The 72,089-nt window shown below is 43.9% G+C and overlaps 1 long non-coding RNA gene across 1 annotated transcript; it reads left to right on the plus strand.

Annotated features, from left to right (window-relative positions):
• The first annotated feature begins 16,000 nt into the window (after window positions 1–16,000).
• Gm42196 lies at window positions 16,001–50,866 on the plus strand. Its single transcript, XR_880709.1, has 3 exons — window positions 16,001–16,143; window positions 17,247–17,365; window positions 50,730–50,866. It is a non-coding gene; the product is annotated as a predicted gene, 42196 (long non-coding RNA).
• Window positions 50,867–72,089: the final 21,223 nt, after the last annotated feature.

The raw sequence follows: 72,089 nt of genomic DNA on the forward strand, positions 1-72,089 counted from the left end.
TCTTTCAATTAATTTTTGTACCAATTTCATATTGAAATAACATATTATATTGGTGAATGTAAAAGAAATTAAAAATGACTTCCACCTATTCTTTTAATTTTTAATATGTTTGTAGTGGTAGTTTATTAATCTGCTCTACTCCCTGGCAGAGGCAGCTTGTGCTCCTTGATACCCACCCTAATGCTCTGGATTCTTGGATGAAACACACACACACACACACACACACACAAACACACGGCCTTCTATTTTAATATGCCATAAACAGCACAATGGTTGGGCCACTCCTGAACTTCCATATTGCTAACACGCCTCCCCTCTGATGCTCCTGAATTATTAATTACGAAAATCTATCTTCCATCCTTGCTACCATGAACCTCTTGGGCTCCAAACCCTGACTCTTACATGTTGGCAGACTCTCTGACTCTCTGTCTCTCTGTCCTACACTTCTCAGGCCTGGACCTCCTTCTTCTCCCAGCAATGGTGATTCCCCTTCTCCCCCCAGTCCCTTGCCCCTGAATCCTAAAGTCCTGCATCTGTCTCCCTGCCCAGTCATTGGCTGTCAGCAACTTTATTTACCAATCAAAGCCAACTGTGGGCACGGCTCTTCAGCATCTTCTACACAGACATTCAGGTTCTCATGTAATTTTTGGAGCTGAAATAACACAAGTAGCATTAGAACCAATCCACAACATGTGTTTACTGGAAAATATAAAATTATACTTAGTTTACATTTTATTTCTATCATATGGCATTGTTTAAAAACAACCGTTAATTAGGTTGATTGATACCAGAAGCAAGCCTGTTTACAGGGAATTTCTCAATATAAAGTAGATTAGAATCTTGGCAGCCTTTATCAATCATAATTCTATGTTTTTATGAATTTTATAAATATAGATTGCATTTGAAAAACGGAAAATGTATGAGGTAGGTGATTCATTTTACACAGAACTCAGTAATTTTAGTTTCAAATGGCAAAATATTAGTTTCATAATAACCAAGTTATATTTACCAAATTAACATGAACACCATTCTTTTCTCAAAGGCAGACCTAATTTTATAGTTGTTGATATATAAAATTTTACAGATAGGTAACCTGTAGTCTATTTGAGGATACCACTTTTGAGAGGTGGATCCAAGATGATTCTCTGTAGCTTACAAGAATTTTTAAGTTTATTACAGCCCACATAATAGAGAAAGCAATAGATGCCAACCCTTATGAAACAAATCTTTATGAAACAGTTTTGGGTTAAAAGCATGAACATTCTTTAGTTTGACTGCAAACCCTGAAAGAGGGGTTTCTTCCGTCTACCCAGAAGACTGGATGTATAGAAATTTAGTATAGTGAGAAGCATTTTGAGTCTATAGTTAAAAGACAAGCATAGACATCTACCATAACTTCATGGTAGGTAGTTTCTTCCCCAGGAAGTTTGTAGCACCCATGTGACTTCTGCTTTCGCCATTTAGTGATTTATACAAGATGAGCAGTTCCTGGGAGACTCACCTGCCTTGCCCTCCCCCAAAAGTAAGAGCCTGTAACTTTTCTAGGGAAAGGGAAAAAAGAAACTTGCTATCTGTCATTGTAGAGATCATGGTTCAGGGGCTGGGGAGATGGTGGCTCAGTAGGAAGACTACCTGCTGTGCAAGCATGGGAACCTGAGTCACCAGGGGGCACCCATGCATGAAAGCCTGAGTCACCAGGGGGCACCCATGCATGGGAACCTGAGTCACTAGGAGGCACCCATGCATGGGAACCTGAGTCACCAGGGGGCACCCATGCATGGGAACCTGAGTCACCAGGGTGCACCCATGCATGGGAACCTGAGTCACTGGGGAGCACCCATGCATGAGAACCTGAGTCACCAGGGGGCACCCATGCATGGGAACCTGAGTCACTGGGGAGCACCCATGCATGAGAACCTGAGTCACCAGGGGGCACCCATGCATGGGAACCTGAGTCACTATGGGGCACCCATGTAAAAGTAATGGTGGTGTGTGTATGTGATCTCAGCCTTGGTTGGGAGTGGGATGGAGGCAGGCTGATCCGGAAGCTTGCCTGTTAGTCTAGCTGAATCAGTGAACCCCAGACTCCGGTGTCAACCTCTGGCTTCCATATCCACCTGTACTTGTAAGTACACAATGCTCCACTACCACCCGCCCATGACTGTCACCACTAACTACCACCACCCACCAATCACCACTCACGGCCAGCTCATACCACCACACATCTACCCACTACCACCATGCACATACACACATGCGCCACACACACAAGATCAGGTTGATCAAGTCTCGGGTGGATTTCTCGCAATCAAATCTGTATCTCATCTCTTTGCCAGAGCAAGGCTCTTGCCTTGCTACAGGCTTGCTCTGCAGACAAAGACAAGGGGAAGGGCAGCAGCAAGGACTATTTAAAACTGCAAATCGCTGCATTTGATGCTTTACCAGGAATTTTTATTTTTCATCTTTATCCTCACACGATACTAAGTTTTGATTAAACCCAAGGACCCCTAACTGTCTTCCATAAACAGCAGGCACTGTAGAGTCCTAAGCATCATCTCTAGATACAGTTGAGCTACTGACTTCTCAGGCCAATCATTTTTATTCTCATCCTCTAAGACCTAACGGTTCCTTTCAGATTAACAATTTCTACCAGTTTATGACGGTTTGGGTAAAAAAGCAATATTTTGTCTTATAAGGTTCACCTTCCACAAGTATTCTATTACTTCAAAAGGGGGTAGATTCTGTTTGCCAGGATCCAAGTTCAGAAACATCTAATGGGGAAAATATAAAATCTGGGCAGGTGAGATGGCTCAGCAGATACTTGAAAAGGCACTTGCTGCCAAGTTTGCTGACCTGAGCTCTGTCTTTGGAAAGAGAGAGCTGACTCTATAAAGTTGTCCTCCAATCTTTGACCATGTGGTCCTAACACATAAAATAAATAAAAATGGAAAATCTTCCCAGGGTAAGCAGAGGTCACCACTACTACTTCTGCGTGTCGTGGACCCAACTCATTCTTACAGAGAAAATGTGGCACCATGATGAACTGCATTAGTGTTTGCGCTGAGTGTTCTTACACATCCTCCCAGAAGAGCCCTGAGAAGTAGCTTCATTGCCTCCAGGGATATTGGTGAGAAATCCGACCTGCCAAGATCTTGAAGGTACCCACAGAGAATGGACTTGGGATGCCTCTGATGCCAGTCTTCCCTCTGGAGATGTCCTCATGAGCCCTGCCTTCTTGTGAGGGTAGCAATGAGACATAAATTCCCAACCTCAGTAGTGCTCCCAAGGAGGTGCTCCTTAGTCACCTCTCAGTGCTGCTGTCCCATCAGCATGCATCCTGAATGACTCCACGGCACTGCTGTGCTTCTACAAGGACCTGCTTCTCAGTGCCTCCCATGCTGAACTCTGGAGAAAACACTTCCTCAAACAGCTGGTCTTAACTTTCTTCCTGACCCACGTCATTTATGCACGTTCTCCTTTGCACAGTTGATGTACTATTTTGTTTAGCAATAAAAGTTACTTTTCCTTAGAAAGACAATTACTGTACAAGTATTTATAGTAATAAGGCATTAGAAGCAATCCAATGTTCATCTACGTAAGTAGACAAATACAGTGGAATACCTACCCAACAACTAAAAAGAATGAAGTACTGATGAATTGTACAACATGGATAAACTTCAGAAACATAATGCCAGATTCAAAGGCACACATGTTACATAACTCCATTTACATGAAATACCCAAACAAGAAAGGGGTTCGGAAAGGCTTTCTGGAGACAGAACACACAGCTAAGAATGGGAAGTGGGACTAACTATTAATATACAGGACAGGAGAGATTTTGTTCATGTTATAAAAATGTTTTAACACTGGTCAATGGTGTCCAACTCAGTAACTAATAAAAAATACCAAATTACATTTCTTAAATTATTGAATTTTATGGTATATAGATGCTACCCGAATAAAGTCTTTTAAAATATTTTATATGTGTGTGAACTTGTCTATGTGAGTATTCCCACATATGTGAAGGTACCCTGCCTTAGTTAGGGTTTTACTGCTGTGAGTAGACACCATGACCAAGGCAATTCTTATAAAGACAACATTTAATTGGGGATGGCTTACAGGTCAGAGTTTCAGTCCATTATCATCAAGGTGAGGAGCATGGCAGCATCCAAGCAGGCATGGTGCAGGAGGAGCTGAGAGTTCTACAACTTCATCTGGAGGCTGCTAGTAGAGGACTGGCTTCCAGGCAGCTAGGATGAGGGTTTTAAAGCCTAAGCCCACAGTGACACATCTACTTCAATAAGGCCACACCTCCAAATCGTGCCACTCCTTGGGCTAGGCATACTCAAACCACCACCTACCCATAAAGGCCAGAAGAGGGCATCAGGTCTCCAGAGGTGTCTATGAGCCTCCAGACATGAGTGCTGGCAACTCTTAACCACTATGCTAACATCCTAGCCCCCTAAAATTATATTGGAACAACATTACTGTGGTGGCACACAACTGTAACCCCAGCACTTGGAAGGTAGAATCAGAATTGTTAGGAGTTCAAAGCTATCCTCACTACATTGCAAGTTCTAGGCCAGTCTGACCAAAACAAACAAACAGCAATAGCAACAAAACCATCAATCATAACATCAGATAGATGCACAGAAAAGGATTAAATTTGTTACACAGTAATCTGTTGGGAGATTAATTTCTTCATTACCTAGAACTTCTTACATTTTTCAGACATGATGTAGCACATCCTTAGTCCTAGCACACAGGTGCAGGTAGATTTTTGTTCCAGAGCAGCCAGAACTACACAGGGAGACCCTGTTTTAAAAATAAATTACAAAGAAGAAGAGGAGGGGGGGAGGGAGGGAGGGAAGGAGAAGGAAGAAAGAAGGAAAGAGGAAAAGGACTAAAGGCAAGTGAAGAAATTCTGACTTCAGCGAAAACTACTTAAAATTAAATGAAATATTAGAACCAAGGTGCTGTGGAGCTATAGAGATAGCTCAGTGGTTGAGAACACTCTTCCAGTGTTCCCAGGTTCATTTCTCAGCATCTATGTCAACAGCTCACATGCACACATGTGACACACACACAGAGACACACAGACACACACACACACACACACACACACACACACACACACACACACACACACCACAGAATCTTTAAGAAAATTAAGGCCCTCTGAAAACTAACTGCTGACAAAATTACTTACACACAGCAGAAAATGGGAATCATCACATTCTGCCCTCTAGGTGGCACTAGAACCCAAACTTGAGTACCACCGTGGCTTTCCAGCATCATCTTTGAATGAGACCACAGTTCTCTCAATCAGGTCTTTACAGGGACACTTGAGCTGCAGTGTCTTAACTCCAGAGCTCCCCCTGAGTAAACCTCATGATGTCCATCAGCTCCTGTTGTCATCTTCTAGGTATGCCCAGTTTCTTTCTTCAAAATTTCTGAATTGTATTGACTAGACCTTTAATTAAAGAGGTTCAGTTAACTGCAGTCAGAATAAATATAGTAAAACCAATAAAAATTACTATACTGTTCAGAAATGGATAAACATAAGATAGAAATAATACGGAGCAAAGGCAAGCCATGTGCAAGTGCAGGAGAGTAGTTTTAGCTATTTCAATTGTGCAAACTCTTTTTCTTAGGTGAGCTACAAGGCAGAGAGGCGCTTAATCATTCTATAAATTTCAAACATTAGAAAGTTGTATATATAATAGATATCATGATAAACATATTTATTTTATGATTTGGTTTCTGTCACTTACAACATAGATCATACTACTTACATATCTAAGAATATCTCTCCTTCAAGAGATTGTGGTCTCTACTAGGTCCAGGCTGTCCCAGCCACCACTGCCCAATGCAGATTCCCCCCTTGACCAATCCTTGGCAAACAATGGACCAATTAGGTCAGTAATTTTACATCCCACCAAGCAGTAGTTTAGCCACATGGGACAAGAAATGAAGACAAGCCCTCACCCGTTTATCCCAAGATGGCTTGGTCCATGGAACAGACTTTCAGCTACCCAAACCTCAGATCTCAATCGCTAGAGCTGATGATGAAGACATGAAAGTCTGTTTTCTACCTAGGCCACACCCTGCTTTTGTTTCTTTAGGTAATGTACTGGGCTAGGGAGAGAGTTCAGTTGATAATGTCCTTGCCAGGTCTTGAGTGCCATCCCCAGCACCTACAGAAAAAGCCAGGCATGGCAGCATATGCTTGTATTCCCCGTGCTGGGAGGACGGAGGCAGGAAGGTCCCCAGGGCTTGCTGGTCAGTTCTCCTATATACTATGTGACAGGGACCAGACCAATGAGAGTTCCTGCCTCAAAGACACAAGGTGGACAGCTCCTGAGAAACTTCAGCTTAGGATGACCTCAGACACACAACCTAACTGCACATGTATGCAAGTACACAATCATCCCCCAGTATTGTCCACTCAAAGTTGTGTAGAGCGCATCTAACTCTTCACTTGGATATACTGGAGCCACTAGTGATGCAGTAATGCAAGCTGGCGACAGTGTGCTCAAGGCCGGAGGCCCGGTGTACGTCTGACCTTGGGGAGGTCTCCTGGGAACATTTGGGATTTCTTTTTAGATATTTATTTTTGATTATTTTTAAGTGTGTGCATGTGTGTGTCACACACACAAGTGCTGTCCATCACTGAGCCATGTTTCTATTCTTCAAGCCCACTTTTTAACAACAAGATCTCATGTATCAGAGAATCGCAGGCCGGCCCAAACCTGCTTATATTGCTGGAGATGTCCTTGAACTTCTCATCCTCCTGCCTCCACCTCCTAAGAACTAGGATTATAAATATGTGCTACCACACCCCATTTATGGAGTGTTAGGGGTGAAACCCAATGATTCGTGCAAACTCGGCAGATATTCTACCAACTGAATCACCCAACCAGCTCCAAATGTCTCTACAAATAGTTTCAATAACCCCAGTCCCTGAGTGCGTATGGGAAGGGCTGAGATAGTCATCTCGAGCTCCATGTGAAATGTCTCACCAATAGATCCGAGTAAGAAAACAGTGGGCACATTGGGAAAGAAATGAAGTTGCAGTGTCCTGGCTCATGAACTCAGCTTTTGTACTGGCCACTAAAGCCAGGGCTGTGTGCAGGCGAACCCCCAGCTCAACTGCTGCTGAGCTGGAGCCTCAACACAGCCAGTGAGCTTTACTTATGAGAGAGTGCCCACCTCCAGGGTGGTAAAATTATGCTCAGGATTTCAATGTGACCGCAGTTCTATCCCTCTAGGAAGAAGTGAGGAGGGAGCACAGGGCCTGCCTTTTTGTTCTTTACTCAATGAGTTCTCAAAAAATTGTATCAAGAAAGAGAGCCAAGAGTCCGTAGCACAAGGCACGTGGGCCTGGCTGAGCAGCTAGGACACGAATTGCTACTATCTGCCACCTGACCTCCTGCACAGTCACTCCCTGTCTTTGCAGGTGGCGGAGCTGTTTTTCCCAGGACATATGGAAGCTGAGCTTGGATCCTAAGTTTTGTCTTAAAAGGAAGAGTGAAGCTGTGTGAGAGCATGGGCTGGGGAACCATGAAATCCCACTGTGGGTTCTAGAGAACTGCTCACTGGTCAATGTTCTTCCCTGCAAGGGGAAGAGCTTGAAAGACTGCTCTGGCCTCCTGGAGCCCTCTCTGCAGTGGAAACAAATCGCCTCTGAAAATACAATGCCATGTTGCTTTTAAAAAGTGGTATTTAAGCAGCATGGAAGTAGCCTAGGAGAAATTCATGCAAAATCCATTCAGGCCTATAATTTACATCTGCTGCCTGAGTTGGAACACCTCCCTTCCATAACTGGAAATCTATGGGCCTAATTCTGGGATGACTGGAAGGAGGTTTATGTCTCAGCGTGTAGCTGAGCAATCTGTCACTGGGAGGGTAAAGCTGTAACCCCCAGTATAAGAAGCTGGGCCCTAGTGTTAAAATAGAAAGATAGAAAGATGGAAACACAGAAAGAAGGGAGAGGGTGGGGCGGGGTTGGGAGTACACACTTAAAAATCCACACTCAAGGACTTATGTTTGCTTGCAGGTCCAGAGGCTTGAGCCTGCCCTCTGCCCAAATCTGCAGTCTTTCCCACTCACCATGGTCTGCGATTAATTTAGTGCCCAAGAACCTCGAGTTGCTCCTGTGTTGAAGGTGAGCACCCTGATGTAAAGTTTGATATGTCACCAAGTCACTAGATCCACACTGACCTGCAGTGGGCTTTGCTGTTTCCCATGAGTGTTCTGGGCTCAATGTAGATTTTGTTTTGTTTGAAGATTTTCGTTTCTATGTGTTTTTGTTTCTATGTGTGTGGGTTCCATGTGCGTGCATGCATATGGGAGCTAGAGTTACAGGTGGTTGTGAGCCATTCAACATGGGTGCTTAGAACCAAACTTAGGCCCATGGCAAGGAGGAAGGAAGGGACTCTGATGTCCACTTGGTCTGGCCTTTAGTGCTGAAGAGCAAGAAGAACAAGAACAAGAAGAGATACCGAAATGTCTGTATTATATTGAAAAGGAGAGGGTGGGGCAGGGTTGGGAGCACACACTTAAAATCCATACTCAAGGACTTATGTTTGCTCCTGGGGGAGGGAGGGTAAGCCAGCTCCTCAGCTGGAAAGTTCAGGGCAGAGAGCAGAGTATGTATGCCCTGTAACAGGTAGGGCCTGAGGGATGCCCAGAGAACCTGGCGGCCAAGTTCACTTTGGTATGTAAACTATGCACCTCAGTTATTTGTCCCAGGTCTGAATCTCACCACAGGCTATTCCAACATTAGCTCTCCCCAAGCTGCCTATAGGTACCAGGATTTTATGTAAAGCATAAATCGTTCTCCTCAGACTGAAATACTCCTACTCCGTTATGGCTTAATGCTTTGCCTTTTTAGTTCTGTGACCTTGAGTAGCCCACTTCATTTTTCTGGGCTACAGTTTTCCCTGTATAAAAAGGTATGGCTTCTGTTCTAGAGTATAGGGCTCAGAATAAACAGATTGTCATTTGTTGTTGTTTTGGGTCATTCTAGGGACACATGTGTCACAAGACATTAGTCCTATATACTCAAAGAACGCACAAAATATTTCAGCACAGAGAAATGAGAAAAACAGCTATTTCCGCAAATCTTTCCTTTGTTAAAAAATTTTAAAATGTATTACATAAGTTTTCTTTCAACATAACAAATATATCGAAACTAATTTTTTTCTTTTAAAGGTGGCCATGTGGTCCATGCCTATAATCCTAGCCTTCTGAAGGAGGATCAGAGTTCAAGGTCATTTTGGCTACACAGTGAGTCTGAGGCTAATCTGGGCTACATAAGGCCCTGTCTTAAAGAACAAAAGGCCCAAAAGTGATTTAGGGCTTGTGAGAAAGAAATCAGGAGTCTGGAAAAATGGCTCCCTCTGACACATCACACATACTGTGAACACAGAAATGGGATGAAGGAAGGATGAAGGAAGGAAGAAGGGAAAGAAGGGAGAGAAGGGAGGAAGGAAGGGAAGAAAGAAAGAAATGAAGGAGGAAGATAGGGAGGGAGGAAGAGAGGAATGAGAGAGGGAGGAAGGAAGAGGAGAGGGAAGGAGGGAAGAGGGAGGGAGGAATGAAGGAGGGAGGGAGGAAAGGAGAGAGGGAGAGAGGGAGGGAGAAAAGTGTCCTATCAAGGAGGTTTGGGGAAGCCATTCTTCCAGAAGATCAGAATGGAGAGCCCCACCTGCACCCCAGCCCACCTGCTGGGATAGGCCCAGAGGGAGGTGCTGAGGCCTGAGACAGCCAATGAGAGATACTTATTGTCAAGCAACAATCTCCTGTTAGTTTTTTCTGCACCATCAGAATGCAGGGGACCAGGGAAACCCCCGAGAGGGATACCTCTGGGTGCCGCTGTTACAGACAAGGACTTTTAACTATCCTTGAGGTAAACAAAAGGGATCCCTTAGAGAACAGAACACCCTGAGGACCTGGGATGCAGTTCCATTGGTAGGGTGCCTGCCTAGTGTACAAAGCCCCTAGTGGATGAGTCCTAGCACTCCATAGCCTGGACTTGATGCCAAAGGCCTGGAATCCCAGCAGGAGGCAGGAGGATCGGAAGTCCATCTTCATCTATTTAGCAAGTTCCAGGTCAGCCTAATTCCTGGAGATCCTGTTTCAAAAACGGGAGAAGAGAGGGGGATGATATGACCGAGTCTGGCTTTGTGGATGGTCCAGAGGCAGGGCAAGGCCAGAGGAGGAGCTGCTCCTGGGGACAATCCCTAGGCCTGACCCCAGCCTCACTGCTAGCCTTCTGACTGAAGCTCCAGCTCCTCGTCTGTCCAATAGGAGAAGCCATGCAGCCAGCCAGCCAGGCAAGCGGGAGGGTCTGAGGCAGTGGCAGCAGTGGACCAGGTAAACTACATTTCTTAAGTCAGCAATTCTAGCTTTTCTCCGCTCCCCCTGACCCCGCCTTTTGCCCTTCATTTAAAGGAAACATTTCTGAACGTTCCACCAGCTTCTAAAACAACCGACATTTGTTCCCACGTAGATCCCAACTGAAGGAGGGGAGGGAAGGGGGAAGGATGGAGCTGTTTTTCTTTGACTGAAGGTCAGACCCTATACTCCTCTTACCCTCCCTGATTTCCCTCTGACTCATCTTTGGGCCTGAGGCATATCACAAGCTTCCTGTCTCCTTTTCCTTACCTGGAAAAAAAAAGGTTTTATTTCATCGGCTTCCACCTGCCTTTCTGTGCCTACTGTTTTGAGACTGTGTTCTACTTCCTCTAAATTACCTTTTCACGGGGAGTTTTAGTGTTTTCTAGAAGCAGGGAACGGACCAAGTGTTCTTTGAGTGATTCCAGCAGAGAACCGCACCAGAGAGCAGCAGGTCTCAGGCCACGTGATTATCGCCCCCTGGGGGCTGTTGGCAACGTCTAGACATTTTTGGATTATGCAATCACCGGAAGAGGAAGTGTAATAAGCAGAAAAGAGAGCTATTGCCAAATACCTACCATGCATAGGACAGTGCCTGCCACAAGAAACAATATCTGGTTTACACAGCCACTTCCCTTGTCTTCGGATGAATGGAACGCTGCTCTTTCTGCTAACCCGTGACAACGTCTGACTTGGGGAGCCCACAGCAGGAAAACCTCATCCCATTCTCTTCAAGGCTCCCTCCACCATCCCCCCTGCAGCAAACTGAGGGGAAGGGGTATCTGATTTCCAAGCTCGTTTTGCAGGGTGGGGAATTCAAGTTCCCAAGACACAGGCTCAACCTGAGATGGTCCTCCCTATAGGAGTACCTGCCTTCCGCGTCCCTCGTGGATGGTGCGACACCAGACTTATCTGGTTAAAGAGAAATGCTTCCTTGCTGCCTTCTTTGCTGGGGACAAGCCCCAGACAGTTGCACTGGTAAAAACCTCAGGACCAGACCCAAAGCCTCAAGGTCCACAGACAACGATGCTAATAGGTTGGAAATAGGCACAAAAGTCCAAACAGGAAGCTTTCTATCCTCCCCCTGACTCCTCCTCCCTCTGGGTTCAGGTATCTGTTCCTTTCCCTCTTCCGGACACTGTCCCAGCTAGCAGGAAGTTGCCAGGAAAGCGAATCTTACTATGTTCTTTGAGACTGAACGTGCTGATGTTTGTAACGAGCTATGGAGAGAAAATGATTAATCCAAAGTCATGACCACCCCTGGGGGTCTTCGTTGTCCCCAAGGGGCTGACAAACCAGATGGTGACTGAGGTGACCACTTCACTCTCACGGAAGGGTTAGTGTAGGGAAGGAGCCAAACTCACCATGTATGGCTACACAGTGCTCCATGGGGCTCAGTAGACCCTGGTATGCTTTTTTGTCTTTTCTTTCTTTCTTTCTTTCTTTCTTTCTTTCTTTCTTTCTTTCTTTCTTTCTTTCTTTCTTTTGGACAGATGATTATGTTTGTCACTGAGAGTGACCTTGAACTGGTTCTCATACTGCTAGTCTCACAGGGACGTGCCACCTCTCTGCAGAGCTGCTGGTGAAAGCCAGCGCTAGCCCGACACTCCACTGCTCAGCCCGCATCGTCAACCCTGTACAGTACACTGTCACAGCAACCTAAACAGGGTAAGATGGCAAGAAGAAAAAAATGTCACAAAAGCTAAACAAAACCAAACAGAAAATAGGAAGAGTGACATCTCCGTGAGTTTTATTTGTTTGTTTAGTCTAAGTCTCACATGGTCCAGGCTGTCTTGAATTCACTCGGAGAACTGATGGTTGACTTTGAACTTTGGTCCTCTTACCTTCAGCTCAGCAGATGTTGGCATTATCAATCCTTCCTTACCTTCTATCAATTAAAAAGTTCTTATAAATATCATATACATTTCCATATTTCATTTTATGTGCATCTTGGCATACAACCAAGTACTTTCTATGGGTTTCCACGACTGTTCCTCACAACCCTATGCAGTGGTAATTATTATCCAGATATTAATATAAAATAATATGTGAGGAATAATAAATATAACCTGCAATGATTGGAGACTTCGAGGAATTAGTCAGTAGTACAACAGGCAGAGATAGGATTTGATCCTGACGATAGCTGTGATTACAAAGTTACACCATAATGTTTTGTGTTCAGGAAATAAATCTCTGAGCCTCTTTGCTCCAGGCATCTCAAATAATGCCGGTTCAAAGAACAAGAAGAGTGTTCTTGGACTCAGTGGCTTCCTCTGCTGCTTCTGTTCGGCCCCGTAGTTACAAAGGTGGCCACAGGAGACCTGCAGAAGCGGGACTTCACGTTCAGTCCACAGAACAGCCACGTCGTCATTGCTGAGACCAGCGGTTCTCAACCTGTGGGCCTCAGCCCCTTTAGGGGCAAATGACCCTTTCACAGGGGTTGCCTAAGATAATCAGAAAACATAGATACTTACATTTCAATTTATAATAGAAGCAAAACTATAGCAGTGAAGTAGTAATAAAACATTTATAGAGGCAGGCAGATGTCTGAGTTCGAGGCCAGCCTGGTCTACAAAGTGAGTTCCAGGACAGCCAGGGCTATACAAAGAAACCCTGTCTCGAAAAAAAAAATTATGATTGGGGGTCTCCATAACATGAGGAACTATATTAAGTTGTCTCAGCATTAGGAAGGTAGAGAACTGTCATAGACACCCAATAGAGTCTAGTCTTTTCTTTTCCCTCCTCCTTCCCTACCTCTTTGAGACAAAGCTGCCTGCAGCCCAGAATGGCCTGAGAATCACATATAGCCAGGGTAAACTTTAAACCTTTCTTGCCCGTTCCTCTCAAGTCCTGGGATTACAGACATGTGCCACCATACTCAATCTATTCAGTGCTGGGTTACAAATCTTGTCTCCTAGAATCCTAGGGAGGAACTAGGAGCTACTAAGTGAGCTGCCTCTCCAGTCCAGAAATCCAATTTCTTAAAATATCACAGCCTGTGTTATGACAAAGCCTCCAGGTGGTTTTAATGCACTAAAGCTTAAGAATCAGTGACCTGGGAATGTCATTGCCGCGTGGCCATAAGTGTGAAGCAGGGACTGAAAGGGTAGAGGAAGCAATAATTACAACCATTGCAATTGAATCGGAGGCTACTTTTCTTGTTTTTTAACTGCCACTATCTGAGACACCTGGGGCAAAACGGCTCAGTTATTTACTGTACACAGAACGGTGTGAAGGACCTAGGAGAGTCTACATCTAATTAGCTGTGAAACTGCATATTTTGTCTTTGATTTTCAATGGACCCATCTCTGTCGTGTCTGCCCTGTGCCAGGACCCTCCCTGTCTCTCTTCCAGCTCCCATCATCCTCCATACCACATTAACTCTTTGCTTTGATGGTTTCTATTGTGTAGCTTCTGGAACAGACCTCAACTCCTTAAGTTGACATTTAAGAACCCTGAAAATATTGTGCCCTGACTATTTTCTTTCTTTTCCTTTCTTTCTTTCCTTTTCTTTGCTTCCTCTCTTTCTTTCCCTTTCTTTCTTTCTTTCTTTCTTTCTTTCTTTCTTTCTTTCTTTCTTTCTTTCTTTCTTTTCTTCCTTCCTTCCTTCCTTCCTTCCTTCCCTCCCTCCCTCCCTCCCTCCCTCCCTCCCTTCTTTCTTTCTTTCTTTCTTTCTTTCTTTCTTTCTTTTCTTCCTTCCTTCCTTCCTTCCTTCTTTCCTCCTCCTTCCTTCCTTCCTTCCTTCCTTCCTTCTTTTCTCCTCCTTCCTTTCTTTCTTTCTTTCTTTCTTTCTTTCTTTCTTTCTTTCTTTCTTTCTTTCTTTCTTTCTTTCCTCCCTCCTTCCTTCCTTCCTTCCTTCCTTCCTTCCTTCCTTCCCTTCTTTCCATCCTTCCTTCCTTCCTTCCTTCCTTCCTTCTTTCCTCCCCCTTCCTTCCTTTCTTTTTTGATAAGGTGCTTTGGAATTACTTATGTAGCTGAGGGTGACCTTGAACTTCTGAAGCCTCTACTTTCTGGGTGCTGAGATTCCAGGTCTTAACTCCATGTCCAATTGGTGCTTGGGGACTGAAGCCACGACTCTGTGCATGCTGGGTAGGCACTCTCCCACCTGACCGCTAACCCAGCCTTGAGCCTTTCTTATTCTTACCTTTGAGCACCTGAAACCAGATCATTGAGTTTGCCACAGACTCAGTGTTCTCACTCCACCAGTTGTTTATACAGTTTTCTCTAGCGAGGATTACTTCATGCTAGTCCTTCCACATTTACAAAGTCTGCCTCCCATATCATCTGCTTCACAGTCTCTCTTGATCCTTCTAACTACAGATTTGTACAGGATTCGTCTTTAATTATATGCTTGTGAACACGCTTTCTATGTTTCCCTACTAGATTTGGGGAAGACAGATATTTGTCCATTTTTATTGTTGCATTTTTCTATAGAGCTCCACATTGTGATGAAGCTTGATAAATGGTGTGTGTGTGTGTGTGTGTGTGTGTGTGTGTGTGTGTATGTGTGTGTGGTGTTTGCCTGTACATGTTTGTGAGTGCATATATATATATATGCATGTGCACCTGTAAAGGTCAGAGGTTGATTTGGGGTGTCCTTCTCAGTTACTGTCTACCTTGTTTTTTGAGACAGGGTCTTTCACTTATTAGGGCAGACTGACTGGCCTACAAGCCCTAAAAAACCCTCTTGCCTCCTCCTCCTCCTCTCCACTGCCGGGAGAGCAAGCATGTGTTTGCACATGGGAGCTGGAGGTCTGAACTCAGATTCTCATGCATGCAGACAGACATTATACTGAGCCTTCTCACTACCCCTAACATATAGTTGTTGAATTAATGAATACACAAATGCTGTGTGTGCACGCCCACGCACGTGAATGCATGTACACACACAGAGACACACAGACACACATACACACATACACGCAGACGAAAGACTTTCCTTCTCTTGTTTTCCTAAATGTTCCCATCAAAATCAAGGATATTGTTTTTCTCTAACAAATTTCTGTCTATTTAATTCTTCTCAAAACAAGGCCATTGCTATAGTACAAAGTTATCAGCAGCAAGGGCATCAGCCGAACCAGATTAAGTGTTCCCACAGTATCTGCTCCTTCATAGCAATGTAGAAGGAACTTAAACATTGTTGCTAACCTCGGTGAAGAGCAGAACAGAAAGGCGAGGCCGAGGCCAAGCAACTTAAAACAGAACCAACTCTCCAGGGCATGCTCATCCGAGCCCTAATGGTCTCTAGTTAAAATTGCTGGTCTGGCTTACATCCAAAGATGAGGGAGAGAGGGAAAGAGAGAGAGAGGGAGAGAGGGAGAGAGGGGGTGAGGGAGAGAGGGAGAGACAAGGAGGGACGGGGTTTGAGATTCTTCCCAGACAGCGTTAAAGCAGGATTTAGGGAAACACTCTCTGCTTCATCTCAAAACTGTCATTCGTCCGATTTTCCTCACAGGCTAAAAAGAGAAAAGAGGAGCAAGGGACATTGTCAGCCCTCAGCCATCCAGCGCTGAGCAGAAAGCAAAGTAGAGGCCTGAGTTTCCCTTTCAGCAGGGAGCCAGTTGCCATGGTGAGGCAGAAGCCTTCTCCAGACTCCAAGAGCAGAGTGGTTCTGATTGGTTCCAATAGGCCTGGCACTCCAGGATTAGAGCTGCAGTCTATCCAGTCACAGGCTCCAGGCATCCAGCTCCAAGGGCGGTCGGGCGGGGCCGTGCCTCCTCCGCCTCAACAGTTGTCTCCCAGGTAGAGATTCCAGTCTCCGCAGCACTTCAGTTTTCTGAGGGTAGTGGCCTTTTCTGTGGACCTCCAGGGGGCGGGAGGAAGAATGGAGAAATGGCCTAGCGCACCAGGCAAGACGCTGGCCCCCTTCTGCCTCTTTCCCTGTCAGTGTGTAGGGTCCTCAGATCTGGATTTGGCTTTTATGTTCGCTGGCTTTGAGGAATGCCTCTCACAGCGACCTTCTTCCATTCTAGGCGTATTTTCTGCCACATAAAGGTTCTCATAGGAAGCACATGGGTTTCCTACATCCATAGTCTATCCATGGACATAATGAAAGCTTTTATTTTTAAGGATTTGTTGTCTTGTTGTTTCAGTAGCAGTGATGTCTAGGGCCTTAGACATGCTATGCAACACTCTAACATTGGGTAACCCTCAGTCTGTACAGGAATTTTCCTTGAGGGATATGTGTGTGTGTGTGTGTGTGTGTGTGTGTGTGTGTGTGTGTGTGTATGTATATATATCATATATTATAGTATACATTATAATATGTACACACATACATATATAAAATATTTCCATATAATATATGTATATGTATAAAATACAAAATATACGATTATTTTATGTATTATATGTGTATATAATAATATGTATATGTTATATACATAACATAAAATACATATATATTGTATACTATATACACATACAAATGTATATATTTAGAAGTGTTTGGTTGTTTTGCTTGCATTAATGACTATGTACCATGTATGTGCCTGGTAAACTCAAAGGTCATAAGAGGGTCCCTAGAACTGAAGTCGCAGAAGGCTGCTAGTCACCATGCAGATGCCTGGAATCAAACCCAGATCCTTAGGAAGAGGAGCAAGTGCTCTTTTAACTGCTGAGGCATCTCTCCAGGCCCTACCTTGGACATTTTGGAAAGGTGTTAGGAAACATTGCTTGGCAAAAAGTGCAATTGTTTCTCATAAAATGATCAAGCCAGTCACAATCCAGCAAATACAGGGGAGGTAGGTCCTGCTAGCTGATTAACCATTGACAGTTAGTGGCTTTTAGCAGAGGGAGGACAAATTTGTTTTTCTCTGTTTGATTGTTTGTTTGTTTGTTTTTAGAGATGGGGTCCCTGATAGATTGCCCATGCTCCTGCAGACAGCCTCATACCCGTGCACATACTGGCATCACTAATTACTCCGTGGGTTAAAAGAAACTCGGGCTTGATGCTTGGAACATGGTGAGAGCATATGGGGGGAACTGAAGAGGTGCAGCGGGAGGTGGATACGATCAAAACATATTTATACATGTATAAAATACATGTCTCAAATAGTAAATAAAAGATATAGTTCTTAAAGTAGTGTGTGTTGGAGTTAGTGTCACTGTGAAGCAGTCATCTTGCTGTGTCAAGATGTCTTCTTTTAGTAGGCCAGATATCTAATAATGCAGAAAGATGATCAATATAGATTAAGTATAAAACACTGATTACAAAATAATTAACATTGTAATATAAATACTTATCCCCAGTGATAAGTGAAAAAAGAATGGAGAGAATAAATGTTAATAGAAATAATGGTTACTCTGGAAAGTACATAGTGTTTGCTTGCTTGCTTGCTTTTTTTTTATCCCTTCAAACTCATCCCTGTAAGTACTATGCTTTCTATGTTATTTGTCTTGGCAATAAGAAAAGACAACCAAAGCATACTTTCAAATTTCTAGATAAGTCAAGTTCAGGGGTAGGTCCTGGGGACAGGAAGTTTGACTTTCATTCATCAGGAATATAGATCGGTGCATCTAGGGCTCCTGGTATAAAGCATGATGTAATACAAGGAGAGTGGGCCGAGGCTGCTGGGACTTGACCTGAGTCTGAGTCATATGTGATAGCTGAGATCATAAATTACGAGCATCAGTGGCCCTTGCTCCGAGGATTAGGAGAAGCATCAGAGGAGTTCACAGGCAGTCCTGGGCTTTCTCTGTGTTCTCCTTCCCTGGAGGAGTGAGCAATGTGCCTCTGGCAGAGAACCAGTCTAAAATGCCGCAGCTCTATCTCTGCAGGGACGACCACTGCCTTCTGCAAATGCCAGTTACTGTGTAGTGCGGTACACTCTGCTTCACCCATACTCCCAGCACCTTGAGATCCAGGCACGGTGTTTGTCAAGTTCAAATGAAACTTGGACAAATGGCTGAGGTGCTTGTTGGCATACCAAAGCACATGGTGGCCTCTAGGCTCTCTTAGAAAGTACTTGTTACAGAGAAATCCTGGCTAGCATTCCCTCCTCCCTATTTTAAGTCTCTCCAGCTCTGAGACTGCTTTCTTTCCCCCAGCTTCTGTTTCCTATTAAACAAACAAACAAACAAACACAAAAAGTCCTGCCATTTTGGGCCATGAACTCTCTCTCTCTCTCTCTCTCTCTCTCTCTCTCTCTCTCTCTCTCTCCCTCCCTCCCTCCCTCCCTCCTTCCTGTGTCCCTCCCTCCTTCCCTGTTCTCTTGGTCTTTAGCTCCTCTCTTGGTCCACTTGCCCTCTCTCCTCTTCCCTGTCTCTTTTCTCTTCCTCTCTCACAGACCACCCTCCCTCCTCATGGCCTGCTTCTATCTGAACGCTTTATGCTTTCAGATGCCCCTGGCTGCACCTTCCTCATATCTACAATAAAATTCTTTTCCTCATCTACACCTTGCCGTGGTCTTCTCCTCATTTCATTCAGTGTTGAACACGTGTAATCCCCAAACTGAGGAGGCAGAGGCAGGAGCATTGTTGAGAGATCCTATTTGAAACACAACCAAACTCTCTACGTGTAGCTAAGTGGTAGGACACTTGCGTAGCATGCACCATGTGCTGGGATTGAGAGCACCAGCAGTGAGCAAGAAAGAAGAAAAGAGAGAGAAAGAAAACAAGGGAGAGAAAAGAGAGAGAGGAGGGGAAACTTCTACCATACAGGCTATAGCACACACCATAGAAATGCTTTCCTAAAGCCTCCTTCTCTGTACTGAAGAACTCGGGAATCCACAACCCAGTCATCAAGGGGCTCACTGAAATCCTCGAACATCAGAACAATGAAGGGTCAGCCATACCCGCTCTGGCAAGATGAGGCACAGTTTGTGTGGAAGACCAGATAATCACTGGGCAAATTGGGAAGCATGGGAAGAAGTGAGGGAGTCGTCTGGTCCCCAAAGCGATAAAGGAGATGGTAGAATATGTTCCCCAGAATTAGGGCACATCGGCTCATACAAATTATTCATAATGAAGTTGACCCACTCTAAATATAAACTCCCTTCTTAAAAAAGCTCCAAGTAAAACTTTGATGCAGTGTCTTAAAAAAAAATTGATCTCTAGGGACAGGAACTGGTCGATAGCGTTTTACAGACTAACTCCAATGGGTGGCCAAAGTCGAAATCCACTGGCCTGGATTCGCAGTAGACACTGATGCAGGCTGGCACTGTGCTTGCAGCACGTCTGCCAGTGGGAAACTAAACTGTGGCTCCTGTTAGCCTTGGAGACTAGCTCTTCTTAGACTCTGTAAGATGTTAAAAGTAAATTTTGTTTGCACAGTTACTTAAAATTTTATTTAAATAATCACACCCAAGGACCCTTGGTCAACACAAAGTGTAGCTGAACCCCAAGTTCCCTTCTCTAGAACTTTACCGACTTCCCCAATAATGTTTGAGATCATTAATCATCACTTCTTTCGCCAGGCCTGTCCAGACATTTGGCACTTTGTTACCATTCCAAATATCCCATCAGGTCACAAGCTATTTCCTCTGTCCCTTTCTCTAGGGGTATGTAATCTTACCCACTCAAGATGACCTCATTTAATTCTGGGGGTGACGTAGATCTATGTGTAACCCACATCTGACACCACCTTCCTATCTGACGTCTAGGCAGACACTGCCTCTGCTATGGGATACCTCATGGTGCATTAGTCAGCACCTGAACAAAACAACTTAAAGGAAGAAAGATTTATTTTGGCACACAGAGGTTTCGGTCCACCACGGCAGAGAGGGTGTGTCAAGTGCCACTGACATCTTAATGGCTAGGAAGCAGAGAGAGAAAATCTTTCCAATTCCCCCAGAAGGGATAGCCTGCAGGTAGCCCTAACCTGATAAGCATTGCCAGGCCTCCCAAGGCTTTCATTTTAAATCTGAGTGGAAACCTCAATGATCCTGCAACTTCTACATTGCCTATGTTCCAAAATCGTCATCCCATGGATGAAGCTGAGCTCTCCGCTAAGATCTGGCAGTGCCTGGGAGTTTGTCACATGTGGAGGTAGCCAAAGAATTATGGTATGTGAGAAGATGAAAGTCATCTCTCTTGCCTTGAGGTAATTCAGACTGATTTGTGACGATGCTGACACACGATTTTACCCCAGTGCCATCTGTTTTGCTGGGCTCCACCTGAATTTTCACTCTTACAAAGGCCTTGTGCCTCCTCTGTCTTGGTTCTCAATTGTCTTACTGGAGTCTTGATTATTGAGTTATTTATGGCTCCCTTTAGAGATATCAACTAAAATGTGTTCCTTTTCCTCCCTTAATAATCTGGCAATGGTTAAAATGTTGCCAGGTGACCCCTCTTTCTAAACTACAATTGTTCTGGGGGTTCTAGGAATGATATACCCATTCCTCCTTCCTTTGGGGCTGGAGATATTAACTAGATATCTTCTTCTAGCTCTAGTCCCTCAGTGCTGTCGCTTGGGCTCTCTTGTTGTCTTAGCGTTACAGCACATTTCCGAGAGTTTCAGATGGGTAGGAACTAAGGAAATCAGAGATGAAGGCAGGGAGGGGAAGCAGGAGGGAGGGGGCAGAGGGAGAAGAGGAAAGGAAGTGCTGGGCTATGAAATGAGTGTCCCCATAGGCTCCTCAACCAGCTGTACCTCAGCTCAGAAGGCAGGGCCTTGATGGAGGGAAGACATCAGAGAGTGGGCTTTGAGGATTTATAGCCTGGTTCTACTTCCAGGGCACTCAGCTGCTTCCCAGTGCAGATGAAATGCTTTAAACAGAACCTTCTTTTATTTATTTTTTTTTTAAGTAGTTCTCTGCCCCCCACCCACCCCCATAGTATTTTATCACAGCAACAGAAACGAAACTAATACAGGAAGGCCGGTGAGACGGCTGCAAAAGTATGCCTACCCAACTTGGGCATCACTCAAAGCCAGGACTGTAGATCTTTGAATGAAGGCAAGGAATTCAACAGATTCAACAGAGCAGCTAAGGCTGGAGGCTTGCTCAGGTCTCACACTCCAGTAAAGAATCCACTTGATGGCACAGTCTGCAATTTTGAAGTTTTATTCCAGTGAAACATGACTTACTACCTCTTTAAAGCAAGTATCTCTTGGTGGTTGCTAAGAAGGTAAGAGACAGAATGTATTTGATTTGCATATTCAAGTTGGTGAATAAGTTAAGGGGTGTTCAAGGGCATGTTGCCAGAGATCTAATCTCAAGCATGTGTCATAGGATTAGAATATTTTTCTCTCCGGATTCATAGGTTTGTGTGTTCTTTCACCTTATACAGCAGTATAGAAAGCTATTAGTATTTGAACTCTAGCTAATTAAAATTTGGTTTTAGTGACAACAGGATCTGGTAAATCAAAATTCTTTCACGTCTATATCAGCAAGGCTTTCAAGCGTTTGTGCCCCAGAGCTTCTGTGTAGCTACTATGTGTTTAATTTTGACAAATCTCTTGTTCCCCCAGGTCCTGGAGGAACTGGGTGCTAACAGTTTTGAACCCCGTCATTTGTCTGGTTGAAAATGTTCTCATAATTGAGCGCTGATACCCAGTCACTGCGACTTTGTCTTTCATTTTCTCTACCTTTCTCTCTCAGCCTAAATGCTCAGCACTACAATTACTCCAGGAAAAGATACTGCTTCTGATGCGAGTTCTAATCCGATATCCTAATGACGGTTACACAGCATATGCACAAAAGTTTGCATGCCTGTGTGTGTGCGTGTGTGTGTGTGTGTGTGTGTGTGTGTGTGTGTGTGTTTTCTGTGAATGCGCATACATATCAAATCTAGAGGGCAAATTTGAGTGGTGTACCTCAGGCACTGTCCAACTTGGTTTTTGCTCATTTGTTTTTAATATTTTTTAAAGATGTATTTACTTTTTTTGTTTTTTATTTTTATGTGTGGGGTGAATAAATGCCATATGTTCAGGTGGCCACAGATGTCAGAAGAGGGTATTGGATGCTCTGAGCTAGGCTTATAAGCAATTGTGAGTTGCCTGACATGGATGCTGAACTCTGGTCCTTTGCAAGAGCGAGCCATGTTCATAACTGCTAAGCCATTCCTGTCTCTCACTAGCCTGAAATTCATTAAGTAGCCTAGACTGGCTGGGCAAGTGATCGGCTCGGCCTGTCTTTGTTTCCCCAGCACTGGAATTACAAGCTTGTGTCACCATGTTTCAGTTGTGTTTAAACAGATTCTGGAATCCAAGTCAGGACTTCATCCTTTCGAGGCAAGCTATCTCCCCAGCTCATTAAAGGAAGGGCTTACTTTGGGTTGACAGTCCCAAGGTTTAAACAGCCATCACTATCATAGTGGAAGAGGAGGCAGCAGGTGGCCATAATGGCTGCCACAGAAGCCAAGAGCTCCCATCTTGAACCACAGACAGGAAGCAGAGAGGGTGATCTTGTTATATGACTGTCTTTTGGAACCTCAAAGTCTGACCCCCCCAGTGACACACTTCCTTCAGCAAGGCCATACCTCCAAAGCTTCCCCGAAGAGCCACCAATGGTGAACAAGTATTCAAATGCCCTGACAGTTTTGTCCAAACTACTTCAGCTCTCATATTGAAGAACACTTGTTCTAAATGGTGCTGCCGAGTCTCTTTAACTAACACCCAAGGCTGTTTAGTATGCATTTCTTGTTTATTTATTTTTAACAATGAAAAGACTTGGCAGTTCTGACTTTCTTAGCATGGAACTTCCTCCCACAGAAACTCCTTATCAATGCAGGGCAAAACCTTGGGGTGTGAGGAACGGATTGCAGCTTTTTCGAAGAATACTTTAAAATCCAATGGCTCTCAGTTCATTATCAGACTTAGTTTTTTTAAGAAGAGAGGAGAAAGAGGAGGAGGAGGAGGAGGGGCTGTGAAGAAGGAGAATAAAACAGAGTTGTTTTTCTAAGTATTTTTATTAACACTGAATATGAATGAATCCTAAGACATCACATGTCAATCATGCATGGCTCAGGAATGGAAGCTGAGATTTTAGTTTCACGACAATAACAATGGCACTCCACTGTTCGTCAGGATCACTGTCCTCTCCATCGTCATATTTACAGCATCCTGGACCAATGTCTCCCTCTCCCCTCTGCCACTCAGTTTTACTGCAAGCAAACGGAATGACGTGAGCCTGCTGTCTTCCCTTAGAGAGATGCCATCATGTGCTGAAAAGGAATGCTGACTTCAGGAGCTGAGACCAGGATGACCTCAACAGCTTTGTGACAGTTATGCTGATGCAAAAGAGAGAGAAGCCTCTGGAAAATGAGAAGATGTAATACTTGGTTGGACCCTATTTTAGTCACTGTTCTACTGCTGTGAAGAGACCCCATGACCAGGGGCAAGTCATAAAAGAAAACGTTAAATTGGGGGCTTGCTCAGTTTTCAGAGTCCATTATCCTCCTGGCAGGAAGCATGGCTGCAGGCAGGCAGACATGATGTTGGAGAAGTAGCTGAGAGCTACATCCTGATCTGCAGGCAGAAAGAGAGGGAGTTGGGGAACCGGGGCTACTTGGACTTTTGAAATCTCATAGCCCAACCCCAATGACACCCTTCTTCCAACAAGGCCACTCTTCCTAATCCTTCTCAAATAATGCTATTCCCTGATGATTAAGCATTCAGTTGTGTGAGTCCATGGGGGGTGGGGAGCACTCTCCATCAAACTGTCACAGACAGCAAATCTAGGAGCCAGGACTATTTGCTCCCTTTTTTGTTTCACAGTAGGAGGCCTACTTTATTACTAGAGGAACACTAATTATTTGAGAAAGAAGAGGAGCCCAGGGCATGTCATGATCCCAGCGCTCAGGCTGGGATGGAAGGATGGCCAGTAGTTAGAGGACAGCCCGGTCTACATAGCCAGTTCTGGATCAGCTAAGGGCTGCATAGTGAGCTCCTGGTCACAAACCAAACAACAGTGACAGCTTAGAATTAGAAGTACTTGTTCTTAAAAAGGATGAGAATTTGATTTCCAGTACCCATCTGGGTGGCTCACAATGGCCCTCCACGTTGGCTTCAGCCGCCTGCTCATAATCAATCTCTTGGGGGCGGGGGTCAAGTTTTATTTGTTGTTGTTTGTGTGTGTGTTTGTTTTGGTTTTGTGTTGCCCTGGCTGTCCTGAAGCTCACTGTGTAGACCAGGTTGGCTTTGGACTCAGAGATTTTACATGCCTCTGAGGTGCCACCACTCCTCCTTAAACATAAATCTTAAAAAGCAAATGAGGAAAAGAATGAGAAAGGAAAGGAAGGAGGAGGGGAAAGGAAGGGAGAGGGGGAGGTGGAAGGGAGGGTAGAGGAAGGAAGGAAGGAAGGAAGGAGTGATTATTAAATTGCTTTTTTGTGTGGCTCCTGGAATTGTCTTAATTGCATACATAGAACCTCCATAGTTAATCAGATCCATCTTTGACCGGGCCTTTCCTCACATAGACCATGTTTATCTGTTTGGTCAGCAGAATTCTAAGAACATTCATCAGTTTGGCTCATGTTTAAGAGAAATAAGTTGTGATTGATATAAATATATATATATATATATATATATATATATATATATATATATATACACATATATGTATATGTGTATATGTATATATGTGTGTATGATATATATATGTGTGTGTGTGTAGATGTATATGAATGACACAAGAGCAGTTCTAGCTGTCAGGAAGCTAAACCTTACAAAAAGAAAGCTTTTGAAAAAGAAACTGTTTTCCTATCCCTTTAGGAGTTTCATCCGGACCTAAGACCATTTTAAAGATACAACTCTTGTGTGCACATGTGTGTGGGAGGGAGTTCCTGTAACACAGAGCTGCTTTGTGAGGAGAGCCTGTGTCCTAGACACTCTCTCAGCAGCTGTGTGCCCTCAGGTCACTGAGCACAAATCCCCTGCTGAGAAGGAGCCCCATCTGATAGGCACACAAATGCCCACAACTAGGCCTGGGTTCACTAAAGACTGGATGTGGTATAAAGGGCCAAGAAGTGTGGTTTATACAGAATAGAATCCTAGAATTTTTAAACTCAATGCAGAGGAGGGGTGGTACCATCTGCATTAACATTCTGTATCCTTCTCTCTTTCTCTTATTGATTCAAGTCTTTCTCCTGAAGAGACTGTCCTTGCCCTGACTTGGCCTCCCAGAACCAAGGAGAGAGAATTAGAAAATAAGGCAGCAGCCTGAGCTTTGTAAGATCACGTCCTAGAAACAGGAACTACAAGAGGCTCTCTGTGACTGCAACAGGAGAGCCTGGCTTCAGGGGATTTATAGGAAGAACTCTAAGGCGATTGATTACATCACCATGCCCAGGGAGGGGAGAGCCTGGAAAGGATAAAGAACCAACTTCAGAGCTGCAGGATGCTTTAAGTCTCCTGCCTGAGAGCTGAGGCCCATTAGGCCATCAGCTGTAACCTATCAGGTGTGTCAGAGTTGGAGGTAGACTCACAGGTGTTCTAGCCCAGGGATTGCAAACTTAAATGTTTAGAGGGGCTAGGGAAGTAACAAAAGAAAATGAAGAAACCCAGATGTAAGGTAATAAGGGACCTGACCGAGCAAAACCAGTTTTCTCAGCTCTGAAGAAGAAGAGACAGGGGGATTCCTGGAACTCACTGGACAGTTTAGTCTTAAAAACAACAACAACAACAACAACAACAACAACAACAAAAACTGTGGAGAGCCCTTGAGAAACACCACCAAATAGTTCCACTGGCCTCCACTCATGCATGTGTGTGCAAACACACCCACACACACATCCACACACCTTGAAAGAGAGACAGAGACAGAGACAGAGAGAGACATGCAGAGAGACACAAAGAGAAAAATGCAGATGAAGAAAAATATAGCCACAGGTCAGCATTATTGCTATAGGCAATCTAAACTAATTTTATGAATGAAGAAATGAAACCTCAGAGAAGTAAAATGACCCACAGAAAGACATGTAGCCAAGTTCCAGCAGAGCCAGCAGCAGCAGCCTAGACCTTGACCTCGCTGTGGCACCTCTGCAACTCCTGGGGTGGAGGTTGGCTCACAAGAGAGAGTCTTCTCCTTAATTATGATAACCAATGTTAGGCATTTACTGAGATTGAAGAACCAATTCTAGTGATTCCACGCAGATTCTGGTTTACCTAACAAGTCAATGCCACCACACTCATGGCTTTTCTTAGACTCTGACTGTCTCCCTTTGATATCGAATGCTGAGTTTCCCGTTACTCACATCCACCCTGATGTCATTTTGGAGCCAGTGATGCCTCAGTATAAAAAAACATCAGGCAATTTCTGAGTAAGTTGTCTCGATCACTTCAAGTTTGCTGAAAGTTACCTTTAAATTCGTTCTAGGATACTGGAGGAGTTAAGAGGGATGTGGAGTGCTTTGAAAATTAGGGATAATACCAGGCTAGAGAGACGAGGGCTCAGAAGGTAAGAGCACTAGCTGTTCTTACCGAGGTCCCATGGCTAATTCCTAGCACTTCTAGTGTCTTACTCCTGCATGTAGCTGCAGCTCCAGGGGATCCAATGCCCTCTTATGGCCTCTGAGGCCCATGCACGATGCACACTCAGACAAATGCACAGGTATGCATGCATGCAAATCAAGATTTAGATTACTTTTTATTTTCAAAGAGGAGGGGTTGAAGCAATTAGTAAGTTCATTTATCCCACATAACATTGAAATTCCACTTAAGGTTTCTGTAGTTCTAAATGAGTCCTTTGGCCTCTCTGGGACCTGGTTAGTCCATATTTAAAATTATGAGACCCTTGTTCAAGGCCCGTGGAGTTAGCCAAGGGTGAGCTCCAGCACTAGCCTTTTCACGCTTCTTTCCTCTGACTGTAGCCATGGATCTAAGGAGAGAGGCCTTCTCCTTCACAGCTCTCACTTCATGCCATTGATTGGTCATCGCAGGAGCACATGACCTACAGGCCCCAGTCAATGTTCTAGCTTTATTTGGCAAACAACATACGATACAAATAAAAAATCAGTTCGAAGAAATAGCAAGTATCTTAAATATGATAAATATATTTCCAGTTCTTTTCATTAAGGATTAACTAGTTCAAAACTAGAAAAGCATACAAAGTTTGCAAACTTTGGACAGAAAGTAAAGCAGGACCATGATGATTATCTCTGAGAGGGTAGACGAATAAGACTCAAGCCTCCCTTGATTGCCATAGTGATTGTAGTGGGCATTTTTTAAAAGAATTATTTATTTATTTTATGTATATGAGTACACTGTCATTCTCTTCAGACACACCAGAAGAGGGTACCAGATCCCATTACAGATGGTTGTGAGCCACCATGTGGTTGCTAGGAATTGAACTCAGGACTTCTGGAAGAGCAGTTAGTGCTTTTAACCACTGAGCCATCTCTCCAGGCTCTGATTATAGTGGTTTGAGTGAGAATGGCCCCATAGGCTCATAGACTTGAATGCTCAGTCAACAAGGAAGGACAGAATTTGAATGGATTAGAGGGTATGGCTTTGCTGGAGGAAGTGTGTCACTGATGTGTGTGTGTGTGTGTGTGTGTGTGTGTGTGTGTGTGTGTGAGGGGCTTTTAGGATTCAAAAGGCCAAGTCAAGCCAAGCCCAGTACCTTTCTCTTCTCTGCCTATGATCAGGATGTAGTTCTCAGCTACTGCTCCAGCATCTGCCTACACTCCACCATGCTGACAATAGACTAAAACAAGCCAGTTTTGTTAATGTTGATGTTCTCTCTTATAAGATTTGCCCTGGTCATGGTGTCTCTTCATGACAGCAGAATACTAAGACAGTGATCTGGATTGTTAGTAAATAGATGGAATCATGTGACAGAGAGGAGGGCAGGGAAGTGTCAGGGAGGGGAGGAGGGAGAAGGAGGAAGGGAAGAGTAGGGACTGAGAGAGTACAGTCACAATCAAGTTATATAGAAAGGTTGCTTCAGACGCTTGCTGATACTAACCTGACCATGTGTATGGTGAAAACCACAAGGCTGGAAATCGGGTAAATGTCCACTTTCCTATCACTCATAGACAAGAGACTAGAACATCGGGCACTGGGCTTAAATTAATCCAGAAACAAAAGTCTTCTGAACGCAGCCTACCAAAAGCAAAACTTGAAGGAACTGAATTGTTTCTAAGAGACTTAACCTGTTAGAACAAAGTTCATTATTTAACATTGAAGCCCCTCCTCCACTCCAAGTAAAAGAAAACAAACAAAAAATTCAATATAGGAAAATATGACATATGGTGATGATGTCATTGGTCAGCAAGGAGGACACCAGATGTTACAGAGATAGTGGGGTCAGAAGGAAAACACCACAAGACAGATTTGTAATAGAAGAAATGACCACTGCTCTTTCTTTGAGTTATAAATATAAAATTATCACATTCTGATCAAATGAACCCCACCAATTTGGAAAACGGTATTACAACATGGCTAATGACAGTTATATTCTCATTTGCTGTAGCAACAATTATTAAGGTGGCCTATCAACAGAAGACTAGCTGAATTCATTAAAAATATTTATTATATAGAAAATGAAATCTAAAAAAATTAGGAAATGTTAGTCATATGACAGCCCGGGAGGAAAAACACATGCCCTCTACTCTTCATGCAGAGCTTGGGAGGCTTGCTGTACCCCTGGATGCCATGTTGGGGACCTGGGGACCTGTAATTCCCAGCTGCTGAGTTAGCTGATGACTAACCACAGCTGCATGCTTCTCAGAAGCATCCATCCCATAGCCACAGGAGGTTAAGTCACCACTCTCCCAGGATGCATGCATGTGCTGACAAGTGTGCTCATGTCACTCAGCACTTTTGGTCAAGATGAACTCACATTCTCCAGGTCCCAGGGGAGTTCCGGCTGAGGCTGGATTTCAGCTGAGCCCTCTTCAGGCTGCTGCTTCTAGGTCCCCATTCCACAGCCCCCTTGGAGGTTCTGCCTTAGCACCCCCCCCCACTTATATAAAATCATTTATATAAGAAACTTCGTAGGCACCTTGGAGGGAACCTGATCGAAGATGGCTGACTTCAGGAGTGATTGGGGGATCGTCTTCCTATAATGGAGATGGGATTCTGAAGGCTGTTCACTTTGTGCTGACTAGACCTAGTAAGCAAAAAGTAGCAATCGCTATGTAGACCTCTGGAGATGCATTTGCATGTCAGTAGTGTTGATCATAATCCCAGAGGTTGAAAGAAGGCTGCATAAAGACATAAAAAGCCTAATGGAGGACTGAGACTGATCCCTTTCCATTGTGTCCAGGATAGCTGCACCACAGTGTGTGGGATAAATTACCTGCAAACTAGATAAAGCACTGTCAGGTAGGCCGAGAAGACGTTTCTCCAGGAATCCATATGCAGATCTGAATTGGCTAGGTGTAGAAGAAACACTCTCAATGGGGCAGGCTCGTCTCTCCCAAAAAATCATAGAGACAAGGCACGCTGAAGGTGAACTGGTCTGGTCTCCCTCAGAACTGGGAGTTTAACTCGAGGCTCAGCAACCAGCATCTGGACTCTAGTGTTTGGACCAGAACCACCACAGCTGGGTCTGGAAGCTTTCAACATTACATAATGGGTGTCCCCGCTACTGAGGACTTCAGACACATACTTATGTGCACCATCAAAGGCCACTGTGCAGCTTTGTGCATGCCTGTCAACGTCTTGAAATAGGCTGGTGAGACAGCTCAGTGTGGCAAGGGTGACTGCCAACAAGCCAGATGACCTGAATCAGATGACCTGAATATGACTCCCAGGACCCACGTGGTAGAAGTAGAGACGCCCACCTGCCCAGTTCCTGCAATTTGTCTTCTGATCCCCATCCACATAGTGGCACGTGCATGTCCCCCACTAAATAAATGCAATGGAATGACCAAACTATTTTTTGAAAAAAAATATTGATTCTCCTTTAATAAATGAAAGATGGCTTTTTTTTCACATTGTGGAGAAAGATTAAAATTTTCTTGAACTCTCTCCTCATTGGGCAGCTGCATATGTTAGGTAGCTTTCACATTTTTAAATCAGTCTTATAAAGAATCTAGATTGCCCAGTGTGGTAATTCAGATGGTTATAGTTATAAACCTAGGTACACAATTACTGACTTTATTGATAAGTGTTTGTTCGTTTTGCTGGGTTAAAAAATACTGGTGTGTGTGTGTGTGTGTGTGTGTACGTGTGTACGTGTGTGTGTGTGTGTGTGTGTGTGTGTGTGTGCGCGTGTGTGTGCGTGCCTATGTGTGGGTTTGTGCTCCGGATCCCCTGGAGCTCCAGGTGGTGGTGAGCTTCCCACAGTGGGTGCTGGGAGCTTTCGTCTTCTTCAAGAGCAGTAGTGCTTCTAACCATCTCTGCAGCCTCTCCTGCTTTCTGACCTACTGCTTTATGTCATGTTTGCATGCTCACAACTTCTGCTTTGGGCAGCAGGGTGCTTGTACTTACAATGCGTTGCTGCTTTACATTTTATTGTTCAAAGTAGCCTCGTTGGTGTGCTCAACCTCCAGCCCACAGGCCACGCACAGCCAGGAGTGGCTGCCAATGCACTCCAACACAGCTCATAAGCTTAGATTTAAAATTTTTTTTAAAATATTTTAAAACTGTTTTTGCCATGTTCTTTATAACTCAATTGCACAATTCAGGGGTGAACTCTGTAGATGACAAAATCATGTCTTAATGTCAAAAGATTGCACATGCCTGCAAGTCTTCTTTCACGGTTTTATTTTATTTTTTTCAAATACTCCCCCTTCTTTAAAATGAAACCAAATGTGTTTTTAATAAGTTCTTAAATTACTATTTTCCAGAATAATGTTTTTAGAAATTTGATTTCTGGGAATTTTAGGCCATTGGGGGGGTGGTTTCAGCATTTGGAATTACAGTGAAAACCTGTGTGTCAGCACACAGGAAATAAATTCAAGTAAAATTCAAAGCTACCATCTTGGTGAGTTTCTGTAGGTATAGTGGTGCAAGGCATGTTGAGGGACCTTCTGGAGTGCAGTCATCATTATTGTATCTACACCATGCAACAACCAAGAAGGAGCCACTGCCCCTGCTGACCCCTTTGGATTTTTGGAGGCAGCACATTCTTCACTTTTGTATGTTGCTTCAGGTCTTGCTCTTTGGACTAAGAGGCTTTTAGTTTTCATTGTTGCCCAGGGTAAGAGATGGGTCTGGTAGGTTAGGCTGCTAGGTGAAATTCTCTGTCACTTGAGGTATACCATCCATCAGATCCTTGATGTTAAAGAGCCTCCCAAGTGTACCCATAGGAAAACTGCAGCAGGGGATTGGAGGGTTCTGCAGCAAATCCATGCCCTTTTACACAATTAACTATTTACTCTTTAAGAAATATCACTTTGCCTGCTACTGGGTCTTAGTAAACTGAACATTACACATGGGCCATAGAGTCATCAGGCAACATGAGCTATTAGTCATGTTGGGAACATATCCAATACACTAGACTATAAACCTAGACTTCTTTGTACTGATTATCTTCAAACAGAAGTGGTATTTGAGGAATATGTACCCAAAGATGCTCCTAAGGAAAAGTGAGTCACATGAACAAGTGGTCCAAACTCCCTGGATACTCACTCCTGCCTCTCTACCAGCATGTTCCTGTGGGCCATTCCTACAGTCAGCAGACAGAGAAAAGAAGTCAGCTTTGATTCCTAGGTGTTTCTGTGTAAATGTAACTTTTATTCTCCTATTATAATTGTTGTCTGGGATGCTTACTACCTCTGTCTGCTAACCGAGACCTAGGCCTGGAAGCCTCCGTACAATCTCATCTAAGCCTTGAATGTTTTCAGCTTCCAAGACTTACTGCTGAATAAGCACACCTTTTTTTGTTCTTTCTGAACTCGGACTGGCTGGTTCCACTCAATTGTTCTGGCTCAAACTCCTCTCCCAGATGACTGATTCAATCTGACTTCTTTCTTGGCCTCTGAATTGTTCTGCTTGGCCTCATGCTAACTCCAGCAATCTATTCTAATCTTCTAGCTCCTTTTCATTCTCTTGCTCGTTTTATCTTTACCTGGATCTAGCCATTTCTTTCTTCAATCTGTCTCTGTAAAGCTCTCCCAGTAAACCTGCCTCTTTCTCCCTCTCTTCCTCCTTACTGTCTGTCTCTCCCTTAAGAGAGACAGTCCCCTTTCCTCTCTCTTCTCATGAGAGTTAGGCATACCCTGTTGTACCAAATCTTTCTCCGATTCATCATTTTCCTGCCATTCATTTAGAAATCACTTTCAAACATGGGTTCGTCCTTCTACGAACTAATTTTACCTTTATTTTAAGGGATTAAAGGTGTGTACTAAGGGCGTGTCTGTATTCCAGCCAGAAGGATTAAGGGTGTGTGGGGAGGGCTGAGCCACACCCTAACCAGAAACAGGTTCAAACAACCTGTAACAGTTCTGGTTTGTGTAAACGAATAACGTGCTGAGCAGGCTCTCATGTTCCCCACGTCTGCTCCCTGATGTGCTGCCCTGCCTTGATGTCCCCACCTTGGTGATCTGGAACGAACTTGAACTATGAGATAAAATAAGCTCTTTCTACCTTAGGTTGCTGTTGTCATGGTATTTTATCACACAACAAACAATGATTAGGAAACTAAGATTCCTGCAGGATCCCCAAGAGGGACTCTTCCAGTTGGGCACTGCTTCAAGGTCACTTCCTTAGCGTGGAAGAAGAGATAATCAGGTGTGTGATTACACACTGACTTATGGGCTCTAACCTAAGGTTGGATGGAAAACTGTTGACAAAGAAATGCAGGGGCGTTGACCATGGATGGTCAGAAGAAGTAGATATTTTGTTCCAAGCAAATGTTCACTAAAATGTAGTCATAATGGCTGACACTGTCACAAACCTGGCTAGATTAAAGGATACTCGGGTGGCTAGTAAGGTGTGAATTACTCTCAATATTCCCACTAACAATTCTCACTTTCCCCTTTAGTGCTAAACACATTCTTCTTCTCCTGCAATGAAGTCAGGTTTGGCACCTGATGAGCATAGTTGTGATCATGTATGAGTGTGACCATGTGTTGTTGTGTGGACACTGGGACTTACAAAAACCCTTGAACCTCCAACTTTAGACTGAGGGTTACACTATTCGCTGCCTTCATTCTGAGGCCTCAGACCCAGAGTGAGCCCTGCTGCTAGCTTGCTACCCTTACAGTTGAGTTGTATCAAAACTGGAAGTTTCCACCCTGCTAGATAGCTTTTGTAATGCCCCAAGAAGCTATGCAGGCTTTTTAGGGAGAAAAAGTATCAATGGTACTTTCTCAGATGTGCACCCCACAAAGTGCTATGTGGCAAGATCTGCCCGGGGGTGGGGTGATAGTGGCATACGAGGTATGAGGGCAACCATTGCTTCTTCTTGATTATAACTGAGGCCCACTCCACAAGAGGAAGCTAGTGCCTGGTGCTATAAGCCTGGGAATGCTCCTGCAGCTGGAAAGGTCAGAGGCAGTAGAGAGAAACTACTATTGCTATTTTACTACATGAACATGTTTCACACTACCTTTGAGATACCTGCCTTTATACCATACATCAGTGCTGAGCTCAGCCTTCATTAGAGGCGTTTCTTTCTGCAATGGGAAGCAGTTAACAAAGAGACTCACAGCTGATCTCACTGTGAAGAATGAGTGTTTACATTCCTAACTGGGACATCTCTATCAGCTCCATCTCTAAGGCTAGGGGAACGTTGTAGAAGAAGCCGTGGGAAGAATACAAGAACCACAGGCTGGGGAGGGGCTGAGAAACAGGATCTTCAGACACCGTGCTCTTGAAACTACTCCAGCTGTCCTTATTTACACAGAGTAACCCTGTCACTACTTCATCACAAGTGGGGGAGGTACCTCATGAGACCCCACACCTCACTGAGAGTTTATGGGGGGAAAACCAGGGCTCCAGAGATGGCTCAGCTGCTAAGAGATCATATTAGTTTTGCAGAGGATCTAAATTTAGTTCCGAGCATCTGTGTTGGGCTTATCACAACTGTCAGGTCCCCAAAAACATAGGCCAAAAGGCTAACTGTGGTGCCTATTAGCACAGGCTGGCTAGGTTCCTCTCTGCTCTCCTTACTTTGCCCAATACCACTAAACCTTTCCAGACTCAGGACTCTGCTTCCCTCCCCCAGCTTCTCTTTCCTATATAAGCCTGACACTTCCATCATGCATTCTTTTGGCTGTCTTTCATCTTTGGTTCTCTTGGGTCTCTTGGTCCAAGTGGCTTTCCCTTCTTCTCTCCCTCTCTTTCCCTTCCCCATTTCTCTAGGCTCTCTCTTGCCCTTCTCTCTTCCCTTTTTCTCTTGCCCTCCCTCCATTGCTCAGTTCCATCTAGACTTTTTCAGATGTTTCTGACTGTGCTCTTCCTCATAGCTACCATAAAATCCTTCTAAACCATACCTTGGCCTGGTCATATCCTGATTTCATTCAACACCCACTTGTCAGTTCACCTCCAGGCAGCTATCTGATGGCTCTGGCCTCTGAGGGCACATACTCTCACATGCATACATTCACACACTGACATATAAACATGTACATAATTCAAAACAATAAACATATCTTATAAAAAGACATAAAATAGGAAGAGGATTGCTGGGGACAAAAGGGTCATAAGGGGAAAGAATGAGGAGTAAGAGGATGATGGAGGATAATGGGGTTGAAATGCCTCCAAATCAGTACTCACAGATGAATTTGTAGAAAGGAAAAAAAGGGATTTAAGCAGGACCTAGGATAAAACCGAGTTACATTTGGATGCAAGTGTTCATAGCCGATATTACTACTTAAGGGTAAATTTAACTCATTGAATTTCTGTTCCTCCAAGTGATAACAAATAGCCAGACAAAATGAAATAAAATAATAAAATGCAAATTAACAAAATTTAAAAGTCGTAATTATAAATGCAAGAGACTGTGAAAGTTCTCTGACTCATTCTAGAAAATTATCACATCTGAAGAGGTTGGTGGGTGACCCCCACAATTATAGCCAGTTCATCAGAAGGGCAGATGACCTGGACATGTGTGTGCATGTGTATAGCTAAAAGCATATCATGAGCCTTCCTTGTTTACAGAGTATGTCAACAGACGCCAGGATTTTACACAGAAGTCTCCCAAATTCTATTGCTTCTGAAAATTTGGTCTACTGAATGAATCCCAAGGCAAGTCCTGCTTAGTCCAGTGGGGACACATAACTGGTTTATGCTACTAGGGAAATTTGCATTTCTCCTTAGACACCACAGCTGGAATGCATACCCCATCAGACGGGGGGGGGGGGGGGGGGGCAGGGAATTGCTCACGTTCCTTTTCTCAATGTCATTCATTTCATGTTGTTTAGGAGGGTGGCTGGCCATCTTGAGTGCTGCTTCAGGTTCCTTTAGAGGTCTCTTTTCATCTCTGTGAGGTAGCTACAGGCAGTCAGGACTGGCCTTCAGGACTTTTCCTCCTAGAGAAAAAGTTAGAAGAGTTTCCCGGAGCGCAGACTTGAAAACATTCTCCTAGTCTTGGCCAGTTCAGCAGGAAATCAATTTTGTTCCAGTTTATCAGGGAAGATATGAAAGACACATGCCTAGCATGATTAGCTCTGAGGGATGCTTGGGATATATAGCCATGTTCCCAACGTATGGCAATACATTCCAAGCAATATTCAGATTGCCTTCTTTCTTTCTGCCAAGACTCCAATAGAATTAAACAACTGGTCTGATACACACACACACACACACACACACACACACACACACACGTGTGGATGTCTGTGTGAGGGTGTGGGATCCCCTGGAACTGGAATTATAGACATTTTTCAGCTGCCATGAGGGGGCTGGAATTATACTCAGGCCTTCTGAAAGAGCAGTAGTGTTCTTAACCACTGAAGCCATCTCTCTAGTCCCACACTTGGTTTGAGCTTAAGTTCTGTAGGACAGAAAAGAAAAGAGGGTGACAGGCAGGGAGGCAGAAGATACACTCAATTTGATATAATGAGAGTCAACTGTCAGCCTACAGACTTTCTCTAGTCATAAGAAATTGTGTGCCAGGGAGGCTCTGATGCTGGCTTTCTGTTCCATCTCTGCATCCTGTTTCAAATGCTCTAGCCTTTTAGATTTTTTTCTACTAGGAGGTCAATTGCTTGAGAGTGAGATCATATTTAGTAGCTAAGCCTAATGACTCATATTAGACTTGGATTGGTGTGAACTGAAAGGGCTCTGTTATCAGGGGGTATGGAGGACAGGCAAAGGCTGGACTCTAGAGCAGATAGAACACGCTGGTGCCTGAGCAGGCTGCCTCAAGTCCATGGGTGGTCTAGTCACAGCCTATTTCTTGAGCTAGCTACTCTGGCTGGGAACCCATGAATACTCTTTGGTTTTGTATTTGGAAAATTCCAAGGCTTTTTATTTGTTCTGACTATCAGCACTTAAGTACTTATTGTGTTTCTACTATGCATCTCTCTCTTTGCTGGCATTAGACATTCATATAACAAACAACATACAGACAAAAACACTTTCCCTCATGAATATTTTTTGTTATGAGACCTAATAACAGAAGCTTAAAACACATTTTAATTTTTTTATGTTATTATTTTTTCTATGTGGATGTTTGCCTGCATATATGTCTGTGCACCACGTGTATGACTTGAGCCTTCAAAGGCCAGAATAGGGCTTTGGTTCCATAGTACTGGCATTGCAGACGGTTGTCAGCACCCACAAGGGTGCTGGGAATCGAACCTTGGTCCTCTGGAAGGGCAGCCAGTGCTCTTAACTATATTAGCCATCTCTCCAACACTTCTCAAAACAAAGAAGTTAAAAACACATCTCATCTAGATATTTCTCAAGAAGACATCCAGATGGCCAATAGTTCTATGAAGAAATGTTTGGTGTTATTAATCATCAGGATAATGTAAATAAGAATCAGCAGCTATCACCCCACACCTATTAGGAAGCCACCAAAAAGGACAGAGACACCAAATAGCCAAAGATTTGGTGGGAAGAGGACACCTGCACACCGTGGATGAGACTGAGTTAGAATAATATCCATCCTTGAAAACAGTGTATTGGTTCCCTTACAAGGTCGTTTGAATATGCTTGGCCCAGAGAGTGGCAATAGTAGGAGGTGTGGCCTTGTTGGAGGAAGTGTGTCACGTTCGGGGCTGGGCTTTGAGACCCTCCTAGCTGCCTGAGGGTTCAGTCCTCTCCTGGTTTCTTTCGCAACAATATGTAGAACTCTCACCTCTGTCTCCAGCACTATGCCTGTGTGGATGCTGCCATGTTTCCTGCCTTGATGATAATGGACTAAACCTCTGAACCTGTAAGCTAGTCCTAACTAAATATTGTCCTTTATAAAAGTTGCCTCGGTCATGGTATCTCTTCACAGCAGTAAAACCCTAACTAATAAACTTTAGAGATTGAAAGTTAAGCCATCTGATGGTCTAGTGATTCTGTGGGGAGCGGGTGTGGCGGCAGTCCCAAAGGCGCCAGGGACTGCAGCTAAGTCATATGACTTGCACCTGACTTCCTCATATAAGACACAAACATCTTGAGTGCTGCGCAGGTGTACCAGGATACAGATGAATCCAATTTGGTGGAGATTTGCCCCTGCTGCCCTGATTAGCTGAAGCTGCGTGCCTGGTGAGGGGGCGTGGCCTGCGGTGCGTGGATGAGAGAGAGTATAAAAGAGTGAGAGGCCCAGGGTTCGGGGGAGATATAAACAGGGGAGATATAAACAGGGGAGATATAAACAGGGGAGATATAAAAACAGGGGAGATATAAACAAGAAGAATCAGGACTGAATAAACGTGTGCAGAAGGATCCTGTAGCAGCGTCGTTCTTCCTGGCCAGTTGAGCGCGCGCAACAAGTGGTGCTGAAACCCGGGAAAAGAAACATCTTCAGGCAAGAGGGAAGACCCCCTGCTACAGGGAGGATTCAGAACTGCATCACAGGGAAGAAGGGGTTAATAAAGGTTCCCATAAAACAGACTGTTGAGAAGGATCCGGCGTGGATTCAGAACTCTTCAGCTGGGGAACGGTACTGATGAAGAGAAAGAAGAAAGATGAGGACTGAATAAACTGCTGTTAGAAGGACTGGTGGTCGCATCGTTCTTGCTGGTCGAGAGCAGGCGTGACAATTGGTGGCCCGTACGGGGAACCGACTCCCCCACCGAGTTCAGAACTTTCAGCAGTCAGTGGTTGCCAGCAGGGTAAGTTCACGGTGAGTGAAACTTGCGACCCCAGGACTTTGGGAAGGACCTCGGATAAAATAGAGGTGAGCATAAAGTTGCCAGGAAGTAGGCACAAAGTAACCCAGGATTTTGGGAAGGACCTCGGATAAAATAGAGGCAAGCATAAAGTTGCCAGGAAACAGGCACAAGGTAACGAAAGGTTCCCAGCTTTGGGACAAGTTAAGGTTCCTGGCTTTGGGACAAGTTAAGGTTCCCGGTTTGGGGACAAGTTAAGGAACTATGATAACCTCGGTGTAGTGATCAATAGATCCTCGCTGTGTAGTTATGCTTTTTTCTCCCATTGACCCTTTGTGGGTAGGTCTGGTAGTTTTGGTCTTGTTTGTTCTGATATATGGACTCTGTTACTGTTTGAATCGAGAGGCAGTCAAGACAGGTCAGAAAATCCTTACAGAGCAACAAGAAAGTATGTCAGAAGAAGAGAAGGGCTTAAAAAGAAAAAGGAAAAAGAAAGGAGACACAGTGTTATCAGGTGGACAGAAAGGACAAAATAAAAGAGTTGAGGCAGAGGAGGAAGGCGAATTAGCTTTTGCTCCCCCTCCCTATGCCTCCTCGTCAGCCATCTATGGGCAGACCTTCTGTCCGGAGGTCTGGAAAGAGGATAGATTCTCCTTGCTGGGATGTCCTATTTTCACTGATCAAGCTGAATTTGCATGGGATAGAGATATGCTGCTTGATCAAGGTCGATTTGCACAACAACAGTCAGGATATCCAGTGCAGGTGTTTAAGCAGGTAAATCAGATTGCCATAAGGGCACGGAAACCATTGCCTAACAGAGGGGAAGCTAGTGAAAACTTGACTCTCATATTGACTCCCCAGATGGACACACAGGTGATTGAGGTTATGGTCTCATTACCACGAGGTATTGTGTCCATCTCCACTGGGGATCGACCGGATCAGGTGTTGATGTGGGCGAGAGGGTCTGTTTGTGTGTTTCCACAGGACCAGACGGAACCTCTTTGGGTGCCGGAGAGATTGGTGAGACGCTGCAAGAATGAGGCTCCTGATCCAGTTGCCCCTGTGGATGTGGTGGATGATCCCACAAGCACAAAGGATGGAGCCGAGATGAGAGATCCTTTCGGTATTCCAGAAGCCGATACCAGCTCGACATGACATTCAAATTTTTCCACGCTTTTTGATCCCTGAATTCCCCTTAAAGAGATAGCCCCGCTGGCCATCTATCCCTTGCTTCAGGGAAGATGAGTAGGGATGAGAGCCCTGGGATGTATGCTTGTAATAGTGTGTGTGTGTTTTGTGTTTGGCACATGTGTTAGGTGCAGAGTGTGCGGCCCGCACTTTCGCCATGGTAGCGTAGGCTTTTGCTGCAGTGGAGGCGGGACAATCTCCTCAGATTCGGTTTGCCGCTCTAAAAGAAATTATGCTGCGTTATGCCGTGGGGTGCGAGGCTAAGCACTGCACAGAGGATAGCTGCTGTTGGCATCCTGTGGAAGGCATGTCTGATTGCATGAAGGTTCAGTGTCCTAGTTCCCTTCCCCCAGGAAAAACGACACGGGAGCTGGCCAAGACCTCTCTGGGTGATGAGCCTAAGGGATGGTTTTGTGTAGGGCCCCTATGCTTGCACACTGGGGATCAGACCTCTACCTTCACCCATGAGGCTTGCTTGCAGCAATTAAGATCTGGCCATAAGTTAATTAACATCCTGGCCTTTTGATGCACCTGCCACAAGCAAAACACAATCTCCCCAGGTGTGGCTTGGCAGGATTGAGAGGTAGTCAGTGATAAGACTCCCTGGGCATGTCACCAACCTAAGACAGGGATCAAACCAATGCTGTTTGTCTCCCAAAGACGGGTAAGGGGCATGGTTGCGGGGGGCTATCTACAGACATTCTCTCTGCCAAAAAAGAAAAAAGGGGGAATTGTGGGGAGCGGGTGTGGCGGCAGTCCCAAAGGCGCCAGGGACTGCAGCTAAGTCATATGACTTGCACCTGACTTCCTCATATAAGACACAAACATCTTGAGTGCTGCGCAGGTGTACCAGGATACAGATGAATCCAATTTGGTGGAGATTTGCCCCTGCTGCCCTGATTAGCTGAAGCTGCGTGCCTGGTGAGGGGGCGTGGCCTGCGGTGCGTGGATGAGAGAGAGTATAAAAGAGTGAGAGGCCCAGGGTTCGGGGGAGATATAAACAGGGGAGATATAAACAGGGGAGATATAAACAGGGGAGATATAAAAACAGGGGAGATATAAACAAGAAGAATCAGGACTGAATAAACGTGTGCAGAAGGATCCTGTAGCAGCGTCGTTCTTCCTGGCCAGTTGAGCGCGCGCAACATGATTCCATTTCCAGGTGTGCATTCAGAGGAAGCAAACTCAATATCTTTGAAGATGGCAGCATTCTCATGTGCATGGCAGTACTACTCATGACAAGCAAGAAATGAAAAGCTGGTGTCCACCAGTGAGTTAGTGAGCAAAGGAAATGTAATACACACACACACACACACACACACACACACACCAGTAGGGGGTGGGGGAGATGCTCTTTAGGGTTTTTGTTATTTTGTTTTGTTTTTCAAGACAAGGTTTCTCTGTTTGTTGTCCTGGCTGTCCTGGAACTCACTCTGTAGACCAGGCTGGACTCAAACTTACAGAGATCTGCCTGTCTCCACCTCTGTTTCTGCCTTTGCCTCTCTGCCTCCGTGCCCCTCTCCCTGCTTCTGCCCCTGCCCCTGCCCCTGCCCCTTCCCCTCCCCTGCCTCTGCCTCCCAAGTGCTAGGAGTAAAGGCATGCATTTTTTTTTTGAGGAAAAAACTGAGGCTGAAAAGTGGTTAAGGAAACTTACGAAGCACCATAGTTTGGTTCCTGGTGTTCGTGTTGTGTGAGTCACAATTGCTCGGAACTGCAGTTCTGAGGGATCCCAAACCCTTTTCTGGTCTCCTTGAGTCCCTTGGCACAAATGTGCATACACACAGAGAGACATACACACATACATATAAATAAAAATGACTATGTCTTTAAAAGGGAGAAATGTCTGTCATTAATAGCAACTTGGATGACTGTGGAGGACATTATGCTAAGTGAAATAGGGTAATCTCATTAATGTGCAGAATCTTGAGCAAAATTGTAGTTTCTTTCTTTTTTTCTTCTTCTTTTTTGTTTTCTCAAGACAGGGCCTCTGCGCAGCTCTGGCTATTCTGGAATTCACCCTGTAGAGTAGGCTGGCCTTGAACTCCGAGATTCTCCTGTTTCTGCCTCTGAAATATTGGGATTAAGTGTGTGTGCCATCATGGGACTGAGTGGTAGAGTAGAGCCTATGTGTTCTTACCTCACACAAAAAAGTAACCAGTACGTGAAGTTTAGATATGCTAATTAGCTGGATTGTGGTATTCACAGTTCATTCGTATCAAAGCACCATCATCTATACTATAAATACATACCTTTTTATTTATCAATTATTCCTCAAGGGCACTGGAAAAAGACAGTGGCTCTTCCCTTATGAAACTAAACAGAATCCCAAATAATTCTTACCACTGCAGTTATGTTCTAAGCTACTGAGCTCTGAGATGCAGCACTCTAAGATGCTAAGTCCTAAGACAGAGTTCTAAGACACTGAGTTCTAAGACACTGAGTGCTTAGACAGATCTTTAAGACACTAGGCCTTTGTCTCTAGGGAAAATGCAGAGCAGGATCCTGGTGGGCTTCTCATCTTGGTATTTCTGAGTACTCATTATCAATTATTTATTTTTCTCACATTTTGGCCAAACATATACACAAATGAGTGTAGTTAATGGCTGATATTTTCCATAATTGTTCACACCATATTTTTTTGAGGCAGGGTCTCTTTCTGAACCTAGAGCTCATCAATTTGGCTGAGCAGCCAGTCGGAGGGATCCTCTGTCTCTGCCTCCCTGGCTTTTTCACATGGGTCCTGGGGAGCCAAGTCAGGGCTTCCTGCTTGTGTAGCAAACATTACCAACCAAGTTATCTCTCCTTACTCTCTATCTTTCTTTTTAAAGGCAGTATTTTTAACACATTGCTGACTTGCTAACTTTGAAATCATAGAAACACAGTCCAGGCAATCACCTGACATTCATGTTTTCTTTGTAAAATAAATTCTATTTCTACCTGTCCCATATAAAAGACACACAATCCAGGTACGTTATTTACAAGCTATAGGCCTAGATTGGACAGATTTTGAGCTATTCTAACTTACATCCCAGCCTCGTGTCCCTTGCTTCTTGCTGTTTCTCCTGACCACATGCCCATTGTCCATCATCTCTCATGGCAGCCTTCTCCTTCCTTGGTCTCCTTTCTTCTTTTCATCTCTCCTGCGACTCCCTCACTCCATCCTCAAGTCACACACCTGTCTCCCCCTACTACCCAATCACTGGCTTTAGGCTTTTATTAACCAATTAACTTTAAATTGGGGAGCAAGATTTACCTAACATCATTTTCTGTACATGAGGATCTCCTCGTTGGGGTTGGGGTGCCAGAATTTAACATTTGAATACACAGCAGCAACTCTGGCCAACCAGACCAACTGCAGCATTCTTCATAGTACATATCACATCCTTCCTGACCTTAGGACCGCTATATCAAAAGAATGATATTTACAAAATAGGTTGAAACAAGAAAACAGAATGTCACCTTCATCTGACCTTACCTGGAAAAGTACCTGCTAGGTGACTCAAAATTCCTCAGCATTTTGTACCATCCAAGACTTATCATGAAGGCACCTCAGGATTACTTTGGAGTTACAAGCATGGAGTCTATAGCAGTGAGGAGCCACTGAACATGCATACTTGTAGTTCAGCCTCGGAGAAAACCCCTTCCAAGTTCATTACATCCTCTCTCAGACTGCCATGAAGCTGGCTAGTTGCCATGGTAATATTGGGAACTGGATCTAGAATTACTTAGGAGGTAAACCTCTGGGCACGTCTGGGAAGGAATTGTTAGATTAGGTTAATTGATGTGGGAAGACTCACCTGAGCATGCGCAGCACCATTTCAGGGGCTGGAATACCAGACCAGAGAAGCAGGGGAAAGAGAGTTGAGCCCCAGCATTCATCAGTTTCTGACTCTGCCTCCAGACACAGTGCATTAGGCATCCATACACTCCTGCTGCCCGGAGTGGGCTGCACTCTCCAGCTGTGTGAGCATTCTTTAAGTTGTTTTGTGGAAGCAATAAGGATAAATAGCTAAGTCACTAGTTTAGTGACTTTTGCATGGTAGAGGCCATTGGGGTAATGACTTGACCAGTTTCATACTTTGTAATTTACTGACTTAATTTCTTTATTTAAGTCTTTGTCCCTACTGATATGTACATCTTTATGCCATCAGTCACTCAGTGTAAATGAAGGAAGCTGAGAACTCTGCGTGTTAGTGGGAGCACTCATGCTGTGGAAGGAGAACATTTGGACTCTCCTTCCTCCGTGAACACTAGCTGCTTTCCCTCTAGACTGCCTCAGTCATCTAACCACCTTCTACTTTTTTTTTCTGTCACCTTAGTCAAGACCTCTGCTGGGTCCCCACCTCCAGCCACCAGCCCTATTCATAACTTCAAGTCTCCCTATGAAACAACTCCATCAGTTGAAAGTTAGAACACATAGAATAGAGTCAGTTTTACTTGCCAAACCCATGTCTTCTGTAGCCAGGTAAAGGTAGGTTACTATTTCATATTACCCACACCAGAACCTAACTTACTCTCCTTTACAATTCCATTTTTTTCTACATCTAGTAAATGTACACATAACCCGTCACAACCAACACCTCTCTCTTCCTGCCCATCTACTCTATTTCTCATGATTTACCTGAGTTAAGTTCCATTGGCACCATCCCATCTCTCTTCTCCATCATCCTGTATATGAATGAGGCTGTCTTAAACTCATGACCATCACTTCTAATAAGTGGCTGGAATTTCTCACTACGTAATACATTAAGGACCTCTTTGTGCCATTCAGGGATCACAACAATCTTGGTCAAGTGAATTCCTCCCTTCTCCTCCCACATGATATCTTTCCGATCATGATACAATGTTAAAAGAGAGGCCAGTGTGACTTACTTGAAAACACTAAATCAGGGCATTTGTTCTAATAAAGAATGTTAAGGGCTGATTAAGAATATGCACTGCTTTTGCAGAAGGCCCAAGCTTGGTTCCCAGTGCCCATGTTGGGTAACTCATAACCATCTGTAACTCCAGCTCAGGGGACCCAATGCCAGGGCACTCATTGCTCACTTCTGACTACTGACAATGTGACAAGCTCTTTAAAGCTGTTACTGTGATGACTTCCCTGCAATGTTGGGCTGTGTGCCTTGAACTGGGAACCAAAACAAACCCTTTCCCTCATGGTGCTCTTGTGAGAGCATTTAATCACAGCAACAGAAAAGAAACGAAGACAGGATCAAACAGCAAAATTCGCACAGCTCCTTTCAGGAGCTCAGGCCTAGATGGTTTTAGAGCAGAATTCAACCAGACTTTCAAAGAAGAGTTAGCCTTAGTACTCCTTAAATTATTCTATAAAATCAAAACAGAGGGAATATTACCCAATTTGTTTTTACAAGACCACAGTTACCCTGATAACCAAACTACATAAAAGCCCAACAAAGAAAGAGAATTACAGAACAAATTTCCCTTATGAATATAGATGGAAAATTTTTCAATAAAGTACTTGCAAACTGAAAGCAAGAACACATAAAAGGAACCATCCACCATGATCAAGTCGGCTACATGCCAGAGATGCAGGAATAGTTCATTGTATGAAAATAAATGTAATCTAACATATTTTAAAAAAAAAAACAAGAAAACAACATATGGTCATCTCATTACACACAGAAAAGTCCTTTGGAAAAAAATGCAACACCCCTTCATGATAAAAGTCCTAGAGAGAGTAGGGCTACAAGGGACATATCTCAACATAATAAAGGCAGTAGTCTCGTTGCCAGCATTAACTTAAATCGAGAGGAAGCTCATAGCAATTCCACTAACATCAGGAACAAGACAAGGATGTCCACTCTCTTCATAACTATTCAGGTTTTACTTGTAGTCTTAACTAGAACAATAAGACAAGTGAAGCAGATCAGGGGATATAAATTCAAAGGGAAGAATTTAAAGTATCTGTATTTGCAAATGATACGATAATATATATAAGGACCCTAAAAGTTCCACCAGGAAACTCATAACAGCTGATAAACACTTTCAGCAAAGTATCTGTATGCAATTAAAACACAGAATGCAGTAGACTTCATATATTCAAGTGACAGACTGGACTGCAAAATCAGGGAAACAACACATTACACAATAGCACCAAATACTATAAACTATCTTAGAAAAACTTTAACAACTCAAGCAAATGAAAGACTTGGATGATAAAAACTTCAAGATATTGAAGAAAGAAATGGAAAAATATATCAGAAGACGAAGCACCGCCTGCTCATGGATCAATAGTATTAATATAGTAAAAATGGCCATCTTACCAAAAGCAATCTCCAGATTCAAGGCAATCTCATCAAAATTCTAACATAATTCCTAACAGATTTTAAAAGAATAATTTCAATTTCTTATAGAAGCATGAGCACACACACACACACACACACACACACACACACACATTCCTTAAAGCTTCAGTATACCAAAACCAGTCCTAAATAATAGTATTGCTGGGGGTACCACCATCCCTGACCTCAAGTTATATTTTAGATTTATAGAAATAAACACAGCTTGGTATTGGCATGAAGTAGCCATGTTGGTTAATGAAATCAAAGTGGAAAAAAAAATACAGGTTCTTCAACAAATAGTACTGATCAAATTCAATGGCCGTCAGTAGAAGAATGCAAACAGATCAAATGCCTTGAACTCATTGGCACATGAAAAGACTTTCTGAACAGAACACCAATAGCACAGGCATTAAGATCAACAATTAGTAAATAGGACCTCATGAAACTGAAAAGCTTCTGCCCAGCAAAGGGCACCATCCTTAGGAAAAAGCGGCAGCCTATAGAATGGAAAAGATTTTTTACCAACTACACATCCGATAGAAGGCTAATATCCAAAGCATATAAAGAACTCAAAAAACTAGATCAAGAAAACAAATAAGCAATTTAAAAAAATGGAGTATAGATCTAACAGAGAATTCTCAAAGAGGAAACTCAAATAATCAAGAAACATTTAAAGAAGTGTTCAGCATCCTTAGTCATCAGAGAAATGTGAATCAAAACTGCTTTGAGATCCTATCTTTTCTCTGTCAGAACGGCTAAGATAAAGCAAGTGACAGATCATGCTGGCAAGGATGCGGAGCAAGAGGACCACTCCTCCACTGCTGATGGGAGTGCAAACTTGTACAGCCACTATGGAAATCAGTGTGGTGGCTCCACAGGAAGATGGAAACCAACCTATCTCAAGATCTAGCTATACAACTTGGGCATATACCCAAAGGACACGCTTCAGAGGCACTTGTTCAACCACATTCGCTGATGCTCTATTCTTAATGGCCAGAAACTTGAAACAACCTAGATGCCTTCCTACAGATTAATAGGTAAAGAAAATGTGACTTTCTTTATAACATTACAAAATGAAATTGTGTTTTTTTTTAAAAAACTGAATAATAAAATTCACAGATAAATGGCTGGAACTAGAAGAAATAATCCCAAGTGAGGTATCACAAACCCAGAAAGACAAATATGATATTTATTCACTTTTATCTGGATATTAGCTGTTAAGTCAATGATAATCAAACTACAATACATAGACCCACAGAGATTAGGTATAGAGGCAGAGACTGGTTAGAGCAGATAGATCTATTCTATAGAAACAGAATGGATAGCCATGAGTTGGGGGGGGGCACTGAAATGGGAAGATCATGTGGGGAGAGGGATGAGAGAGGGAATATGGGGAGAGACAACTAGAAGTAAGGGTGAGCCTACCTGGACATCTACTGTCACCAAATGAAGCTCTTAGCACCAGGGTTGGGTTGCACCTAACTTTTTGTTGGCTAAAGAGGTCACATGGGAACCCACAAACAACCTAGGCTGTTACCAAGACTATAGGTTGCTCTCGATCAACTGATGCTAAGGCCCTGTTTCTGAGGACAACACTTACACAACTCATTGAACATGGAGAAGTCAAGCTAGTGCCTACACACAGCCTTATGTTCTAGCATCTACAGGAAGGTACTGTGCATGCTACCAAAGGAGAAATGTAAACAGCATCCTAGCTACAAACCCTTTGCTATCTGCAAAATCTGCTAGTACAATGGTAGCTTAAAGCCTGGGGAGTGACCAACCCATATCTGTTGTTACTTAAGGGCCACTCTACAAGACGGAACCCATACCTGACACTGCTTGTGTGACTAAGAACTCGAGACTAGATAGCCCAGGGACCTAAGATAAAATCAAATACTAAATCTACTAATCTACTAAATAAACACAGTAATAAAATGACATTCTACTTTACTCATAGATCAGTGCCTCACTCAGCCATCGTTAGAGAAATTCCTCCTGCAGAAGATGGGAACAAATCCAGAGACACACAGTCAGACAACATGCAGAGAGTTAGAGACCTTGGAGCACTCAGTTCTAAATGGGATATCGCCATCAAATCCTTCCCCATGGGGCTTAGGGAACCCTGTGGAAGAGGAGGGTGGGAAGAGAAAAAGAGCCAGAGGGGATGGAGGACAAAAGGAAAGAAAGCTCTAAATCAACTGGGTCAACACACACATGAACTCAGAGAGCCAGGCAGCAGACCCAGGGCCCCATGGGTCTGTACCTGATGCCGTCCTAGAGCCAAAAGAAGTGGTCACACACCCAGAAGCTATCTATCTCCAGTTGATAACCACTCTCAAATGAGAATATAGCTTGCTCCAAGGGAGTCTCACCATGGAAACCACTACTCTTAAGGGTAGGCTACATGCCCAGCCACAAAGGGACAACAGAAAATGAATTCAAAGGCATCTTTGGAGACTTCTTGTCTCAAAATGTCACTGCAGACTTTTTTGTTTTTAATTTTCTTATTATATATGTGTATATATATATATATATATATATATATGGAATTTTTTTTCTTTGTCTTACAGATCTTTTGCACATTATGGCTTCCAGTTAACTGGTTTTGTTTTTGTTTTTGTTTTTGTTTTTTTAAGGGGGAGTGTTCCTGCATGTGCAGACCAGTGGGTCTCTGTGTCTATATCATCTGTGCTTTTTCTCAGCCTCTTTTCCTTCTGCTTGTTTTGTCTTACTCTGACATGTTAGTCTTTATTCTACTTTATTTTATTTAATTATTATCCCTTAGAAGCCTGTTTGTTTTCTAATGAGAGACAGAAAGGGGATGGGTCCCAGATGGGAGTGAAGGTAGGAAGGTGGAGGGAGCTGGGAAGAGTAGAGGGAGGGGAAATGTGATCAGGACATCATAGTCTATTTCCAACAAAAGGAGAAAAAAATCTGAAAGAATTGATAAAAATATGTAAAACTTTAAAAGGGAAAGAAAAAAAAGGCCAATTATGAAAATACAGCAAGATCTATGTGTCCTTGAAAAAAGCTCTTCCTCTCTGGCAGAACTGATCTTATCTTACTGGCAGGGACTGAAATGGGAGGGGCATCCTACTTACGACTGTCATTAATATTAATGCAAGGACTCCACTCCCATCAACTGTCTTGATAACCTTATAATGGGGTTCACTGCAGGTCTGAGAATCTAAAGCTTCCAGAATGAAATTGCTTTACGCAAATGTGGACTCTCTTGATGAGATGCCTCTGGCTCCATCGTGTGCGCTCTCATGGAGATGAAGGCACGTTTTTATTCCATTTTAATTTCTTTTTCTTTTTTTTTCTCGCCCTTAAGGATTTTGGATAACAGAGTTTATTAGCTGGGTTCACTGGCTTCTCTTCCCCAAAGCTTGAAACTATTCTTCAAACTTAGCCAACGCCTTTCCTTTGTGAGCATGCCAGCCTCAGAAACCCAGGCAGGCAGGTGTACAAGGTTCAAGGTGGGCTTCCTGAAGAAAGCTGTGAACGGAGCCTGCTAGCCACAGGCTGGACGCTCCCAACAGCAGAATAGAAGATTCATGTTCATCATTCGTAGGTAATTCTACAATTCTAAACACTGACGAGTTCATAAGACAAACTTTTTGTTTTGTTTTGTTTTGCTTTGCTTTTGCTCTTTTGATAGCAAGATATGTCTTCACTGCAAAGGAGACATTTTATCATAAATCTTCACCCACTTAGAAAGCCCGTTTATACAATTGTGTACAAAAATAATGTGTATATTTATAAGATATTCGTTGTTGAAATGTGCATGTTTATCTGAAGTATTTAAATCCCCAAACACATATATGACCACACCAAGGATGTACACAGGATGCTGTAAAGGACATCAGAATCTCAGCATGTGGGAGTCTGATGCAGGAGAATTGTCTTGAGGCCATCATAGGGAGAATCAGGAGAGTTAGGATGAGATCTTGTCTCAAAAAAATAGAAAGTCTTGGGCTGGAGCAATGGCCTGGTGGTTAAGAGTTTGTTCCACAAACTGGGAGTGGTGGCGCATGCCTTTAATCCCAGCACTCATGAGGCAGAGGCAGGTGGATTTCTGAGTTCAAAGCCAGCTGGGTCTACAAAGTGAGTTCCAGGATAGCCAGGGCTATACAGAGAAACCCTGTCTCGAGAAAACAAAACAAAACAAAACAAAAAACAACAACAACAAAAAAAGAAAAACAAAACAAAAACAAAAACAAAACAAAAAAACCCAAGCAAACAAAAAAAAAAAAAAAAAAAAAGAGTTTGTTCCAAGTTCTGTTCCCAGCCAGACTGCTAGACTAATAACCACTTGGAAATTCAATTCCAACATGTCTGCCTTCCTAGGACACCTGCACATGTCTGCACATATTCCCTCACACACAGAGGCACATGCATCCTTAAAAATAAATACTCTTAAAAATGAAATGCTTTCTGATTTAAAATAACATGGGCTGCATTAGTTTATCCATACAATTCCACCACTACCAATTTGTGAGCCCTGAGCCCTCCCCATCCTCAGTTCTACTGGATACACCACTGGGGCGAATCTATGAATACGTCCGTGCATGCACTGAAAAGCCTTGGGAACATGGCTGCTCAGAGTGCATCAAGGTTACAACAGTGTAGAATAGGAGCTTCTGGTCCTTTGATTAATAGATGTCTTTATTAAGAAAATTCATTTGCTGCTTGGAAAGAGAGCAAGACGGAGCGAGGGAATTTCTGCCAACAGGCAGCTCGCACGGCTGTGTGTGGTAATTAATTTTAAGTGGTTTATATTGGCAGATCAAAGAAGCACCCTAAACACAGCGGATAGGATCCTAGCCCAGGCTGAACCTGGAGTGGGCTGAAACCAGGCTAACAAGCCAGATATAAGGAAAAGAGAGAAAAAGACTCCGAGAGAAGGGGAGGGAGACCAGAAACCCTTGGGGCGTTGGCTCAGGTAGGCTTGTCTTCCACACAAAAATACTTGCTTTGTTCTTGGAACTTTAAAATCTGCATGTATGGGACAAACGCATGAGTCATCTACCCTACAGTGGGACTTCAGTACAGTCAACAATGACATTTAGCAACCCTGATCTTTGAATTTCACTGACTTCCTGCTGCATGAGTGGACCCACCGCCTCATACAATCTTCTCAGCATTTCTGTTTGAACGTGGTTGTCATGGTCATTGTGTTTTCTGTTGCCTACTGTTGTTTAATGAACCACTGAACTTAGTGCTTTGAATGACTCATCAGCTCTCATGGACCTTAGTTAACTGGGCTTGCTGAGACATCCAAGTTTCTGACATTGGTGCTTTCAAATGGCCAGAACTACAACCATCTGAGAGTCCACCTGTGTCTTCGACTTGTGTTGGTGTCCTTACCTGGGCTTCACAGAGAATCTGGGCCCACCCTGCCTCTGGCCTCAGAATCTTTCCTCTCTGCAGGTTTTCTGCACAGGCTATCATGGGTTTCCTCAATTTGAACGGGAAATATTTCCACAGGTTCTTCTGTTTGAATGTGTTGTCTGGATGGTAGCATTATTTTGACAGTGGTTGGAACATTTCGGAGTTGGGACCTTATTTAGGGAATTGGTTACCGGAGGTTTACAGCCCCGTTCCTCTTCCTGACTCCTTTCTCTACTTTGTGATCCACTTAGGTATGTCCAGACTTCCATGGCCAAAGCTGTGAACGTTTGCTGCCTCCGTGAATTTTCCACCAAGATGAACTGTATTCTCAAATTATGAATTAAAATGTATCCCTCCTCCCCTAAATTCCTTCCTGTCAGGCAGTTAGCCTCAGAGGTGAGAAAAGCAACTAAAGCTACAACGGCTCAGAATAGAGCGTTTGCTTACTTGTGCACCAGCTTTCTCCACAGGTAATGTTCCAAGGGGCCTGGGTAGAAGCTGCCGAGTTTCCTTTAATCAGACCATGTAGTCATGTTCACCAGTTCTGTTTTTAAGTTCTGAGACAAGTTTATTGGAGTGTAGAAGAAAAACACTCCAGGGTAGGTGAGCTGTAAATCTCTGCAGCAGCCTAGAGGGGAGAATGAGAGGGGAAGAATCAAAGCCTTGCCTTTGAATTACCAGCATGGAGGTCGCTCAGGGAAGCAGGCAGTCTTGAAGCAGTGGGACCTTGGGGAAAGAGGAAGGAAGCCCAAATTATCAGAGAAAGCATAGTTAGGTGCTGGTCAAAGGAAAGAGACAGAAAAAGGTAAACTGAAGCATTGCCCCTTTCTGAGGCCTGACCAACTCTTTGGGTCAGGAGCTATCTATAGGGCCAGGGCCAAAGAGGAGATCTGATGCATAGGTCTAGGAGGCGTGGCTTGCTGAAGGATGGCTGTCTTAGGCTTTCTATTCCTGCAGAGAAACCCCATGACCAAAAGCAAGCTGTGAGGAGAGGGTTTATTTGGTTTACACTTCCACTTGGTAGTCCACCATTGCAGGAAGTCAGGAAAGGAACCTGGAGGCAGGAGCTGATGCAGAGGCCATGGAGGGGTGATGCTTCCTGGCTTGCTCCTCATGGCTTGCTCAGCTGCTTTCTTATAGAACCTAGGACCACCAACCCAGGGATGGCCCCATCCAGAATGGGCTGGGCCCTCTCTCCTCAATCACTAATTAAGAAAATGCCTTAGAGTGGGATCTTATGGAGACATCTTGTCAGTTGAGGTTTTCTCCTCTCTAATGACTCCAGCATATGTAAAGTTGACATAAAACTAGCAAGTACAATGGTCTTTTAAGAGTAGTAATGTGTGTGTGTGTTGTGGGTCCATATGTGGCAGATGATAGCCTTGTTGGACATCAGTGGGAAGAGAGGCCCTTGGGCCTGAGGGTGTTTGATGCTGCAGTGTAGGGGAATGCCAGGGTAGGAAGATGGGAGTGGGTGGGTGGGTGGGGGGAGCACCCTCATAGAGGCAGGGGGAGGGATGATGGGATAGGGGGTTTCAGCAGGGGAGACCTGGAAAGGGGAAAACATTTGAAATGTAAATGAAGAAAATATCCAATAAAAAATAGTAAAAAAGAAAAGAAAAGAAAAGAAAAGAAAAGAAAAAAACCCACATCTTACAGCAAATTATGTTCCAGAGCAGAAAATAAATGCTTTACAAGGTCATGTGTCCAAAGCTTACAGGCAATTCTACTAGATTCTTCTGAGGAACATAGCAACATCTTATGCCATCACTTGCAGCCATTACCTGCCTCCAGGTGCAAGGTGGCTCACTGAGTAGTGTATAAAAGGACTCTTTGCCACCTCAGTTCTCTCTTCTTTTCTCTTCCCACATGTTCCCACCCCCCTCCCCCTCTCTTCCCCTTTCTGTCTTTTTTTCTGTCCTCTGCCCCTTTTCTCTTCCCTTACAGCTCCATTCCTGTCTGTCTGCCTCACCCCTTCTTCGCCTCCTCTTCCTCCAGATAAACCTCCATTATCCCAGGTCTGTCCCACGGCATGATTTCTCTAGGGGGCACCACGGCGTGGGCACCTGTCGTACCCCCTCCTCCCACTACTGCATTATATTTTATAACAACCCGGAGTAGTGGTTCTCAGCCTTCCCAATGCTGTGACCCTTTAATATGGTTCCTCATGTTGTGGTGACCCCTAGCCATAAAATTATTTTGTTACTACTTCATAACTGTAACTTTGCTACTGTTATGAGTCATAATATAAATAAATATCTGACATGCAACCTCTGTGAGGGTCGTGAGCCACAACTGAGAACCACTACCTAGAAGGTAGTGAGGATGACATTCAAACCCTATTTTCTATGTAGTTCCTGGATGCTTTGCATGATCTATGAAGCAAAATTACAATGAACTAACCTACTAAACCAATACTTATTCTAGTGTCATACAAAAGCAAGTTAGGGGTGCAATTCTATCCTCCTATATCCCTAGAAAGCTGAACTTTAGAGTAAGCAACACTGGGTTTTGAATTATAAATTCAGATTTGAGTTCTTATCCTGAAACTCTGGTCAACTCATTTTATCTCTTTGAGACTCCGTGTTCTCAGTGGTGAAGTGGAGGTAATATGTCTTCCTCCAAGAGTAACAACAACAACAGCAACAACAACATGAGCATGTTCTTGTTAGTCATGGAATATTATCTAATCATGGGCTTCGGTTAGGAAGAAATCAGAGATCCATAAAAGGAGAGATTCAGTAAGCTGAGAATTGATAGAGGTAAACCAAGAGGGCACAGAAGTGAGCTCTGCTATCCTGAGGTGTTATTCCAGATGCACCATGGAGCCCCTTCCATCCCCACACTTGCTGAGGGCGCTGTGTTTCTTATGAGTTAGAACAAGCTGCTCCTATGAGGAAAACATTCTTTCACAGATGTCAAGACATTATTCTGTTTAGGACTAAAAAGTGCACCAGAGTTCAAACATACAACATTTTTACAATTTCCTCCTTAGTGTATTTTTTTTTTTAATCTTGACTTTGAAACTCTGGATTGTGGACAGATGTGTCAGAAATGCCACAGGGGGAGCTATAGTGAATTGCAGTTCAAGCTTGACTTACTGTCAGATGAACCACAGTCAGAGTCCAGCAGCACAGCGCGGCCCTGCAGGCAGAGACCTGCAGGGTGTGGATAGAGAACAGTTCTAATCAGGTCCACACAGGGCCGTTCAACTGGCCTGAGACTGAGGTTGAATTCAGTCTTGCAAAGGCTCTGTGGTGCTCTGGAGAGCAGGTAGTGTGGCTCTCAGGACCAAGTGATAAAAACGGGCAAACGAAGGCCTGATTATTCTCTCCTTTGTTCCTGGCACTCCTTACAGCGGCTGATGAACCTTTGGACTCTAAGCAGCATTGTGAAAGCAACCTTATTTGCCTGTAGGTGGGTAAAGTCAGAATATAGACCAGATGACTCTTGATGTAACTCGTATGTGATACCATTCCCCAGACCTCTCTTCAAGGATTCCTTTTATTCCTTTCTATGGAAGCATTTGTAAAGTAATATTACCTGTCAAGCAAATGTAGCTATTTTAGACTTTCAAGATTTTTTTGAATACTACATTCAGTGGCTTTTTATACATTGATAAAGTTATAATCAACTTTATGACATTTTATCACAATACAGTGAAACCCTTTAGCAGTCATTTCCCATGCCTTGAGACCCAGTCCTCAAGCAATAACAGATTTACTGCTTGTCTCTAAGGATTTGCCTATTCTTTATGTTGCATAAACATAGAATTGTGCGATAAGTGGTATTCTCTATCTTTTTTCATTTAGTATGGCATTTCTAAGATTCATTCACATTACAGCCTAAGTCAGGACTTGGCTCATTATTACTGACAAGTTACATTCTATCTTATGGATCTGTCCATTTGTGTTTATCCATCCATCAACACCCAGACATTTGAGCTGCTTCAGTTTTTGACTGCTTCAAATAACATTTCTATGAACATTTGTGTGAGAGTCTTTGGATGTTTATGTGCTGTCAACTGTCTTGCCTACATCATGTGGTGGTAAATTTTTGACAGTCACCTTCATGGGACTGAGAACCACCCAGGAGACATACCTCCTGTCTGTGAAGATGTTTCCAGAGACAACTGGGAGGTGAAGGAAGATGAACGTGGAACAGTGCACCGTCCCATAGGTTGGAGTCCCAGACCAGATGAGAGAGAGTGAAGGAGCACCAGTCCTTATTTCTGCTTCCTGACTCTGACTCTGAACACCTTAGGACCAGCTGCCTCACATCCCTGCCCCTTGTCTTTGCCACCATGATGGACTATCCTTTCAAAATGTGAGTCAAAACAGCCCCTTCCTTTCTTAGCTTGTGTCTGTCGGGCATTTTGACACAGCAGCAGTGATGGCAACTGATACGGAAGTCTGGCACTAAGACAGGGTCATTGCTGATATTAATCTTTCTTGTGGCTCCTGGGTCTTTTGAGTGGGTTTCTAGTAGAAATGTGTGGGTGAGAGGAGCCCTAGAGTTTGATGGGTCACTTGTGAAAGACCATAAGGCTGAGAGAACTACAAAGGTCCAGCTCTAGAGGAAACTGGGAGGAACAATGATGATACCAGGAACTGGGCAAGGGGCTACATGTGCTATAGTCAGGCAAGTATTCTTGTTTTATTATTTCCAAGTCCTGAGCTTGAGTGAGGGCGAATTCAAGAGTAATGTTTGGAGGAGGAAATCTAAACCAGAGCACATACAGTTGGTGGCTAGTCCCTGGTAACTGCTCTCACCCAGAGCCACAGGGAGAGGCAGTAGCAGGTGGCTCAGAAAGACATGAGAAGATGGCCAAATTAGAAAAACAGAGAGCATGAGATTCTAAAACTGTATGCAAGGCTGGTATAGCCATAACCCTAATTGGGTAAGGGATTAGCCCTATTAAACAGAAGTCTCATAGTCTTTACGGACACAATAAGAAAGCTTACCTGAAGATGACACCGTATTTACTAATTACTAAGGCCTCTCATTTATAATTTATAAAAATGCAAATTTATTTGGAAGAGCTAAAACCACTAAAATGTTCAGAAAGTGTTTTCTCAGTTCAGCTGCTAAGGCACACAGAAGCCACTACAGCTGCAGTAGAGAAAGACCACACTCTACCTTGAGACGGTGGTAGAATTTGGCAGTGCTATTATATACTACATATTACCTATAGTATATAAAACCTACATGGTATAGGTTTTGTAGGCTGCAAAATGTATGTAAACGGTTGTGAAGACCAGCTATCCTTTCTAGAAAGCCCTTGCGGTGACACAATACGCGGCAGGGCTAGGTTCCCTTCAGTGAGGCTATGGTGATTTGACTGATAATGGCACCCCGTGGGTTTATGCCTCTGAGTACTTGATCCTCAGCTGGTGGAAAGAATAGAAGCTGTGGCCCTGTTGGGGAGGTTTGTTTCTGGAGGCAGGGTTTGAAGTTTCAAAAGACTCTCACTGCTCCCACTGTTCTTCCTCTGCCTCCTACTTGTGGATCAGGATGTGAGCTTTCCATCCTCCTGGGTTCCAACCTCCTGAAACTGTAAACCAATGACATGCTTTCAGTTGCCTTAGTCATGGCATTCTGTCTTAGCAATAGAAAAGTGGCTCAGACACAGGTTCCTAGGGACCATTGCTTGACACTATGCAAGGGAAATCTAAGTCACAGGGGACATCTGAGGGTGATCAGCTTTGAGATTCAATGTACATCCTAACAGGCATTTACTCCCTTCCTTCCTCTCCTGGGTGCTTTCTTTTGATTCCTCTGTCTCCTCAGTGAATCTTTCTCTTAAAAAGTAAAGACAGTTTATTTGTACAACAATAAGATATATGGAACCATGGGAATGAATACTTGTAGGGGACCATCAAGTCCTGAGTGAACGGGTGTTGTTGACATAGGCACATCCATGCATGTCAAGGACCCTGATGCCTTAGACCCATGGGAAATAGCAAAGCCTTCTCTGGGCTAGGATCAGGGAAATTGCAAAGACTTTTCTCCCAGTCTACATGTCAACATTGATTGTCTGTCCAGGAAATATCTAGTGTAGCTCTGCCTCTCTCAGATGTTTGGGACCTGAAGCCTGTTCCACGCAGAGATTGTTCATACCGAGCTGAACCTGTCTCTGGTTCAGCCATATACCATAAACGCATCTCCTTGATTCAGCCATATCAAAAACACCTTATCGATATATGTAAAGGTTATGAAGACCAGCTATTATTTCTAGAAAGCCCTTGAGGTGACACAATGCACTGCAGGGCTAGATTTCCTTCAGTGAGGCTATGGTGGTATATGGTTGGATATAATAAACACACTCAGCTTTGAGAGTGCTGAAGTTGCTCTACCTGAGAGCCCTGTCCCCGCAGTGTCTCCCAGATTTCCCGTGTGCCTATGAATTAGACATTTCTTCATTCACTTGCCACTCCTGGCAGGTCCAGTACCCAAACAAGTTATGCTGGACATGGCAAATAATTATCCTTTCAGGGCAGGTCAGTTGACTCTAAACATAGCTTTTATATTGTCCTAGTTTCTTTTCCAGTTGCTGTGACAAAACAGCTTATCAAAATGAAACAAAAACAAAAATAGAGGAGGAAGGGCTTTTTTGAGCTTAACAGTCTCAGCTAGAGTCCACTGTTGCAGAGAAGCCAGGGAGCAGGAACTTGCAGAAGCTGGCCACATCCACAGTCGAGGGCAGAGAAAGTGTGTGTGCATTCTGATGCTGAGTGTGTTTCTATATCTATAGTGCATGATCCAAACCCAGGGAATGGGCCCACACACAACTGGTTGATTTCCTACATGGTTAACATAAGACAATATCCTACAGATGTGCCCACAGGCCAACCTGAGAGGGAGAGGGAGGGGGACAGGGAGGGAGGGGAAGGGGATGGGGAGAGACAGAGAGAGAGAGACAGAGAGAGACAGACAGACAGACAGAGACAGAGAGAGGAAGAGAGAGAGAGAGAGAGAGAGAGAGAGAGGTGGTGGTAGTGCATGCCTTTAATCCCAGCAGTCTGGAGCAGGGCGGGGCAAACAGATCTGAGTGTGGAGCTAGCCTGGTCAACAGAGCAAGTTCCAGAATAGCCAAGAATACAGAGAGAAACACTGTCTCGAAATATCAAAGGTTGAGTCCAGATTGTGAGTCCAGAATGTGTCAGATTTATACAACTATGGAATGTTTACTCCTCAATTCATTCATTTGTTTGGCCATTCCAAAAAAAAAAGGGCATTTCCTATGTGAAGTTTTTTTTTTTAACCTGAAGGCTAGTATATAGAGATAAATTTAATACACAGGCCTTACATTATAAAATCTCTACCTCTAGATATGTATACAAAAGAACTTGCAATAGTGTATAAGAACAGCTATATCTAGTAGGAACTATATGAATACAGGCAATGAAGACAGGCAAGTTGGGAGATGAAGACTTCTCAAATATTAGTGCGGCAGAATTCTACCTTATGATACAAAGTGCAAAGGAGATAAAACACCACACACACTATTTTCCTTCAGTTGGCCAGTTCTCAACAGTCATGGTCACAATTTGGGTCCAAGCAGTGTACTGTTGTCCCCTTTCCTTTCCTTCTCTAGAGTCCAGTTTCTACAGCATAGCCCACACATCAACACGTTAAACTACATACAACCTCACACTGCTAGGTCAACCTAATGTGTATCCATTGCTGTGGGCTCAAGTCCTAAACTTCAACGTCTATGAACAATTTATTTGAAAATAGGGGTCGTTGCCGGTCTCATCAAGTTATATTCAGCTCAATCTGGGTGGAGCAGGAGCTGCCATTCATAGAAGACCAAGAAGAGGATTTGAGCAAAGACACAAGCACGGCCAGGAAAGAAGGCAGTAGAGGTGGAGGATGGGCAGGGATGGTGCAGCTGGAAGCACGGGTATGCCAATAGCTGTCAACAAGCACAAGAGGCTGGAGAGGGATCCTGAAACTCTGATGCCAGGGTTCAGGGCACCAGAATTCTGCTGCTGTGAGCCACCAGGTGTGCGGTCATTTGTTAGGAACCCCCTGCCCCCTGGCTCCCGGTATCCAGGGTTTGTTTCTTCTCACCCTCCCTGGGAAAAGCATCCTAGTCAGAACATGCATTTTCAAGCAATGCTTCAAGAGAATCAGATGTAGTCTTTATGGGGTGAAAGAGGATCAGAGGGGCAAAGAATAAAGAAAATCGTGCCAAGGGGCAAGCAGGTCAGCACGTGTGGGCATCAGCAGGGTGACAGCTGGCAGTCTTGGACAGACCCCGCTTCCAGCTGAGTGGAGCTAGGTTGGACCAACATTCCCAGCTGCTGCATAAGACAGGTGTCCTAAAACCAGCCTGCCTTGGACAATTGGAAAGGTCAACCAAGGTTAAGGCACAAGCCAGGGCTGGATGTAGCCAGTCAGGGTCTTGCTGGGCAAGGCATCTGATCACTCCTTCCATTCTGCCTCACCAGGGATCTGGGTTTGGTTTTGCTTGCTGAGGGTCAGATGGAATTTCCTGAAAAGTCCTGCTCAATGCAATTTCCCAGTTTCAATCTGCAACTAAACCTTCGCTCAGTCATAGAAAGCGCTCTGTCCCGTTCCCTCTGCCCCACCACCTATATCCTAAGATTGAAGCCAAGTCCCACTAGAAAGCAAGATTCCCTCATGACCCTGTTAAGGTAAACAGGACTATGGACATTTTGCTAGCAATTCAGAGAAGTCCAAGGGAACAGGGTTTCTGTGACTGAGAGCAGCCATGACTTCTCCCTCAACCTTAGACAAGAAGAAAACCAGGGACCTTGTGCAGTATTAACTAAAATTTCAACCTGTACAAGGCCAGTAGATAATTCTAAAGTGTTCTTCCAGGATCATGACTGAGGCCCCTCTCTTCACAGGCTTCCAAATGAAGCCTCTGAAATTTTAAGTCGGTGACCTACCAGCAGTGGGTGGAGGGACAGGAAGTGGCCATAGGAGGGCATGTGGCAGAAGAACCTACTACATAGACTCATGTGGCCTGTGGAGATTAACTCTATGCTGTTGGTGGGCATGGGGTGGGGCAGAGAAGAATATGTAGGCAGAGCGAGGCTTTCTTGCAAAGACCTCTGTCAAAATATATTCTGTATTCACAGCCAGGCTTTGGCAGCTTATTCTACCCTCATGGTTCACCCACTGCTCTACACTTGACCTCTATGCCTACGTCATTGGTAAGCTAGGATCTCCCTGTGTTCTGGATGCTTAATCCCAGTTAAAAGTGGACGAGTAATTTCGAGGCTCTTGGTAGGTATTTCCAAATGATTTCTCAGATGTAATAAAGGATTGGTTAGGAGAGTGACCATATCGTCCCTAGTTTTCAGTGTTGAGTATTGCTTTTTCTTATTCTTTCCCCACAAGCTTTAGATAACGTTGGTTGCAGATGAGGGTCATTCTGCTTTAAGTTCAAAGGCAGTCAATGGGCTGTTCAATGTACCCCAATTCATTTCCCCTTGAAGACTTAACAGCTTTGGACTGACTTCTCCATCTTTAGAGCTAGTTTTGACCATGAGGCTTGCTTTAGCAGGGAAATATGAAGCATCAAGTGTTAAGCCATGACACTCCACATCCCATGTTCTCTGTCTGTTTGATCTAAGAGGAGTCCGGATGGATCTTCCATTATCCAAGGACCCACTGAGGACCAGGGTTTTTCAGCTAAATTGTACTTGGCAAAAACCTGGGTGAGAAATAAGCATGAAATATCATTGAAATTCAAAATCAGTTGTTATTGCAGCACCACTTATACTAGCCTGACTCATGTAGTTCTGTGTATTTGTGTGTGTATGACAGCAAGGTAAAAGACTGATCAATGGACTTTTGGAAAACACATAGGTTAGTATCAACTGTAAGTTAATCTAGAACCAAGGAAAGCATATGCCTTTATCACCAATGGCTTTCCAATGTGAAGATGACCTCATCATTCATTTTTATAAACGAAGTGAAGAAAGGGGCTTATTTGATTTGTGTGATGATCCACTTTAATTGTGATCTTGACACAACCTAGAATCACAAGGGAAGGAACAGTCAATGAGAGATTGCTTACATTGGGTTAGCTTGTGTGTGTAACTGTAGGGACTATGTTAACCGATATAGGAAAACCCAGTTCACTATGGGCAGTACCATTTCTTAGTAAGGGAGTCCTGATCTGCATATGAGTTGAGAAATCAAGCAAGCAAATGAGCATGAATATACTCATCACTTCTCTCTGCTCTTGACTGTGAGTGTAGCATGACCAGAGCTGTTTGAGGTTCCTGCTCTAAGTTCCCCGAGATGATGGACTATATAACATGGATTTATAAAATAAATAAACCCCCTCCTCCCCTAACTAGCTTTGGACCAGGATATTTTATCACAACAGAAGAAATGAAGCAAAGGCAATTTACATGAATAAAGTAAACTATAGGTTATATGAAAGTAGTACCAGAAATTGAAACAGAAAGAAGTCAGTCAACTCCAAGACATCAAGCTGACTCTCCATTTTTATTTCTATTTATTACTATCCATCTCTTACGATCCCTTTCTGTTTTGCTCCTGGTCTCCTGATGCTGTTGCATGTGGAACACTTCATTCAGTGTAGTTTAGCAGACACACCCTTGTGCTGTTCTTATGAAGAAAGGTTTTGAGAAGTGTCACGTAAGACATCTTTTGGCAATCAAGCTTTGGCCAAGGAATGGAACATTTTGTATTTGGATCCCAAGCAAGAAGTTACTTTTCTTTACAAAAGAAGGAGATTAAACTATCTTCCCCAAGGCCACAGTGGCAAAAATACACTCAGGAGGTATAGAGGGTCAGGTGGAGCCATGGTGGTGAAAGAGAAGTTCCACATCTCACAGGAATGTGTACACTCTGCACCATAGGGTTTATTCACAGATCAGAAATCTCCCAGAGGAATCAAGGACATCAGAAAAGTGAACATCAGCACTGGGCCCAGGATTGGGGTCAGATCCAAAGAGAAGCTACAGAGCTTAAACACTGCAAAGAGGAGAAGGGCGCTCCCTAGACAAGTAAGCATCCTCATCTTGAAAATAATAACATAAACTCCAGCATGGATAGAGAAGAGGCGCTCAAAGCCCCACTCCTAACTCAGGTTAATGGCTGGAAGTTGGTGACTGTGAGGACAGAGGAAGTCACTTTTCTTGAGAGGTATGAACTTTCTAGAAAGTTGTGTATGATCCAGTGGATGCCCCTTCACCCGGGTACATAGTGGGAACACAAACTGGACTCAGTGGGTTAAAACTAAAAAAGGACAGGAATTTAGGAGGAGGTCGAGATGGTGTGGGGGGTCAGGGATGGGGATGCAGCACTTGGGGGAGGGGCTGGAGAGGGAAGTATGAGGAGGAAAAATCAGCACATTGTATACATGCATGAAATCCTCAGAATACATAAAATTTTTTAAAAACTATGATTTTTTTTCTGAGTGGCACTCTCTATTAGACAAAAAAATGTAACATATGTGAATATATTTCATATGAATTCAATCATTCTTAAAGGTTGTTTTCCACCTCCAAAATTTCCAAGTATCAGAAAGTTTTTTTGGGTGTTATTCTGTAGAAATCTAAAGATAATTAGACTGCTAGATTCTTCCTGTGAGTGCCAGGGTCGAAATTCTAGTCTCACAGTGTGACAACATACCTATATTCCATGTCCATGTGCATGTGTCGCTGCTAAGCCATGCTTTGGGGAACAGTATTGCTGTGGAGGTAAAGAGTGATGGTTGAGTCAGGAACCATTTATTTTTGCTGTTGTACTATCTACAGAGGCCTTATTGGGACTAACATAGAGAATAATCAAATATTGAAGAAACTATTAAGGAATTATAAATAGAACTCTGTTAGGCTCAGATTTCAAGATAAATGAACACATACTATTTTTACATGTGAATCATTGGAAAAATTTGTGTGTCCAGATTTTTTAAAACTTTTGTTTTAAAGCCATTTTTAATGAGCATAAAAAGGAAATTTTATCTTTCAAATATCAGCCCATCATTTGGGCGATGGGAGTAGCTCAGTGATGGAACTCTTGTCTAGCATCTGTGCAGGTGGGCTTCATCCCTAGCACTACAAAAAAAAGCACATGAGAGAACTTGTTTGCTGGCTTTATCTAATCACAGAACATCTATTAAACACTGTGAGTATATGGACAGGAAAAAGGACTACAGTCTGATTCTGGAGAATATAATGAAAACATCCACAAAACACGGCAAGTTCTCTTCATGTGTGTTTGTGAATTAGGCCCAGTACCTTTAGGTCCTAAGATTGATTTAAAGGCTGTGCCTTAACAGTGATTTTTAAGATTGGTTGAGTGTTACTACCTGTCAGACAATTTACATATGTCACCTTCATTTAACCTTGTCAAGTCAGTGGGCTAGACTCTTACGTGATGGTCCTTATCTAACTCCCCTTCCCAATATTCATATTCTCCTGTAGCCCCTTCCCACGAGGCTCTGGTTCTTGCATGTGATTTTGCTTGGCCAACTGGGATCCAAGAAAACACGATTCAAGCAGAGGCTAGATAAATGCAGGGACATTACATTTGCCCTCTCAAGACCATGTTACCACCACTAAGAATGGTATCCAGGAGGCAAGGGAACAGAAATGAATGGTCCCAGAGATGGTGGGAAGATTGACATGTCTGATAAAACCGCTCTTGGAGACGCCCAGCTCCAGAACCCTCCCTTATCTTCAGAAAACAAAGCTGGGGTCTGTCAGAAAGAGAGGCCAGCTTAGCTGTCTCTCCGCCTTCACAGAGGCTGTACTCATCTCAAGAAAAGCACAGCGTGGGTGTGTCTGCGAGGCACAGCCCCTGCCATCAACTCAGCAAGGCCGTTATACATTTAACTTGGAAGAAGATTCCAGTCGGAGGCAACTGAGGTCTTGATCAGATCCAGCCCCTTTCTCTGCACTCTGAAGTGTTTCCTTAGGAAACACCAAGAGAGGCCATCTGGACAGTGGAAGGTTAATTGACTAGAGGAGGCCATGACTTCCAATAGAGAATGTTCTTTACAAAAAGAAAAGAAAAGCACCAGGATGTGCGAATTCAATAAATAATTCATTGGACTGCCTATTCAGAGACTAATAGAAAAATACTGTAGTAGGCCCGCATGCCAATCAGCCTGCAGCTAGTTAAACAAACATCCTGCGCACACATCACTTGTAAAGCCCAGATTTATACATTAATTGCATGTTTTACCCAGGAAAAGTATAATGTCTAATAACTTCACTTTAGAGACTATTAAAATCTCATGGTCTTGAAAAGGTTGCCTGACATCCTGTAGGCCAGATCCAGGGCTGAGTAGACATGTCCCCTGCCAGTGAATGTACAATAGCCAAACACTCAAGTGTCACTTCGGCTACATTTACATTCGTTGCCTGTACAGAGGAACACTGAGTGCTATGGTCCTCTTGGGTCTCCAGGAACCCTCAGGACGCCAGTGGGGGCACAGCTGCAGCAGCCGGGGTAAAGTGAGCATCTGCACGTACCCCAAATTCAGTTCCACTTCCGTCCCTCATTTATACTTAGTTCTTTCTTCATGGTTTTGTAGGATTTGAAATGCAAACGGGACACAGACAGTAACACAGTAGGTCCTAGTCCGGTCTTGTAACTGTGCTAAACGATTCTTGTCCCTCTTATTGTCCCCCTCTTGGTCCTCACAGCAGTCGCTACCCTGGGTAAGAGGACAAACTGAAAGGACAGAGCTCCTGAACGCTGCGTTCAGGGAACACATTACCTCTCTGGTCTCTGACAAACCCAATTTGAGGGGCACTCTAAAAAAGGACCTTGGCTATGCTTTTGAAATGTGTCAAGCTTGTGAAAGCAGTGACACTGTGAATTGGCTTCAGATCCAGGGGACAGACAGCCAACATGGCAACCAAACACAGCCAGCACCCCTCCCTGGACTGGATGCTGGACCGGAGGAGAGGCACAAAGGAATGAGGTCTCACCCGTGCTGACTGGCTGCTGTTCATCATTTCTCTGTGTCAGGAAGTTAAGGGGGAGAGAACCCCATGAAGGTTATTAAGAAAATTTTATGACATTCTAACTTCATAATCTAAAAAATTACTTGAAAATAAAGTTGGAGATAGCAAAAGAGGGGAAAAATGAAAGGAAAACAGAAGCTATGTTATCCACTGGGAGTTCATGTAACCATATCCAGAAAGCAGTTCTTAGAGCAGCTGAGTCTAGCTTTCAGAGAGTGTCTGTGGAGTGTCTTACCAGATCAATTGCTCTCATGGGTGAATGGCTGCTGGATTCAGAAGAAAATGGAGAGGTTCGTTGAGAGGACAGAGGGAATTGTGCAGAGAATGCACTTGAAACACAGAAAGGCACGGTGGGAGCCTGTGTCTCACTACTGACGCCTAGAAAACTGATAGAAGAGCCTGGGTACGACTTCCACGACACTTCTCATTTCTGAAAGAGGCTATGTCAAGGCGGAACTCAGGCCTGGGATCAACCGTGGAGAGTGCCCACGGGTCACGTGACTTGGCCCATTTGCTGGTCATACGACCTAACCTACTTGCCGGAGATTTGCTAATGGAGACGGAGCATCGGTCGCCGATCACTCCTTCCTTTTACCGAGGGATCCCAAGGCCATGTGCTACTTGAAGGACTAAAGATGCAACACTTATCAAAAGCACGGGCTTCACCCCCTCATAGACAGACCTGGAGACTGCTCGAGCCTCTCTCACAATTGACCCGCGTGACCTTGGATGTATCTCAGCACTTTTCCCAGATATGATTTGCAGTTCCACACCAGAGGGAAGATAATAATTATTCCAAAGACATTCTGAGTATTAAGTAAAAAGTGGCATCTAAGCTCTTAGCATAAATACTTATCATATAAATAGTCAGTAAATATTACTGGTATTGTTTTCTCTTTAGCTCGGGAATATTTCAGTTCTACGTGCTTGTGGGCATATCTGGGTACACTTGGAAATTCTGTAGACTGTTTTTCAATGCATCAAAAGCTCGCATTTAGAAAGGTTGGCTTTTCCAGCGGAGTAATTTTCCATTTCCCACTCCATTTCCTTGTTATTTTCAAAAGTAGATAAACAATAAAACGAAGGGCAAGCATGGCTTACAAACGTGGTGCTGAGTGAAGAATCCAAATGGGAGTTTTAAGATGCAGACAGACCATCGGATAGGTTTTATCTAGATTCAAATGAGCCTGCTTGTGGAGGCTGGCTGCATCATCTTTTCATGGGCGTAATTTGAATGATGCTTTAGGCAACCCCTGATTCTTTCCACAGTGGAAAGAATAATAGATAACTGTGCGTACAACAGACTAGGCAGAGCCCAGGACTGCTGCAGGAGCAAGCCTCTCAAGTTTCCTTCTTCAGTATGGTACCTGGCACTATGACCTTTGTCCTCTTTACATGGTGATTATTGGCTGGCTGTCCAGGAAGCGGGGACAAATGGAAACCTACTTTCTTCTCCTTCCTTCATTTTCCGTAACACACAGTGGGGCTTAAACAAAGGATTTCCTCATAGAGTGTACATTAAATACATTTATTTTGAAGAATGAAACTTATGCCCCAATCCTAAGTAAAGCCCGATGGCAGTGAGGAGTGACCTTAAGTGACTCAGAAGTTGATCTCTCCATGTACAGGCCATCCAAAACAGGTTCAGCATTTTCACTGTCAGGGAACCGTAAATTAAAATTGTAGTAAGTTTACCATTCTACCTGAGTCAGAATAACTTTACTAGGAAGGCAAAAATAATAAAGTTGACGAGGATACAGAGGGAACTCCTATGTACTGTTGGTTGGAATGTAAATAAGAAAACTATTATGGATGGAGAGTATGAAAATCTAAAGTTCAAAATTAGTTTGTGAGCCAGCTATTCCATTATTGGGTACGAGTCCAAAGTCAGTATATCAAAGAGACAGTGTGCTCCCAGCATTCTTCACAAAAGCTGAGATATGCAGTCATCCAAAGGGTTCCCTGTCAGATGAATGGGTACAGAAAGAGGGATCCATGTACACAATAGAATGTCATTCAGCCACACCACGAAGGAAGCACTGTCCTCTGCAGCAGTGAAGATGGAACTGGAAGACAGTGTAAAGTGACCACCCAAGAACAGAGTCTACACTGCATACCCACTATTCCAGTGTGTCTCATGGTGGTAAAGAGAATAGTAACAGTCATACAGGTGTGAAGTGTGTGTGTGTGTGTGTGTGTGTGTGTGTGTGTGTGTGTGTGAGAGAGAGAGAGAGAGAGAGAGAGAGAGGGAGAGGGAGACGGAGACGGAGACGGAGACGGAGACAGAGACGGAGACGGAGACGGAGACAGAGACAGAGAGAGACAGAGAGAGGGAGTCACCAAGCTACAGTTAACGAGGTGAATGTTCTAGACTTCCATCCTACATTCCGGATGATAGTGACTCTATAGTTCATGTTTTGGTTGTGTATCTATGGAGAGTATGGAGGGTAAGGGTGTTGCAAGCATGCCAAATCAGTCCTGGGTCAGGATCATTGGACAATTTCCAGGAATCAGCTCTCACCTTTTACCATGGTGCTTTCTGAGCTCTGTCCATCAGGCTTGCTGGCAAGAGTCTTTATTCATTGAGCCGCTTCACCAGCCTTCACAAATTTTTATTTATTTATTTACATATGTGGGTGATCTGTCTTCACACACACACACACAAGAGAAGAGGACATCAGATCACATCACTGATGGTTGTGCATTACCATGTTGGTGCTAGGAGTTGAACTCAGGACCTCTGAAAGACTAGCCAGTGCTCTTACCTCAAGCCATCTCTCCAGCCCCAACAATTTTTATATACGTTAAATAGGACTAGAAAAGGGGAGTTCAAAATTCCCAATACAGAAAAAAAAAAAAAACCTTTTAAGGAGATACACCTAATCACCTTAACTGGATCATTGCCTATTGTAGACAAGTGTCACATCATCAAATATTACTCCACAAGCATGCTCAGTAATCATGTCAATGAAAAGTTGAAAATTTCTGTCTTCATGCAGATGCCTGAGACCTACAAATATTATGCAAATAGGTTTCATATACTCCCTGTGTAAAAAAAAATTCTCAGTGAGAGTTGAAGAAATTTGAGAGTCAGGTCTTATAATCTCCATTAGAAAAATGATACTAAATAAACCCAATTATGAATCTGAATCCATCTGGCTAGATATCTGGCCTCAGAATGAATGGGACATTCAGTGTATATATTTTCATAGTCCTTGATAAGCACCGACAGTTGCATATTTTTTTAAGTGCCCCAGATGATTTTACGGGACAGCTGGTGTTAAGTTATGCTACAGAGAGTACCGTAAACAAGCTTGCTGAGGTCCCATGCCTGGGACAGCCCAAGGCAACACTTACAGAATATACACAGGAACCCTTGCATCTGAGACAGGCACTTACGCATGTTGCAAAATAATGAAAGACAGCTTGGAAAGGCATAAGCATCACAAGACTGATAGAAGTAGAGACATGAAGGGGGAGGCTGGTGGGGAGGTAGACAAGTCAGGTGAAAAAAAGTTAGGATAGTCCCCCCTCCCCCAGATCATGCTATTAGAAATATATTCCAAATTGGCTACAAGCTGCCTTATATCTCACACACACACACACACACACACACACACACACACACACACACACACGAAAGAGAGAGAGAGAGAGAGAGAGAGAGAGAGAGAGAGAGAGAGGAGGAAGGGAGGGAGGGAGGAGAAAAAAATGGAAACAGAAAGGAGTAAAAGAGAAAAGAAAAACAGAGGCATGCTAATTTTCTAAACCAATTTCCATCAGAAATGCAAGTTCCTCTGAAGGTGATTTCTCAGTTACAGGGTGTGGCCTATTCTCTAGCCTGGTGAGTCAGTGCTCACTGATCACCCTGCAGGAACAAGGGCGGTGAACTGATAAGGCCTCAAGCCAAAGCCAAGCACAGAAGGAAGGGAGAGTACAGAGAGAGTGTACACCTGTGATCACTGTAGGTGCTCAGAACCCCACAGTTTCTGTCAGGAAAAACAGGGTTATTTTATTTTAAATAGAAAGTCCATTCTTAAAATTTCCCTGTCACTCCGCTTCTGCCCTCCAGCCATAGCTCCTCATTCCTACCACAAACCTTTTATTGTCAAAGTCAGGCTGTTTACTTACATACCAATCTTTTAGTTAACTAGACAGAAACTGCACCAGGGCTAGTCTTAATGGAACATCAAAGAACTTGTTTGAAGTTTTCTACGTGGCAGACATTAGTCAGTCCACAGAAGAAAGATGGGTTGGCGTCTAAGTTGTGGAGGCAAATAGAAGGGATGTGATACTCAGGGAACCACCATTAGAACTCACTTTTATACCCCTCTACCTAAACCTGTCTCCAACACAAATTGACTCCTGAGTTCTCACTATAGGCAAATTGGTACTTCTATTTCCTTAAACTGTGTACACTCAATATATTAACTGAACAAATTTATCAATCACTGCCAAACACCCCGTGATTCAGCCACATCTTTCTGAAGTGCATAGATGGTAGGAACTGAAGTTGGTGTGTGTGTGTGTGTGTGTGTGTGTGTGTGTGTGTGTGTGTAACCACATCTGTGTTAAAGATTCCTCAAGACCAAATAACTGAACTTTGAGACCAAGAGCATTAGAATGTTGCAGACCAGAGGCAAACTATCTTGGGCTATTTTTAGTTATGTTGAAAGCCACTCATTGTCTACCCCTAAGTTTGACCTAACATTCTTTTGACTATCGAATTCTTTAAAATGTATTTGTAACAAGCCAGTAGCTTTTCCCAACCCGAAGGCTAAGTATGTCATCAGATAGCATCTGAAGCCTAAGGCATAGATGTTCTCACTTTACTGTAATCTGCTATCTTCCTTAAGGGTTTCTGTTGCTGTGATAAAACACCATGACCAAAAGCAACTTGGCCAGAAAAGAATTTATTTTAGCTTACAGTTCTACACCATAGCCCCTCATTAAAGGTAATAAAGACAGGAACTTAAAGGACTCTTTCTGTCTGAAGGAGGGGCTGACATAAAGGCTATAGAGGGGTGCTACTTACTGCCTTGCTCCTCATGGCTTGCTCAGCCTGCTAGCCTGCTTTCTGTATACAAGCTGGACCACATCGTCAAGGGTGGCACCACCTTCGGTGAGTTGAGCCCTCCCACATCAACCCTTAATCAAGAAAACACCTTATAGACTTGCCTACAGTCAATCCAACGGGCATGTTCTCAGTTGATGTTCTTCTTCCCAGATAACTCCAGCTTGTGTGGAGTTGGCAGAAAACATCAACCAGGACACCCATCTACTTGATGTTCCCACCAACATCGTTAATAAGAGCCATAAGAGGCTGGAGAGATAGCTCAATGGCTAAGAGCACATACTGCTCTTCCAGAGAACGACAGTTCAGTTCCCAGCATCCATGCTGAGTGGCTCATGTCCATCTGTTATGGCAGCTCCATGGGACATATGATGCCTCTGCACCCCAAGAGCACCAGCAGTCACATGCTCCTACCCTCTTCCCCCACCGTACACATATAATGAAGGATAAAATAATGTATAAATGTTTTGATTTGTGACTTTCTGTAGGAGGAGTGAGTCAGCATGTTCTAACTAACGCCTGTAATAGCCCACACATGTGCAGCGGGCACTCCCACAATTACCTGCCTGACACCAGGAGAAGGGCAGCCCATAGGCTGGTGCCAACTACACAGGTCGAGCGGTTAAGGACCAGGTGATGTGGGCGGAGGGTATAAAGGCACTCTCCACTATTACAATAAACGAGTCTGCTTCTGCTTCTCACCTGGCTCTGAAATCTGTGTCCTTGAATCTGAGTCTTCTTACCCCTACCCACAAGGATCATCTAGAGGAGCCGAGGGCTAGGGCTATAGCTTGCTTTCTTCTGACACTATAACAAAATCATATAACTGTTCCCACATGGAAACATAGTATCAGGGCAATTTGAATTTATGTTCCCTGGCCATGGCCACTCACATTTGTCCTTGTAATAAACTGTTTTGAGGCAAGCTATGTTTTGGGGTTGACAACCACTGCTTGTCCTCATAGCCCCATGGTAAGAGCACACCCAGATCCAGATTCCCCCTGCCCCGTAACATTGGACTGAGTCCACTGAGCAAGTTTTGGTTACCCCTGGACACAGAAAAAGAGATGGTGGCCTTGTAAGGGCATGAGCCTAAAAGTCAAACAGGCCTATATTGACTCTTACCATGCAAAATAATTCTACCTCCCTGCTTCCTCTGAAATGGGAACCAGAGTGCGTCCCTGTTGAGGGTAGAGGTTATATCAAGATCAACAGCAACACCAAGTGCCAGAACTCCTACAGGCTGGAAATTGAGACCCCCAAAAGTAGGAGGCACTCTTCAGGGAGGATGGTGTACCCATCCATTTGACAGTCCACCTACAACCTTGACTTCTTTTTCCTGCTCTGTGCCAGGTCTTGGTAGCACAGTTTAGGCAGTCTTGGCTACTCAGTCAAGGCAGGCAGACCTGCAGAATTCGTGATGCAAACCAAGCTTTCTTCTGAAAGCCTTCCTCCACAGGCCTTATTCGGTATGTCTAGAGACACTGGAAAGTGGAAAAGGAAGCAACCTTCTCCAGCAGGAGGAGACCCTGGAGACCATCACATTCAGAATGATGGTCTTATCACCCAGATTTTGGCTCATGGATGCAGCTATGTCCGTCCACCCTCATCTCAGCTCTGGTAGAACATCAGTCTTACACACTCTGCTCCTGAGGGCCCTGCCTCTGCAGCCTGGCACAGCTGGCTTGA

This window comes from Mus musculus, chromosome 3 (assembly GCF_000001635.26).
Source record: "Mus musculus strain C57BL/6J chromosome 3, GRCm38.p6 C57BL/6J".
Classification (NCBI taxonomy): domain Eukaryota; kingdom Metazoa; phylum Chordata; class Mammalia; order Rodentia; family Muridae; genus Mus; species Mus musculus.